This window comes from Phyllobates terribilis, unplaced genomic scaffold (genome assembly GCF_046119375.1).
Source record: "Phyllobates terribilis strain yellow unplaced genomic scaffold, ASM4611937v1 Scaffold_11__3_contigs__length_659146591, whole genome shotgun sequence".
Lineage (NCBI taxonomy): Eukaryota > Metazoa > Chordata > Amphibia > Anura > Dendrobatidae > Phyllobates > Phyllobates terribilis.
Genome location: NW_027362771.1, coordinates 535,033,727 through 535,105,815, shown reverse-complemented (window position 1 = coordinate 535,105,815; position 72,089 = coordinate 535,033,727). Strand labels below are relative to the sequence as shown.

Sequence of the window (72,089 nt, the reverse complement as noted above, 5' to 3'; positions counted from 1 at the left end):
GCCTATACCCCATATATGGTGGAAAACCACTGCTTGGGCATACGGGAGGGCTCAGAAGGGAAGGAGCGCCATTTGACTTTTTGAATGTAAAATTTGCTTGAATAATTAGCGGACACCATGTTGCACTTGGAGGGCCCCTAATGTGCCTAAACAGTGGAAACCCCACACAAGTGACACCATTTTGGAAACTAGACCCCTCAGGGAACTTATCTAGATGTGTGGTGAGCACCCTGAACCCCCAAGTGCTTTACAGAAGTTTATAACATGGAGCCGTGAAAATGAAAAAATCTAACTTTTTCCACAAAAATGATGTTTTAGCCCCAATTTTTTTATTTTCACAACCGTAAGAGGACAAAATGGAACCCAAAAACTTTTGTGCAATTTCTCCTGAGTACGCCAATACCCCATATTTGGGGAAAATACAGTGTTTGGGCGCACGGCAGAGTTCAGAAGGGAAGGAGAACTGTGTGACATTTTGAAAGCAAAATTGTCTGGAATCGAGAGCGGACGCCATGTTGCGTTTGGCGAGTTCCTGATGTGCCTAAACAGTGGAATCACCCCAACAAGTGACCCCATTTTGGAAACTAGACCCCTCAAGGATTTTATCAAGGGGTTTAGTGAACATTGTGAATCCAGAGGTACGACAGAATTTGATAACATTAGGTCATCATATTGAATAAGTTGTCATTAGTCTTGAGCGCAAGTGCTCGCTACTTGAGTTTGCATCGGGTACTCGGGTATGCACCATGTATCGCGTATGCTAGAGTGACATGCTCGAGTCCCCGCCCGCATGTTTCACAGTTATTAGACACCCAAAAAAAAACATGCGGGGATCGCTCGTGCATGGCAGGCAATCCCTGCGAGGTTTTCTGGCCACGAAGCATATGGGGCGGAGACTCGAGTATGTCACTCGAGCACCCGCGATACTCAGTGCATTCCTGAGCACCCGATGCAAACTCGAGTAGCGAGCACTTGCGCTCAACACTAGTTGCCATATCGTTATTTTTTTTTATTTTTTTTTTTAAAAACCCTAACCCTAGCACAACCCTAACCCTAGCACAACCCTAACCCTAGAGTTTATTTTTTACGCCATTCCTCATGCGGTATAAGTGATTAGACGACCTTATTCTTCGGGTCGGTGCGACTACAGAGATACCAGAATCATATCGGGTTTTTATGATTGACAGCTGTCACACACTAAAAGACACATATTTTGTAAGATCTAGTTTTTGCATTGCCATATTTTGAGAGCTATAATTTTTCCATATTTTGGCCGACAGAGTCATGTGACAGCATGTTTTTTGCGGGATGAGTTGACGTTTTTATTGGTGCCATTTTCAGGCACGTGACATTTTTTGATCGCTTTCTATTTCGATTTTTGGGAGGCAGAATAAAAAAAACCAACAATTCAGGAATTGTTTTTTTTTTTTTGTTTTTTTCTATGCTGTTCCGCGTGTGGTAAAATTGATAAGGTAGCTTTATTCTTTGGGTCAGTACGTTTACAACGGTATCACATTTATATTGTTTTTCTATGTTTTGGCGCTTTTACACAATAAAAGCTATTTTATAGAAAAAAAATATTTTTTTGCATCGCTTTATTCTGAGAGCTGTAACTTTTTTATTTTTCAGCTGATGGAGCTGTATGGTGGCTTGTTTTTTGCGGGACAAGATGACATTTTCAGCGGTATCATTTTTATTTATATTCGTCTTTTTGATCGCGTGTTATTCCTTTTTTTGTTTGGCGGTATGATGATACAGCATTGTTTTTTGCTTCGTTTTTTATTCATTTTTTTTACCGTGTTCAATAAAGGAGTTAACTAGTGGGACAGTTTTATAGGTCAGGTCGTTCCGGACGCGGCGATCCCAAATATGTGTACTTTTATTTTTTGTTGTTTTTTTTCATAATAATATTTATTGATGGGTACATTATATTTTTATTTTTGGTGGATTATTTTTTAATTTTTTTTTAAAATATTTTTACAATTTTTTTTTCTTAATTTTTTAACACTTTTTTTTACTTTTATACTTGGTCCCACTATGGGACTTTCACTTTTTTTCTCTGATCGCCTGTATAGCATAGGGAGCTGTCAGCGCTGCAGATGCAGAAGATACTTTGGTCATGCACTGCGCATGACCAAAGTATCTTCCTGCTGTCTGGTGACCCGGATGTTGTCATGACATCATCCGGGAAGCCACGGCAGACAGCGTTGGACGCCGGCAGGAGAGGTGAGTATCGGCGATCACCTCCCCTTGCCCCCGCAATGCTGCGATTGACTTTGATCGCAGCATTGTGGGGGTTAATGTGCCAGGAGGGGTGCGGGACAGCTCCCAGCACATAGCACCGGGTGTCAGCTGTGACAATCAGCTGACACCCGGCGGCGATCGCGCCCACACAGCCTGTGTGCAGGCAAAATCAACAGGGCGTACTAATACGTACCTGGCTCTTAAAGCCCAGGGCGCAGGTACGTATTAGTATGCCCTGGGATTTTAAGGGGTTAATTTTGCACCCTATATATCCTACTGGGGGTCTCTATGTTGACGAAAGAGAACAGAAACTGAGAGCAAGGATGAGATCTCATTGTCACAGAACTACAGAAAAACAACATTTACCTGTGGCCAAACATTTCTGTGGTCCAGGACACAATATAAACAATATGGAAGTTGTCATATCAAAAGGCAACTTCAAATCACAAAAACAACGAAGGGTCTGGCAATATAAATTTATGTCACTCTTTGATATCCTCGACACAAAACTAAATCTGTAGCAAGGATTTATGATTTATTACAGATCTGAGGACTCTGCTCCAGACAAAAATGAGGGCATCAGGTCTCTGATCTTTCAATAATTTTGGGACAATAAAACTTTTCCAGCACTTATCTAATTAACGCCTTTACCCCCCAAGCCTGTTTGCATCTTCATGACCAGGCCAAATTTTACTCTGGAACGCTTCAACGGATCCCACTGATTCTGAGACTGTTTTTTTCGTGAAATATTGTACTTCATGATAGTGGTAAAAAAATTTCGATATGACTTGCATTTATTTGTGAAAAAAGTGGAAATTTTGCAAAAATGTTGAAAATGTAGCAATTTTCAAACTTTTAATTTTTATGCCCTTAAATCTGAGAGTTATGTCACACAAAATACTGTAGTTAATAAATAACGTTTCTCACATGTCTACTTTACATCAGCACAATTTTTGAAAGAACATTTATTTTGGTTAGGAAGTTATAAGGTTTAAAAGTTGACCTGCGGTTTCTAATTCTTCAAACTAAATTTGCAAATCATTTTTTTTAGAAGTAACTTTGAAGGGTCTATATGACAGAAAATATCCAAAAGTGACACCATTCTAAAAACTACACCCCTCTTGGTGCTCAAAACCACATTCAATAAGTTTATTAACCCTTCAGGTGGTTCAAAGGAATTTTTGGAATGTGGAAGAAAACAATGAACATTTAATTTTTTTTTTTTCACGAAAATCTTACTTTAGATCCAATTTTTTTTTATTTTCGCAAGGGTAATAGGAAAAAATGGACCCCAAAGTTTGTTGTGCAATTTCTACTGAGCACGCCAATACCGCATATGTTGGGGAAAACCACTGTTTGGGTGCATGGCAGGGCTCTGAAGGGACGGAGCACCGTTTGACTTTTTGAATATAAAATTTGCTGGCATAATTAGGGGACGCAATGTCGTATTTGGAGAGCCGCTGATGTGCCTAAACAGTGGAAACCGCCCACAAGTGACACCATTTTGGAAACTAGACCCCTCAGGGAACTTATCTAGATATTTGGTGAACATTTTGAACCTCCAGGTGCATCACAGAAGTTTTTAACGTTGAGCCGTGAAAATAAGAAAAATCTAAATTTTTCCCACAAAAATGTTTTTAGCCCCAAATTTTGCATTTTCATGAGGGTAACAGGAGAAATTGCACCATATAATTTGTTGTGCAATTTCATATGTATGCAGATACCGAATATGAAGAGTAAAACTACTGTTTGGGTGCACAGCAGAGCTTGAAAGGGAAGGAGCGCCATTTGACTTTTTGAATGCAATACACCGATACCCCATATGTGGTCAAAAACTACTTTTGAGGCACAGTGCAGAGCTCAGAAGGAAAGAAGCACCTATAGAAGCTCAGATTTTACTGGACTGGTTTGAGGGTGCCATGTCACATTGGCAAACCCCCTAAAGTGCCAGAACAGCAGAACCTTCCATAAGAGACCCCATTTTACAAACTACGCCTCTCAATGAATTCATCTAGGGGTGCAGTGATCTTATTAACACTACAGGTGGGTCACAGAATTTTATAGCATTGGGCAGTGAAGAAAAAAATAATTAGATTTTTACCACCAAAATTTTGTTTTAGCCCCAGAATTTACATTTTCACACAGGGAACTAGGTAAAATGGCACCAAAATTTGTCCCATAATTTCTGCTGAACGTGGAAATACCCCATATGTGGCTGTACAGTCCTGCTTAGCCACACGGCGAGACTCGGGAAGGATGGAGCGCAATTTGCCTCCTGGAGCACAGATTTTCCTAGAATAGCTTGCAGACTCCATATACAGAGCCCCTAAGTGCTAGAAGAGCAGAATCCCCCCTCAAGTGACCCCATTTTTGGAAATTATATCCCTTTGGGAATCTATCTACAGGTGTAGGGATGATTTTGACTCCATGGGTGTTTTTCAGAAACAAGCAAACTGCCTTTGTAGTGACTAGTACGTTGTAGTGACCAGTACCTTATGCCCAGCTCGTGCTTCTGGAGACATGCACCTGTAAATTATGCAGGCTTTCACCGCTATAGAATTATGCAGGCTCTCATCGCTACAGAAATGCCAAACGAGTGGACACTAAATGTGGTTTTGGCACATTTGGATTTGGGAGTACAGAATTTGCTGAATTACTTTTGGAGGGCGAGAAGCTATTTTCGCTTTTTCACAGCCTTTGTGCGACCAGTAACTTGGAAGCCCCTATATTTTCATTGACAGATGACGGACCTGAGCTGAGTGGTGACTTGCTTTTTTGTTGGTTGGGTTGAAGCTTTTGCTAGGAACATTTTGAATAACATTTGGGATCACATTTATCTGGCGCTCTATGCTGAGCACTTATATCAGGGTTTCCATCTAAATCTCCGAGTGACGTGATTCAGATGAAACCCCCAAGGGATCCATTCACTATAATGAGGCAGCAGAGCTACTCTGGTCTCCGTTCAGCGTTGTCCTTTTTTTTTTTTTTTTAAAGAAGTGCACAAAACTGTGGCCGTTAATTGATCAGCTCAACTTTTGTCAGTTTTTTTTTCAGGCTTCCTGCAGCGGCCGAGCGCTGATCTGTGACCGCAGATCACTGATCCGCACTCGTGCTCGCAGTTTTACACCTCCCCCTTCCCCTTTGCACCACATCCGTGCGAATATCCAGCAGCAGTCGAGGGTTGATTGGACTTTGGTAAGTCCATCTCTGATCTCCCCTCATCCACCCCAATCCCCGCTCTGCCCCTTCACATCCCAACCGCCCTCCCCCTAGTTTTTTTTTTTCGTGCGTCCTGCAGTGGCCGAGCGCTGACCAGTGACTACGTCACTGATCAACGACCATGCTTGCTGCTTTTCAGGACTTTTTTTTGTCCCTGTCCATTCCTCCCCCCCACTTTGCACCATTTCTGTGCATGCATCCAGCAGCCACCAAGCATTGATCGGTGACGCAAATCACCGATCAGCACTCGCACTCGCTACTTTACATTTTTTTTTCCACTAACCTTTTTACTTTTGTAGAGGGCGGTCGCGCTGTCCGATTGTGTGCCGCGCTGGGCCTTGCAGTGACAGCACAATCGCCGCTCCTGCTACTGAAGACATCTTACAGAAGACATCTTACAGACGACAACTGTAGGTAGGATTTTTTGATCCCTCCACATCCACCCCAATCCCCCTCTCCCCATCCTCCTTTCTGACACCAAGTGCTGATCATTACTTGATCAGTACTTGATCGCTCGACTTTGTCAGGTTTTTTTCGTGTTTCCTGCAGCGGCCGAACGCTGATCAGTGACCGCAGATCACTGATCCGCACTCGTGCTCGCTGTTTTACACCCCCCTTCTATGCACCACATTCGTGCGCACATCCAGCAGCCGCTGAGCATTGATTGGTGACATAGTTCACCGATCCGCACCCGTGCTCGCTATTTGCACCACCTACGGTTTTTCATTTTTTTCTCCAGAAAAAAAAAGTTTACACCAAGCACACTGACACACACACACAAACTCTAAATAAAGTACTGACACACATGCACCACATACATAACTAAAAAAAATGTCCCACTCATCCCAAACTTGCTATTCAGCGAAGGAGGCACGTGCTTGTGGTGCCCCTGAGGGTTCGGTCACCACAGAGGTATTGCATCTCATCCAGAGGTGTGGTATCTCACTCTCAGGTAAGGAAGGAGTATAGCTCAGGACCCTAACACTACATCCACTACACCACATTTCCAGGGGACAGGGCGACAATGCTCCTAAGGGAGAGCACAACTGTCCCTGATCCCTGGCTGGAGTGGGGAGGAACCACCTAGAGAGGGGGAACTAGGTAGCGGATGGGGTGGAGGACGTAGATCCTGGGAGCATTGGAGTAGGAGGTATAAAAGGTAGGAACCATCTTAGAACAGTGTGTTCAGTCAGAGGAGGAGAGACAGACAGTAGTGGAAGTGACAGGAGCAGGGGCTCTGTATGAGCTCTGCTACACAGGCAGGCCTAGTTAAGAGGCCTGAGCCTGAAAGGAGAAGAGAGGAGAGGGGAGCAGAACTGCTCCAGGACAGGAACCGAAGGGACCCTAGGGGTACGGGCCGTGCAGCTGCCACCCTTACGCCCGCCGCTGCCAGGAGGTAGGGGGGTCAGGCCAGAAGAAGGGAACCGGATCCCTCAACCAGCAGAGACTACAGGGCTCAACTGGGAACCGGAGGCTGCAGCACTTTAAGTACAGCAGGCCGCCCACACCAGCCACCAGGAAAGTAGCCACATAGGGCCAGGGGATGGAACACACGTCGCCCGCCAAGGCCCGAGGACACTGGACAGAGGTGCCGCAAGGTGTGAGGTACAAGGAGAGAGGCCAGAGAAAGGTACACAGAACGGGGTCCTGATAAGTGCTCTGGAGATACCTGAGGGTGGACTGAGCCCCTCACTGAGTACGCGCAGCACGACGTGGGAAGTTATGATCTGCAGTATAACTTGGAAACTAACAACCGTGAGTAAAGGCCCTGGGACTGCATCATCTTGTCTCCGTGTTTCTAACCGCGCCAGCACTCACTGCACTGGGATGCCCCGCACAACCACCATCATTCACCTGCGCTGCCCTGAAGCTACACTCTTCCTGTGGGGAGTTATACTACACTTGCTGCACATACCACCAGCTTCAGTGGACTGCTCCGCAGCGGCGGTTCTCCATAATCGCAATCCACAGGTGGCGTAGTCGGACTATATAACCTATACACATAGAATGCCACTGGTTTGACCGCCCTGGGTCACGGACCGGGTCGCCGCCATGGTGACTACTACCCCCAGCATCTACAAGGCCCGGCTCCAGGTACCCCCCACGGCCCAGGGGGCGAGTCATGCTTTTCTTGCCTCTGACACTGACAGCGAGGGAGAGGATCCCACCTTTATTTTTCTGACTCCTTGTCGTCCTCCTCCTCTTCCTCCTCCTCGGGTACTGCTGAACTTTCCCGCAGTCGTCCCAGAAGAGAAGATGAACCAGAGCCCCCACTACTGACCCCATATGGACCTCGCCCCCCGAAAATTATGAGCCATTGATTCCTGATTTCGTGGTGGAATCAGGAATCAAGTTTGACACCACCGGCCTCACAGAAATAGACTTTTTCTAAGTCTTTTTCTTTGAGGATTTTGTAAACCTCATGGTGGACCAAACTAATTTATACGCTCATCAATTTTTGGAACAAAACCCCTCTTCATCATTTTTCTAACTGGTCTCCTGTAGATGCAGTAGAAATGATGAAGTTTTGGGGCCTGGTCCTTCATATGGGGATCCTGAAGAAGTCAGAAGTTCGGCAATGCTGGAGTGTTGACGTTTTGTATAACACTCCAGTGGTCCGAATGGTCATGACCCAGACAAGTTTTGAGGCCACAAGTTCTTACATTACAATGATAATGCAAGGTGTCCTGCATGCGATGACCCAAACTTTGATAGTCTTTTCAAAGTTCGACCAGTCATCGAGCACTTCAACAACAAGTTTGCTGAAGTGTACGTGCCCCAAAGGGACATCTACGTGGATGAGTCCTTAATCCATTTTAAGGGGCGGCTTGGATTCCAACAGTACCTGCCCAGTACCTGCCCAGTAAAAGGGCCAGGTACAGAATCAAGCTGTATAAATTTTGTGAGAGTATCTCAGGGTACACGCACAAGTTTAGAGATTACGAAGGGAAGGACTCCCGGATTGAACCCCCTGAATGCCCCCCTGTTCTGGGAGTGAGTGGGAAAATGGTGTGGGATTTGGTGCACCCACTGCTGGATAAAGGTTATAACCTCTATGTGGATAAATTATATACCAGTGTCCCTCTCTTCAAGTCCCTCTCTGTTTGAGGTACTGTGGCGCCCTGCTGCGCAATAGTGCCACAGATCCTAGAGGGGTGCATTAAAGGATTTCTCCACAAGAGGCCGCTCACAGCATATACACACCTCCACCCTACCTCAGACAACCAGAGGGAGCCCGGATAGGGATATAAATACGGAGGGTGGAGTTAGGCAGTTCAGTTCCTAGCCTGCTAGAGTACAGAGCAGCAATGGAGTTCCTGCAGAGTGAGACACAGAAACAGGTCAGTCTGCAGTGGAGCTCAGTCTAGTTTCAGTTTCCAGTCTAGAGAACACAGCTAAAGGTTCAGCAGCGGAGCATGAGGCTCCTGCTAGTCTAGACTCAAGCAGCTCAGATTAGGGAGCCAGGAGCGTTGCCGACGCTCAGAGAGCGGCAGAAAAGGCAGCCAGCTAACTGCCAGTGTGTATAGCCTAGTGAGGGCCCAAATAGGCTGAAGGCTAGAGGAGTGAATAGCATTGGGGGCAGAGGAGCTTTACCAGCTCAACCCAGAAAGCATCTACCGGACACCGGGTCCGCGTCTACAGGGCCGTATATCCCCCTGTAGAGACAAACGGAGACCCCTGGATCACCCAATAGCTGATATGTACCAGAGCCAGGAGTCACGGAGGCCCCGCAAGTTGGGAGCGTACTCCAAGAGAAGGCCCTACCACAATGTCAGCCAGTGCAGGACAGAAACCAAGTTAGGCCTAGCTCCAGGCAGGTCAGAAACTTACTACACAAAGGCAAGAAACAGGAGGCCGTACACCCGCTCACTGGGGAGAATCCGGACGTGCACCCCTCACCCTACGATGCTCCGGGCTGTCCCTGAACTAATTCCAGTAAAGGTACAGAAGTGACTTCCTTGTGTGCTCCCATTCTTGCTCTGACCCGGCTGGGTCCCCTGTGTCCTGCATCCCCCCTCCTACGCTGCCCTGAGGCCCTGCTCCACCTGTGGGGAGTGATACCATCTAAGCTGCCACAACACCGGCCTCAGCGGACTGCCGCAGCGCTGGTGACTCTTACCAGACACCCCAGGTGGCGTCACGAACTTTGACATTTCATTTCCCCTTTTTTTTAAGAGAGACCACAGGGTACGGGCCCGGGAGCCGACCACTGCGACATCCCCCAAGACCAGGCATCAAGGCCCGGGCGCTGATTAGTCCCCATCCCCTGGGCGCCACATCTATCTAACTGGCGTCAAGAACAGGATTGCGTGCCCGCGGCAACGGAACGAGTTGTGCCCGTTGCCACCGGGTACTGTGCGCCTTAAAAGACTGTAAAACTTACTGTGGTGAAGATTTCCCGCCATTGTCCGCCATTTTTCTTGTTGCTTCGTGGGAAGAAGAAGGGCGTAACCGCGTGAAACCCAGGGCACGCCCCACGAACTGACGCAGCGTCAGGTCCTGGCAGAGGCCCCAACGCACGCTCTGACGTGGAACGCAAGGGCCTACAAAGAGTCCGTCACCTGCGGAGCTGCGGCCTACAGAAAGAAGGTAGGCCCCGGTTCGCTAGGGGGGCGCCAAGATGTTGCAGCAACAGCCCGACGCCGCGGCCTAAGCTGACAGCCCTGATGATGCATCCGCGGTAGCCGCCGCGCAGGGTGGAATAATCGCTCCATCGCCAGGTCCTGTAGCCCCCATTGTACCATTGAATTTACCGTACATGCCTGGAGCAAAGTGGCTCCCCCAGTACAGCGGCTAGCCAGACACCCTGTCTGGATTCAAGCGCAAAATATGCAGCATACTGGACATGTATTCTATGACGGGCAAACAAAGAGCTGCTGTAGTAGTGGGACAATTGACTGGTGCTGCGGAGAAAGAAGTAGAGACTTGGTCGGCCGCAGACCAGAGTCAGTGTACGCAATTTTCAAAAAGTTACAGACTGCCTTTGAGGACCGCACTGAAGCAGACCTCCGGATGAGGTTCTACCAATGCTCTCATCAGCATTCGGGACTATGCCTGCCGTTTACAAGGGGCCCTGCGAGCTCTAAAACAGGTTAGTCCAACTAGCATAACTGATGAAAGTAAAATGCTAAAAGAACAATTTGTCCGGGGGCTGAGGTCCCAAGCAGAGAGCAGGACTGTGCGTTGGTGGTCCTTGGATCATCCAGATGCTACCTTTGACACCCTTAAGGACATGGCTATAAGGGGACTGCAAGCCGTGGAGACAGCAGATACTGCAATCCAACATTACCAGGGTGAGATCACTCCAACGCCAGTAGCACCCACCTTTTCCCCGCTGGCTGCTGAAGCCAAAGGGCAAGCAGCGCCCCCTACTGAGCTGGACTGTCTGCGCTCGGAAGTGCGCCAGCTGACCAAAAACCTGGCCACTGTAATGAGTGCCCTGCAGCTACGGACGGAGCCAGAGATGGAGGGAAAGTTCCTGCTAGCCGACTGCCCTGAGGATGTCCCCTGGATGAGAGGAAGGAGGAAGACGTCGCCACCCCAGAGGAGGACAACGCCACCCCGTGGAAGGACCAATAACCAGCGCCATCCTTAACGAGAGTTTGTCTGCCACCGCTGCCAGAAGGCAGGCCACACAGTGCACAAGTGTCCTTTAAACGAGCAAACCCTGGGTCCGAGGGCCAACACCTAGGAATAGACTCAGCAGGTCCCTCAGACTGGCACAGCAGGTTCGTGGGAGGAAGACCTTTCCTGTCCATAATCCTGGACGGCATTGCGATACCTGCCCTGATGGACACTGGACCTCAGGTAACAATTATGCCTGATGTCCTTTACAAGAGATACTGGTCCATGGACAGTCTCCAACCCCCAAACCCAGACTTTTCAGTATATGCCTCTAACGGCCTCCCTCTTAACCTAGTCAGGGTTAAGGATGTGATGGTAAAGGTGGGGAGAGTGGAGCTGAAGGACCAGGGACTTATCGTAGCGGAGACTGTCTCTGACGATTCAGGACTGAATAAGGTGCTAGGCACTAACATTGTTGGTAACTGTTTGGAGGAGGTTGTGTTTTTACTCCAACAGCTTGCTGATGTTGCCAGACCAGGGCAGAAGAGAGCGATCCAGAAGGAGATCTGAGCCCTGATGTACCAGCAGCAAGTAAAGCTAACAGGTGGTGAAATTGGTAATGTACAGGTGACAGACCTGATACCCATTGTGATTCCCCCGATGAGTGAAATGCTGATATGGTGTAGAGCAGCAATTGGTCTCAAGGGACAGAGCTGCTAGGCAGTAGTGGAGCCCCTTAGCTCGGAACATAGGCCTACACTCTTAACTGCCAGAGGGGTAGTGGATGTACGTAATGGGAGGGTGCCTGTCCGTCTTCTCAACTATGGGGAAGAAGAGGTCAGATTACCACGTTATGCCACTGTTGCCAAGTTACATGCTGTAAATAACAATAATAACAACTCCATTCACACGGCGGAGTCCTTATCCTCCCCAGACCAAGTGGAGGATAATGACCCGGCAACCCAGGTGGAGGATTGGGTCAGCAGATCCATGTTGGGACATACACCACTCCTGCCCACCAGAAACAGGGGGTACACCGGGTGGTTCAGGAATACGCGCAAGTATTCAGCAAACACACACTTGACTTTGGGAGGATTAAGAGGGTACAACAATCCCCCCCCATCAAGGAACGGTACAGGCCTATACCTCCAGCACACTACCAGAAAGCCAAGGAGATGTTGCACAACATGAAGAAGGCAGGGGTAGTAATGGATAGTTGTAGTCCCTGGGCAGCTCCCCTAATTTTAGTCAGGAAAAAGGATGGAAGCATGAGAATGTGTGTAGATTACAGACAAGTAAATCGCATTACACATAAAGATGCATACCCTTTACCACGTATTAAGGAATCCCTGGCTGCCTTAAAGTCTGCAAATTACTTTTCCACCCTTCACCTCACTAGTGGGTACTGGCAAGTAGCTGTGGCTGAGGAGATCGGGAGAAGACTGCCTTCACCACCCCGATGGGACTCTGCGAGTTCAACAGTATGTCGTTTGGACTCTGCAACGCCCCTGGAACATTCCAGAGATTGATGGAGTGCTGCCTGGGACACCGCAACTTCGAGACTGTGTTACTATACCTGGATGACGTGATAGTGTCCTCCAAGACGTATGAGGACCACTTGAAGCACCTGGCGGAGGTATTTGAGTCACTGTCCCGGTATGGGATTAAGTTGAAGCCCTCAAAGTGCCACCTGCTCAAGAAAAAGGTACAGTACCTGGGGCACATTGTCACTCCAGAAGGGGTAGCACCAGACCCGGAGAAGGTCATTGCCATCCAGAAATGGCCAGAGCCGAAGAACCTCAAGGAGGTGCGTCAGTTCCTGGGACTGATAGGATACTACCGGAGGTTTGTAAAAGATTACACCAAGAAAGCAGCGCCTCTGCAAGACCTCCTGGTAGGACAGTCCCCCAAAGGCAGAAACCCCCCGTTCCACTGGGGTAAAGAGCAGGCTGAATCATTCAAGGAGATGAAGGAGATCCTGACAGGCGACGAGATCCTAGCCTACCCTGACTACAGCCAACCGTTCCTGCTGTATACTGATGCCAGCAACGAAGGACTGGGAGCTGTCCTAAGTCAGAAGCAGAATGGCCTAGAGAAAGTGATAGCCTATGCAAGCAGGAAGCTCCGCCCGACTGAAAGGAACCCAGAGAACTATAGCAGCTTCAAGTTGGAGTTCCTGGCCCTGGTCTGGGCCATCACTGAAAGGTTCAAGCACTATCTGGCCTCCAGCAAGTTCACTGCCTACACTGACAATAACCCCTTGACTCATCTTGAAACAGCCAAGCTAGGAGCCATGGAACAGCGATGGATGGCTCGGCTGTCAAACTACCAATTCACTATTAAGTACCGGGCGGGCCGCAAGAACGCCAATGCCGATGCCCTGTCCAGGATGCCTCACCAGTCAGACACAGAAGAAGAAGTGGATAACCTGGAAGAGATTGAGCTACCTGCCTTTCACTGGAATGGTATGATCCACGAGCAACGAGCCTCCAGGAGGCAGCGTGATAAGACGTTAAACCCTTTGCCTCACCACAGCAGGAAGGAGACCCAGGACAGCGACAGGGTTGTCAGCCATGTCAAGGAGCTGATAACCCAAGAAGGTTCCTCCCTGGAGAAGGATGCGTCTCTCCAAGCAAAGCAGCTGTGGAATGAGAGAAGCCGGCTGTTTATCTACCGTGAGAAGCTGTGCCGGAGGTACGTCAATCCAAAAACCCACGAGATGGTATGGCAGATAGTGGTTCCCAAGACGGACATCCAGATGGTGTTGGAGGCCTACCACGATCAGGCGGGGCTCTTTCGCTGGAAAAAGCTAGAAACCCTGCTGAAGTGTCGATTCTACTGGGTGGGAATGCGCAGCTCCATTGAGAGGTGGTGCAAAGACTGTGGACCCTGTAGCCTCAGAAGAAAAGACTACAGCAGCCAGAAGGCACCCCTGCAACCCATCAAGATGACTCGACCCCTGGAGATTGTGGCCCTGGATCATGCCAGCAGGTCAGGACACTCCTATGCCTTGACCATGGTGGATCACTACTCACGTTTCCTGGTGGTCACCCCCGTCAAAGACCTGACGGCGGAGACAGCAGCAAAGACATTCCAAGCGTACTTCTGCAGACCCTATGGATACCCTGAGCAAGTGCTGACAGACCAAGGCCCAGCCTTCGAGGCAGAGTTGTTTAAGGAGTTCTGCCATTTGTATGGGTGTAAGAAGATAAGAACGACACCGTACCACCCACAAACCAATGGTCTCTGTGAAAAGATTAACAACATTGTCATCGACCTGCTGAAGACCTTACCACTTGAGGAGAGAAATCAGTGGCCAGACCTACTACCTGACCTGGCAGATCTGTTCAATCACATACCTGTGAGTTCCACTAATTGCACTCCAGCCTATCTCATGTGAGCAAGACCAGGAAAGTTGCCCATGGACCTGGAGCTTGGTGTTGTAGAACCAGAAGCAGACGTGACCACTGAAGACTGGGACACGACCAGGCAGAAGCAGTACAGAAAAGTACAAGCCTGTGTCTAAGACAGTCTCACTCGGGTGAGGGATAAACAGGAAGCACAATACAACAGGAGTGCACCACCAGAACCCTTCACACCTGGTGAAGTAGTGCTAAAAAGAAAGAGGAGAAACCACAAACTTGATGACCAGTGGGAGAGAGAACCCTACACTGTGTTGAATTCAAGGTTTGATAACAGGAAGACGTGTTTGATCAGCAAAGATGGAGGAAGAACAACTGCAACAGTATCTAGGGACCATCTGAAGTTGTGTCCAGATCTGCTAAAACCCCAAGAAGAAGTGCCTCTCATTATCCAGGAGGAACCTGAAGAAGCAGTAATCCATACTGACTTAGGAGACTTCCCGGCAGATTGGCCTCAAATTGGAGGAGCAGTCATAATCCCAGTACTCCACTTCTTCCAACAGCCAGAAGACCCTCCACAGCAAGTTGAACCTGTAAGTGCTGCAGAAGAGCCTAGTGCCGCAGAAGAGCCAGCTCAAGAAGAATCCCCGGACGAAGGATCCCCGGCAGGAGTAGAGCAAGAAGGCCCAGCCAATGGTACACTTGCCAGTCCCATAGAGAGGTTAAGGCAATTTTACAACTTACCCACACGACAGGGTAACCGATAATACAGACACTGATACCTCACAGACTACCGCACTACGCAGATCAACACATAGCACGAGAGGTCAACCCCCTGTCAGGTATAGTGAATAGTTAAAACTCTGACAAATGTAGATAGTTACCCCTGGGGTATTATGGTGTATTGTATATTATACTGTGTATTGCCTTTAAATATGCATCTAATTTATGTCTTTTTCCTGAATGGACCATTCAAGTGATATGGACACTTTGCTTATTTGTTTTCCATTACCCTATGGGTATCTAAGAACTCTGTGGCTGAGGACTATGTGCAGCCCAAAGACTTTATTTGTACATATTTGCACTCCCTGGAGTGCCCCTTTGAGCAACCACTCCGGAAGAGACTTGGACTTTCTGGTTGCTCACTGCCTACTGCTTTTACAATGTATATATATATATTTATTCATGTTTTGGTTATGCAACGTTCAAAGTGTCCTAGCCTCCCATAAAGGGAAGATTGTTACTGTTTATTATTGTTTACAAAATATGCTTCAGCCCCGGAGTGCTGAGTTTAACTAGGGGGGAATGTGGCGCCCTGCTGCGCAATAGTGCCACAGATCCTAGAGGGGTGCATTAAAGGATTTCTCCACAAGAGGCCGCTCACAGGTGGCGTCACGAACTTTGACATTTCATTTCCACTTTTTTTTAAGAGAGACCCAAGGGTACGGGCCCGGGAGCCGACCACTGCGACATCCCCCAAGACCAGGCATCAAGGCCCGGGCGCCGAGTAGTCCCCATCCCCTGGGCGCGACAGTACCATAGCCTGCGGTACTGTCCACAAAAATCAGAGCGGCCTCCCAAAGACACTAATTGTGCAGATGCTCAGAAGGGGTGAGAGCAGAGCCCAGTGTAGCGACCACCTGCTGGTGATCAAGGACAAGAGGGATGTCCTTTTCTTGACCACCATACATGGTGATGGCAGCACCCTCAGCACTGTACGAGGTTCCACTACACAGGTCGTCAAACCAGACTGTATAGTGGGGTACAACAAGTACATGGAGGGATTTGATCTCTCTGATCAAGTCCTCCAGCCGTACAATGCTTTGAGAAAGGCCAAGGTGTGGTACAAGAAGCTGGCCGTGTACATCGTACAGATGGCAATGCACAACGCTTTCCTTCTATCACAATGTGCAGGCCAGAATTCTACGTCGTACCTTCACTTCCAGGAGGTAGTGATTAAGGCCCTGATATTTGGCAGTGGTGACGGAGTGGGCCCCAGTACTTCCAGAACTGAAGGACCTCAAATTGTACCAGGCCAGCATTTCCCGGGGGAGGTCCCTCCAACAGGAAAAAAAGGTAAGTCACAAAAGAGGTGCCGAGTGTGTCACAAAAGGAGAATATGCAAGGACACCACTTATCAATGCAACACCTGCCCCGACAAACTTGGCCTGTGCATGAAAGAATGCTTCAGAAGGTACCATACTTCCATGCACTACTAAATTAATTTCAGACGTATGACAACCTGACGAACACTACACAACTGACGTAGTGTTCGTCAGGTTGTCCTACACAAATGACGTATGACACTACATTATACAATTCACAAATCAGTTATCAGTTCCAAAAATGGGGCACTTGTTGGGCATTTCCACTGTTTAGGCACATCAGGGGCTCTGAAAACAAGACATAACGCCCACAGACCATTCCATCAAAGTCTGCATTCCAAAGCGTCACTCCTTCCCTTCCGAGCCCTAACATGCGCCCAAATAGTAGTTTTCTCCAGCACATGGGGTATCAGCGTACTCAGGAGAAATTGTACAACAGATTTTGAGGTCCACTTTCTCCTGATACCCTTGTAAAATATATTTTTTAACATTCTTTGTGGAAAAAATGTGTTTTTTTTTATTTTCACAAGTCAACGTTATAATTTTCTGTGAAGCACCTTAGGGGTTCAAGGTGCTCACCACACATCTAAATAAATTCATTGGGGGGGGTCTAGTTTCCAAAAGGGGGGCACTTGTTGGGCATTTACACTTTTTAGGCACATCAGGGGCTCTGAAAACCTGACATGACACCCACAGATCATTCCATCAAAATCTGCATTCCAAAGGGTCACTCCTTCCTTTCTGAGCCCTGCCGTGCGCCCAAACAATGGCTTCTCCTCACATATGGGCTATCAGCGTACTCAGGAGAAATTGCACAACTACTTTTGGCGTCCAATTTCTCCTCTTACCCTTGTGAAAATAAAAAAATTGCAGCTAAAAGATCATTTTTGTGGAAAAAAAATGTTTTTTTTTCACGGCTCTACGTCATGAACTTTTGCAAAACACTTTGGGGTTCAAATTGCTCACCACACATCTAAATAAGTCCCTTATTTAGTCTAGTTTCCAAAATGGTGTCCCTTGTGGGGGGTTTCCACTGTTTAGGCATATCAGGGGCTCCCCAAACGCGACATGGGGTCCCCTGTCAATTCCAGCGAGTTTTACGTTGAAAAAGTCAAAGGGTGCTCCTTTCCTTCTGAGCCCTGCCGTGCGCCCAAACAATGGCTTTCCCCCACATATGGGGTATCAGCGTACTCAGGAGAAATTGCACAACAACTTTTAGTGTTCGATTTCTCCTGTGAAAATAAAATATAATATATATATATATATATATATATATATATGTTAATTTTTTCCTTTCACATTCGATTAATTGCTGTGAAGGGTTAATAAACTTCTTGAATGTGGTTTTGAGCACCTTGAGGGGTGCAGTTTTTAGAATGTTGTCACTTTTGGGTATTTTCTGTCATATAGACCCCTCAAAGTCACTTCAAATGTCATGATGTCACTAAAAAATAAGGAATTAGTCCTACCGGTAATTGTATTTCCAGGAGTCCATCATGACAGCACGACGGGAGGTTGTCCTTCTCATCCTCTAGGGACAGGAAACGCATGAGAGGTTAAAAGCCCCCCCTCCACCACACCCTCAGTGCTTTTTCCAATCATCACACCAGGATGGATGAATTTTTTTCTGCTTTATTGAATTCTCTTTACACAGATGTTCTGGGTTGCCATGTGTATAAGGAATTCGGGGAGGGAATGTGATAGTGCTGTCATGATGGACTCCTGGAAATACAATTACCGGTAGGACTAATTCCTTATTTCCCCAGGACGTCCCTCATGACAGCACGACGGGAGTAATAGCAAATCAGACGGCACATTTTTTGGGTGGGACTTTCCTTCCATAGGCTAAATGTTGGGATGATGAAATGTACAACTTATAATGTCTACAGAAGGTATTTATATTGGCCCATGTTGCGGCCCTACAGATTTGTTCTAAAGACGCTCCTGCTCTTTCTGCCCAGGAGGCTGATATGGCCCTAGTAGAATGGGCCTTAATGTCCGATGGAGGTTCTTCTCCTTGCAACTGGAATTCCATTGAAATGATTGTGGTTATCCATCTGGCCAAGGTTACTTTTGAAGCTTTTTTGTCCTCGTTTTCCCTGAATGTTGAATGAAGAGGTTCGAATCCTGTCTCCATGGTTTTGTGACCTCAATATATCTCATCACCGCCCTTCTGACGTCAAGCGTGTGGAACTGACTCTCTTTCTCATTTCTTAGGTGCTGACAAAATGATGGTAACCTAATCTCTTGATTTAAGTTTTTCTGGGATACCACTTTTGGAAGAAAGGACGGGTGGAGTTTGAGAATTATCCAGTCACCCAGGATACGGAGGTAAGGATCTGTAGTTGACAGGGCCTGGATCTCTCCAACTCTCTTGGCTGAGGTTATTGCTACTAGGAAGGCAGTCTTCATTGAAAGCAACTTTACACTAGCTTCCTCCTAAGGTTCGAAGGGACTTTTACACAGAGATGTCAAAACTAAATTTAGGTCCCATGGGGGTATTAGCTTCCTTCTTGTAGGTTTCAACCTAGTGACTGCCTTTGCAAACCTTGTTACCCAAGGATGATCTTCCAGAGGGTAATCCAGAAAGGCGCTAAGAGCTGAAACCTGTACTTTAAGCGTGCTGGGCCTTAAACCTTTCTCAAAACCCTGTTGAAGGAATTTGAGGATGTTAGGAATATTTGGTTCAGAGCCGGAATCAAGAAGTTTTCCCACATAAGAGCAATATTTTCTCTAAACTTTGGTGCAAATGGCACTGGTGATAGACTTCCGACTGGCTTGCATGGTGGAAATTACTCTGACAGACCCTTAGCACTTAGGATCTGCCTTTCAGAATCCATGCTGTCAATTGTAAGAACTGAACGTTCTGATATGTTAGAGGACCCTGGGTTAACAGATCGCTTCTCTCTGGTAGGAAAACGGTCCTTTTATGGCCATGTGGCCTAAAAGCGGGAACCAGCTTCTCTTGTGCCACCAAGGGGCTATTAGCATCACAGTAGCTCCTTCTTTCTGAATCTTCCTTAAAACTCTGGAAATTAGAGGAAAGGGGGGAAACGCATATAGCAGGCCTTCGCCCCAGCGTCTATCCCATTCGGATGATGACACTGTTTTCCTGCTGAGGAAGTCGGCCACTAAGTTGTCTGATCCTTTGAGGTGGACTGCTGTTATGGAAGGAACTGTTATCTCCGCCCATTGAAATATTTGTTTGGCTAGGCACTGTAGGAGCATTCCTCTTGGGCCTACTTGGTGCCGAATGAAGGAGACAGTTGTTACATTGTCTGAATACATTTTTACATTCTTCCCTTTGAGGATATTTTGAAATTTCTGGAGTGCTTTCCAAACAGCCTTTAACTCCCTGTAGTTGGAGGATAGCCTGCTTTCTTATGGGGTCCATGTACCCTGTATGTACCGACCTTCTACTTCCACACCCCAACCAAGTTGGCTGGCATCCGTGGTAACTTATAACTGTGGAGACTGTGTCCAGGATATTCCTCTCTGTAGGTTGATCCAAGATGTCCACCAGGTTAGGGAAGACTTTAGCTCTGAGGAAACTTTCATCTGTTTGTCCAGACCTGATTGAAGTCTGTTCCAGTTCCTCAGGACCACCTGTTGTAGATCTCTTGAATGTGCTTGAGCCCAACGAACACTTGGTATGCAGGATGTCATGAGACCTAGAATCCTCATGTCATACCTCATGGATACTGCCCCTTCCTTATGGAACAAACGAATCCTTCTCCAGATATCTTCCATCTTGTCTATAGAAAGAGAGGATTTTCCTTGCCGCGAATCTAGAAGAACTCCTAAGAACACCTGTCGCATTTCTGGATGTAGACTGGACTTCTTCCAATTTATACCCCAACCGAGGTCTTCTAAAAGCTGAATGGTCCGGGATAGATGTAGATTGAGGAGGGGTACCGAATCCGCTATCAAAAGTAGATCGTCTAGATATGGTATTATATTTGCGCCTTCTTTCCTTAGGGCTGCTGCTACCTCCGTCATGAACTTCGTGAAGATCCGGGGTGCTGCAGATAGGCCGAAAGGCAGGCAGTGGAACTGAAAGTGATGAATCTTCCCTTGGTATCTTAATGCGAACCTCAGGAAGGCATGGCAGGCTGGATTTATCGGTACATGGTAGTATGCATCTGTTAAATCTATCGTACGCATTACAGAGTTCTGTTTTATTAATGGAACGATAGTTCTTATAGTTTCCATCTTGAATCTTTTGTAAACTATACACTGATTCAGGCGTTTCAGGTTTATGATAGTCTGGAACTTCCCTGAGGGTTTCCATAGGGAGAAAAGAGTAGAGTAGTGACCCTGTCCTATTTCCAAGCGTGGAACTGGCCAGACTACCCCTGTCTGTAATAGATCCCTCACGTCTTTCCAGAGTCTTTCTGAAGCGGCTGGAGTTTGGGAATCGGTAAGTCGGTATTTGTGAGGCGGGGGGTGTATAAACTCTTTTTTGTAACCAGTTTTTACTGTTCTTAATATCCATGGGTTTTTGGTTATGGTTTGCCAACCCGTGGAAAAGAACCGGAGTCTCCCCCCCCACTGGTATGGTGTCAGGGCCTTTTTGAGGACTCTGAAGCGAATCGGGTTGATCTACCTTTACCTCCCTTGGAATAACTCCACCTTCCGGTTTTACCTTTCCCCTTGTAATCCTGGTTCTGGGATATTCGGGATTTACAAAAGGAGTGATACTTTTTGTTTTTTTTTCCCTCCGGAAACCCTTTCTTTTCATCTGAGGCTTTTTCCAAGATTTTATCTAGGACCGGACCAAACACATTGCTCCCTGAGAATGGGATTGCACAGAGTTTATTCTTAGAATGTGAGTCTCCTGACCAGGATTTTAGCCAAATAGCGCGTCTTCCCGAATTGGATAACACGCTACCTCTAGTTGAGAATCTGACGGATTCTGCAGTTGCGTCCGCCATAAACAGGGTGGCTGATTTTAATATGGGAAGAGTATCTAGGATGACATCCCGAGAAGTATTAGTTTTAATAAGTGACGACAGCTCATCTATCCACAGGGACATAGATCTTGCTACCGAGGTTGCAGCTAAATTTTTCTTAATAACTGCTGCTGAGGCTTCCCAGCTTCTTCTCAGGAGCCCATCTGCTTTCCGATCCATAGCATCTTTAAGGCAAGATGAATCCTCAAAAGGAATTGAGGTCTTTTTTGCTACCCTGGCCATAGGTATGTCAATTTTAGGGACGTCATCCCAAACTTTCACTTCCTCTGGGCTGAAGGATAGGTGAGCCCTAAACTCTCTTGGGATGGTGATACGTTTTTCCGCATCTTCCCACTCTTCCAAGATCATAGATTTTATATGTTCATTGATTGGAAACACTCTTTTGCTCTGGATTCTTAGACCCCCAAACATCTCATCTTGTATGGTGCGTGGGATCTGAGCATCCTCAATCCCCATAGTACTCCTTACAGCCCTAACCAATTCATCTGTGTTTTCAGATGAAAAGAGATATCTCTTCCGATCTTCAGAAGGGGCCCTTGGGTACATTTCTCCTGTCTATAAACCTTGATCAGAGTCATAAGAAAAATCTTGTGCATCAGAAGATTCCTCCATTTCCCATCTAGCCCTTTTGCGACAGGATGGTTCCTGTGCTGCCAGAGGTGGCATAAGGGTAGAGATTGAACTCTGAACTTCCTCACGGATCATAGATCGCATGTCTGCCATAAGGGTGAATTGTTGGGTGAATTGCCGGTATGCGGCTATTGCATGTAGGGCATCTCTTTGTTTTTTACGGGCTGTTGTGCCTGATTCCAGTGTGCCCCTCTCACTTCCCAGGGACTCTAAATGTGCCTCTGCCCGTGGATTAGAATCCATTGTTTGAAGGAAAAGGTGGGACACAGCATACAGAGGAATAAGCACACTTTAAAGGGTCTTACCTTTTCCTGGATGTCGGATGCTGCAATAAGCTTCCCCTGCATTCCACATTCGATAGCACGCCGTCCGGAGCCGCATGTCTCGCCGGAACCGGAAATGGGTTCCAGGCTGGAATGCATCCGCGTCATGGCTGGCCGCCGACCCGGAAGTGAGCCCTCCAATGAAGCGCATGCCGCTGGACAGCTGCAAGGGAATGTAGCGTGGCGCTGAGAGGGAGGAGGCGGTGGCGTCAGGAGCTACGTCCCGCTCTACTGACAAGCTGAGGGACCTCTTTAGTGAGATTTTGACCAGGAGCTTCTTGACAGCAGGAAGGGGAGAGATGATTCCCCCCCGATCCCACTGGGCTCTCATGTATGAATCTTCGCGCCGATGCGCTCCTCTCTGTGTCTGTCCTGCTAGGAACAGGAAAAACACTGAGGGTGTGGTGGATGGGGGGGGGGGCTTTTAACCTCTCATGTGTTTCCTGTCCCTAGAGGATGAGAAGGACAACCTTCCGTCGTGCTGTCATGAGGGACGTCCTGGGGAAAATGGTTTTGTAAATTTTGTTGTAAAAATGAGAAATCGCTTGTCAACTTTTAACCCTTATAATTCTTTAACAAAAAAAAAATTTGGTTACAAAATTGTGCTGATGTAAAGTAGACACGTGGGAAATGTTATTTATTAACTACTTTGTGTGACATATCTCTCTGATTTAAGGGCATGAAAATTAAAATTTTGAAAATTGTGAAAGTTTCAAAATTTTTGCCAAATTTCAGATTTTTTCACAAATAAACGCAAGTGATATCAAAGAAATTTTACCACTATCATGAAGTACAATATGTCACAAAAAAACAGTCTCAGAATCAGCGGGATCCGTTGAAGCGTTCCAGAGTTATTAACTCAAAGTGACAGTGGTCAGAATTGTAAAAATTGGCCCATTTACATGCAAACCACTCTCGGGGGGTAAAGGGATTAAAGGGGTGGTCCAAAATAAAAATTAATTTTCATCCTAAATCCCTATCTATTAAATGCCATAATATAAACTATTTTCTAATATACTTGAATTAAAAATTCCCTATCCTTCCCTAACTACACTAACTGTTTTACTTTTTTTCCCTACTTAATTTTGGTGATGCTTCATTTGAGAATCCCAGTGCATGCTGGGATACTCACACAAAGCATCATCAGTGGGAAAAGGTTGCGATAAATGCCGCAGCCCCTGCCCTGAAACAAATTTTGTGACAGGTCAGCAAAACATGCAACTTTTTGCTTTAAAAAAAAAAGCACAAATGAGGCAACAAGACAAAAACAAAGAGCATTTTCAATTTTGAACAAAATTCATGAACAACATGCGTCATTTTGAAGAATCTGCCACAAAAAATCTCAGCAAGTACAACAAGACAAAAAAAAAAGAAAAAAGTGACTTAAAAAAACCTTTCTACATTCACTATAATTTTTGCCGCAAGTGTGACATATGAGCTGCTGGACGATGCGCCACATTTTAAGAAGCACACGTCTTTTAATGGATTTGCTGCATCTTACTCCAGTAGACTTGGCTGGAGTATAAATTAGTACAAGTAATTTGTTTAAGGTGTTAAAAAATAAAATTTCTATATTGTAGCTGTGGTAGTAATCTGTAAAATAAAATGTACACTTTCATACCACACGGTGACTGCATTAACAAAATGTAAAAAAAAAAAGTAACTTTAAAGCAAAATGTGCCTGGTGCTGCAGTAGCCGGAGGCTACATTAGACAAATGTTCTGTCTGTGTGCACAAAGGACAACACACTGACAAATGGTAGCCAATGTGCTAGCTCACATGAGCAAATTTCCACATGGAAAATCACAGCATTGGTCCATTTTATGGATGAGATAGTGCTCGTTGAAACAGCAGGCAGCTCCTCCACCCATCCGCAATGCAGACAAGCTCACAGAGAAGCACATGGATCTATTTGCAGATGTTTTAGCTTGGAAATGGCAACCAGGGCCAAGACAAAGTATTTTGGTGCCCCACATAGATGAAGCCAATGGCCCCCCTACACCACCCAGCAAAGTAATAGTTCAGAGACTAATACAGTATATAATAGGACTCCTACCCCCATAGGATCTCTCCCTCCAAAATAGTTCCGCGAACCAGGTAACAAGCTCTGATAACCACTTCAACCATTTCCACCAAAAAATACCAAAGGGGTACAACTGTATACAGTCCCTTTACATGATAACAGGTACAAATAGTGATTCATTCCTGACAACTTGTTCTTTAAATGTCAAATGCAAGGATAGTCATGAAAATTAATATTGCTTAACTATAATATAGGCTGTTAGGTTTCAATTAAGGTGTCCAGTATTTGATGAATACGCTAATGTAAACTAAACAGACCCCATCATAATTAAAAAGATTTGTCTGGTGATGTTTGCGTCATCCATGGGACAAATACAGCTTGTATCAAAGCTTCCTTACTGTTAGTAAAGCATACATGCAAATCTTGCCTAAGCTTATCATACGTGATACCATCTACTGAAAGACTGTACCAAGCCTGTATCTGCTCTCAATAAAGAGAGCTGATAACACTGTTCATTGTAATGCACTTAACAATACCAAGGTTTCCTTTGACTCTGAATTTAATTAAATTATCAGAACTACCATCATTACATATAGCACCAGAACAACTGTCAGTAAATGAATAGAGCACCAGAACTACCATCAGTACAAGATTACAGCACCAGAACCACCATCAGTACAAGAATACAACACCAAGCTTAGTACAGCAATCAATTGCAATGCGAGTTCAGCCCCAGTCATAGTCATTTGTTTTGCATGGACCTAAAATTCCTAGCATGTCCTTAACAACAACTTCCAGTATCTCCCTACTATTGTTATCAGTCATTATCAGACTGTGGATAATACATGAACCACAGAACTGATGAGATGTAGTCCATATCACAAATAAACATTTACAGTCAGGTACCTTACAGGCAACGTCTTCTCTTATTGGATTTGTTTTCATCCCTTTCTTCCCCATTTGGTCTAAACACAAAAACGATGTGCTTAACTTTCTCTTTTCTCAGGCCTTCTACAGCAAATCCCAACACAGTAACCTTAAAAATAACAGTGTCATTATAGTGTCTATGCAAAAATGAATTGCTCCTCACTATGTTCCATGCATCAAATATGTCCCTCACTGTTACATTTATGGCACATTGCCGCCACCGTATAACCTTATGATCTAAGCCCTCAACCTTCAAACTGCCTCTTCTCTATACTATATCCCCTCTCCATACTGTGCTTCCTCCCCACACTACCACCAGCACCCTGCCCCCATCCTGCACTTTCACACTAACCCTCTTCCTCCTTCCCCAACAATAAATGCTGCTTGAAACTTCAGCCTCACTGTGGAGCACCTAACTTCCCTGCCACCTTTGCTGTATTGCAGTGGCATCAGCAACATGCTGACGTGACCTCACGCGTCCTACAGATATTAGTGTAGCTTCTCCCTTCAGAAATCAATATGCTCGCCATTAAAACAATCCCTTTCAGATGTATGGAACATACAGTATAATTCCCCATCTTGACAGTATACCTGTCGCAACACACTATTCAAAGTACTATTACTCTGTGGGGCAGATTATGGAGGTAGAGTGCTATTATTGTTGGATATATACACTGGTCAAAAAAATAAAGGGAACACTTAATAACAGAATATAACTCCAAGTAAATCAAACTTCTGTGAAATCAAACTGTCCACTTAGGAAGCAACACTGATTGACAATCAATTTCACATGCTGTTGTGCAAATGGAATAGACAATAGATGGAAATTATTGGCAATTATCAAGACACCCTCAATAAAGGAGTGGTTCTGCAGGTGGGGACCACAGAACACATCTCAGTACCAATGCTTTCTGGCTGATGTTTTGGTCACTTTTGAATGTTGGTTGTGCTTTCACACTCGTGGTAGCATGAGATGGACTCTACAACCCACAGAAGTTTCTCAGGTAGTGCAGCTCATCCAGGATGGTACATCAATGCGAGCTGTGGCAAGAAGGTTTCCTGTGTCTGTCAGTGTAGTGTCCAGAGGCTGGAGGCGCTACCAGGACACAGGCCAGTACACCAGGAGACGTGGAGGGGGCCGTAGGAGGGCACCAACCCAGCAGCAGGACCACTACCTCTGCCTTTGTGCAAGGAGGAACAGGAGGAGCACTGCCAGAGCCCTGCAAAATGACCTCCAGCAGGCCACAAATGTGCATGTGTCTGCACAAACGGTTAGAAACCGACTCCATGAGGGTGGTATGAGGGCCCGACGTCCACAGATGGGGGTTGTGCTCACAGCCCAACACCGTGCAGGACGCCTTGCATTTACCACAGAATAGAAAGAGAAGACATGCAATACAGCAGTGATCACCACCAATAATCAGAATTCAGATAATAGTTGCACAATACAAAGAATTTTTATTCAACACATGGACATACCAACAGAAACTTTAAAACACCATTAAAAAAGGAGTGAAGGAAATGGCGCCTTCCACTCCTAATCAATCCCACTACTTCAGTAACCTTTCATGATTGAAACACATCTTAAATACAAGATAATGTACATCAAAAAAATGGAAACAGGCTTTATAGAGACTCTGTGGTGGTCAATATTGCACTGGCCCGGAGTGTTAGTAAAGGAAGTCAATGTATAAACGATACAGCAATTAGCAGCATATTGAAATACAATACCCCTTGATACAAAACCATACATATGAAAGAATCCCCAAGACTGTAAACATAAATTTGCAGTGGTTGATCCCCCACCTCAAAAAACCTGGCGGTCTCAAATGACTCAATCAAGGGTAGTGTTACTATTATATATGAGCTGTTGTAAATACAAGGGGCTGCATCAGCCCAATACATACCCAACCAGAGATATATTCAGGAAATAATATCCGAAGCTAAAGAAGCCTGTATAGCCGAAAGGTGTAGAAGGGTCCTAGTGTCCCTCAGACCTACTGCTACAGTAACCTTTCATGATTGAACCGAATCTTATATACATGATAATACACGTCAATAAATTGTACACAGGCTTTGTAGAGGCTCTGTGGTGGTCAATATTGCATCAGCCCGGAGTATTTAATAGAGGTGAGCAATATAAATGCGGTTCAGTAAATAGCAGCTTATTAGGGTTCAATGGTCCTTAATGCAAGAGCATACATTTGAGCGAACCCCAGAAAATGTACACACAAGTGTGCAGTGCTTAATCCCCACCTCAAATAGCCCCAGCGGTCCCAAATAGCTCCATCAAGGGAGGTGTCCCTATTGTGTATGAGCTGTTGTGGGTACAGGGTGCTGCATCAGCCCAATACAAACCCAACCAGAGATGTGCCCAGGAACTAATACCAGATGCTGGAAAGCGTGTTAAACCAAAAGGTGTAGAGGGATCTTATTAGCCCAACGCGTGTCGCCACACACGGTGGCTTCATCAGGGGTCTATACGGTAAATGTCCCTGTGTCAATGTATAAATACACTAAATAATATCCAATTACCAGATAATCAGCTGTTCCTCAGGAAATGCTGAAACCGCGCGCATTTCGAAGTAGCGGTGCGGAAGCCGGAAGTTTGAGAAGGCCGCACAGGCGCACTGTGCACCCCCTGGACCACGTGAGGAATTCACGTATCCAAGAGAACCCGTGTTGCCAGTAAACTGTCCCACACATCCGGGCGCATGCGTGGTGAGTGGCGTGATTCACATAGTGCTTTTATTCATGAACAGCCAAACATTGCCAAAGAGAGATTCTAAAGTTACGTCTGAGTCTCATGCACAAAAGAGACCCAAAAAAATTGTCCATGCCAATCTGCGTTTTCAAACTATCGCTATCCTGTAAGTGACCTCCTATCTCATACGAAGTCCTCACCCTTTACTGTGTTGCAATGTGAATTTAGGAGTAAAAAATTATAACAGACACCATTTCGGAACTACTGCCGTTGTGCGACGATACACAATTATACCGGAATCCACACAAGGAGCAAATAGCCCCCACACCACAGTCGCAGTGCATAGCAATTTACACATATTTTTCTGCTGCTAAGATCACTTCACTAATTATATCATTTAGAGGTGTATTTATAAAGGCGAGAAATTATGTTTTTAAGACGACCGCATATAGTTGCACAGGTGATAGGAGTACAGTTTTATGCTGTCACACCATGCTATACTTAACACATAACGGAATTGCAAATATGGGAGCGACATGGCTTGTGTTCTTTCATGTGTTAAGCCGATTGCAAGAATCAATCACGGCTTCAATATTTAATATGGTAGTGATAATTTAGGCACATGTACCCACACTAGTCTATGGGTGCGTGAGAATCATCGGACTGCACTAGGATGTAATCCGAGTGCAGTGCGATTACCGCCGACCCAAGCAGTGGGAATGGTGGAGAAATAACTTTCCCCATTTGATCTGCACCTGTGCTCTGAATCTCTTCTGCAAGAGAACCAGAGCACAGTGCGCTAGCACTTGGATCAAATTCTGACCGAGTTGGGCACTGGAGTGAATACATGGTCAGCCCCGATTCTCTCAACTGCAAGAATCGGCAGCTATGTGTTCCAGGCTCAATACACCAATTACCCAACAAACTGCAATTCCGATGTACATCCTCGGTTAAATGATGGGGCCCACAGCAGTGGAACATGGATGAGAGTGTGTCACAGTGGCTGGGCCGAGAAGCTGTGGATCCCCTGAGTGTGAAGTGCAATGAGATGTCACAATTGAATAACCCAGTCAGAGGAAAACGGTTCCCTAGCCAGTCCACAAAAATTGTGGCTCCCAAACGTCCCAGAGGGATATAGATCCTGGGTCCCTCTAGGGTACCTCACTTGTAGGTACACACTACAGTGCCGAATATAAACCATTGATATAGGCGTCTTTTGATAATCAAGCCCACAACCAGAAGATATAGCCAAGTGTAAATAAGGGAACGCCACGCTCCCACTAGAGGGACTATACGGAGCTCAATGCTCCGATGATCTCCAGATAGACTCCGGTATGCATACAGATGTCAAATCTAACATCAATAATAATGGCTGTACGCATATGACTTGATTTTATTCGGCACCATTACAGTGCATCAATAAAGTACAAAATCCTGGGGAGGGATATTGAACTGAATCACCCTGCCAACCAGGGTCTAGAAGATATGTACAAGAAAGCCAAAATAGGAAGCACCAGCTGATGAACATTGGCCACCACAGAGACATACACAGGCCCATGAGTGGAGTCCATGCCCCAAATCTTTCCTGACTGGAGTAAGGGATGTAGGAATAAGGTGTTCCAAAGGTAGTTTTCTTCTGTGGTCCCATAGTCTAATAGTGTATCCTTCTTACTGGACAGTATTGGGATAGAGCTCTAGTTTAGTCCAAGGGATGATACTCCTCTTTCATCCACTGCTCGGACCTGGTCCACGATGTAGGACACCAGATGTCTCCTCCTATTCTCCCTTGCTCTTGGGCCACCCCATGGCCTTCTGTCCCAGCCTCTTCCAATTGGCTCGACTATGGTTAAATCGCAGAATCCAAAAGACATTGTATAGCAGATATTGATTCCTTGACCTCAACCCAAATCTCTTGGCGTATCCACCCTATGAGAGAGGCATAAAATCAGTAACCAAGATATATGAAACCCAGGTCAAAGCTGTTTGTAAAAGCCCGTAAATAACAGTTCCCCATTAAGACCCCGTTCATGAATAAAAGCACTATGTGAATCACGCCACTCACCACGCATGCGCCCGGATGTGTGGGACAGTTTACTGGCAACACGGGTTCTCTTGGATACGTGAATTTCTCACGTGGTCCAGGGGGTGCACAGTGAGCCTGTGCGGCCTTCTCAAACTTCCGGCTTCCGCACCGCTACTTCGAAATGCGCGTGGTTTCAGCATTTCCCGAGGAACAGCTGATTATCTGGTAATTGGATATTATTTATTGTATTTATACATTGACACAGGGACATTTACCGTATAGACCCCTGATGAAGCCACCGTGTGTGGCGACACGCGTTGGGCTAATAAGATCCCTCTACACCTTTTGGTTTAACACGCTTTCCAGCATCTGGTATTAGTTCCTGGGCACATCTCTGGTTGGGTTTGTATTGGGCTGATGCAGCACCCTGTACCCACAACAGCTCATACACAATAGGGACACCTCCCTTGATGGAGCTATTTGGGACCGCTGGGGCTATTTGAGGTGGGGATTAAGCACTGCACACTTGTGTGTACATTTTCTGGGGTTCGCTCAAATGTATGCTCTTGCATTAAGGACCATTGAACCCTAATAAGCTGCTATTTACTGAACCGCATTTATATTGCTCACCTCTATTAAATACTCCGGGCTGGTGCAATATTGACCACCACAGAGCCTCTACAAAGCCTGTGTACAATTTATTGACGTGTATTATCATGTATATAAGATTCGGTTCAATCATGAAAGGTTACTGTAGCAGTAGGTCTGAGGGACACTAGGACCCTTCTACACCTTTCGGCTATACAGGCTTCTTTAGCTTCGGATATTATTTCCTGAATATATCTCTGGTTGGGTATGTATTGGGCTGATGCAGCCCCTTGTATTTACAACAGCTCATATATAATAGTAACACTACCCTTGATTGAGTCATTTGAGACCGCCAGGTTTTTTGAGGTGGGGGATCAACCACTGCAAATTTATGTTTACAGTCTTGGGGATTCTTTCATATGTATGGTTTTGTATCAAGGGGTATTGTATTTCAATATGCTGCTAATTGCTGTATCGTTTATACATTGACTTCCTTTACTAACACTCCGGGCCAGTGCAATATTGACCACCACAGAGTCTCTATAAAGCCTGTTTCCATTTTTTTGATGTACATTATCTTGTATTTAAGATGTGTTTAAATCATGAAAGGTTACTGAAGTAGTGGGATTGATTAGGAGTGGAAGGCGCCATTTCCTTCACGGTTTTTGTTTTTATAACACAACCCAGACTTTTCAACAACTTTGTCTTTGGCTTGTTTGGAGATCTCCTTGGTCTTTATGGTGTTTGGTTAGTTGCGCTTCATGCTTAATGGTGTTGCAGCCTCTGTGGCCTTTCAGAAAAGGTAACGTGTATATACTGACAGATCATGTGACCCTTAGATTGCACACAGGTGGACGTCCTGTCACTAAGCATGTGACTTATGAAGGGAATTGCTTGCATCAGAAATATTTAAGGGCTTCATAGCAAAAGGGGTGAATACATATGCATGTGCCATTTTTTTTAGTTATTTGATCCCATAAATTCAATTTATACCTATATTTTTCTCACTTCACCAACTTAAGACTATTTAGTGCAGATATATCACACACAAATCGGATTACAAAAATATTTAAAAAACCCAGGTTGTAATTTAACAAAATAGGTAAAAAGCCAAGGAGGTAAACAGTTTCGCAAGCCACTGTATCCCCCTTTATACTGCACTCAATTTTGACCTTTAAAAGTATTCCCAAAATCTAAAGTCATCCCGTATAAATAAAATAAGGGATAACTTACTGATCTTCGTGGGTCCAACTGCAGGATCCCCAGTGATCCGAAGAACAGGGTCCTTGAATGGAGCAGAGGTGTACATGGTCAACCTCAGCTCGATTCATTGTCTATGGGATGTCCAGAGATGGTTGAGCATTTGTGGCCAAGAATCTTATAGATCATTTAACCCAGAACCACCATTTATAACACCTATTATTACCTTTTCATGTGAAAGAGGGGTCTTTAAGCCCACTCTGGTACCAGGGATCAGCTGTGACTGCTGCACCTTCTACGTACCTGGTCACCATTGGTACAACACCTTGTGCATTGAAACACGTGACTTTTCAAATGAACTTGTAAATCTGATATAAATGTCAAAGCCATAAAACAATTTTTGTAAAAATTATTTATTGGAAAAAGCACAAAAATATATAAAAACTCTGTAAACAACAGGTGGCTGTCAGCACTGGGCTTAAGAGCATTTATCCACACACCCAAATAGCCACTTCTGCCTGTCTATGTCACCAGTACAAGTCTGCAAAAGTTAAATTTAATAATTTTTCTATTCCAAAAACGCAGCAAGAGAAAGCATCAAAGTTATGACTAGACAATGTAGTACATTCTTGTGGCCTACAGGGGTCCCTATTGCCTGACCACAACAACCCCTTTCCAAATGTTGCATTAGGATATATGGACGTCAGATGAACCTCCCAAGTGGCCTCCCTCCCGATGAGACAGACCTACTAATGTATCGTATGTAATACTGTATTGCCCGTGTAGTGGTCACTGTAGGAGGAGGCGTCAATCAATGTACAAATATGAAATTAAATTTGTAGGTATCAATATTTATATAACATTTACAAGACAAAATGTTAACAGAGCCCATACAAGGGAAGGAGGAAAAAAATGTATTTTCCTCTTCTCTGATTTGTTCCAGATTTCCTACTTTCCTCTGTTGGGAACCTTTCCATTTTATATTTGGCAAGAGAACGGGTTAGAAACCACAAAAATAAAACCAAACAATTTTTTTTATATTATATATATATATATATATATATATATATATATATATATATATATATATATATATATATATATATATATATATATATATTTCCCATATCTTATGTATTAAAAAAAACTATTTTTTTTTACAAATCTTGACATTTTCAGTCTGGCCATTGGGGCTTTTTCTTAGGCTCCAAGTTCCTGTTTAAGGAGACAACACATGTACATTATCCACAACGTCCAGACTATCTTTTGTATTGAAGCATCTAATGAGCATGTGCAAAAGGTCATTGTGAAGGATGGGGGAGGTGGTCAGCTGTGACATTCCCTATTATGATTGGTGGATTCTGTCTCATCAGCTGTGTATAGAGATTCTACTTGTCATTGTAATCCTGCCTATGCGGATAAAGAGTCGGCTGAAAACTCTTCTTAAAAAGGACAAGAAGCTCCAAGGGCCATTGGGAAAGTTTTTCCTTTTTTTTATTGAAGTTTGTGATGCAACGGGTAAGTCGCTCTCAATTTCAGCGCACTTGGAATTTCTAGTACATTGTATGGTAATGGGTACTTACACATTGCACATATAGCAACGTATTCTCCAGCTCATATGTTTGCTGTTGTGAAACTATACTGGGGGTTTAAAAAAAAAAAAAAATGCAACAAAATCCCAAAATAAACCATAGGTCATGTTCTGATGATGGTTTTCCTTTCGGACATTGCAAGAAGCTTCCTTGACGCAAGAAAAATTTGACAAATTCAGTCCTGTAAGGTATACAAATCCAAAGGCTTAGCCGGAAAAAGCAGAAACAAACGTCTGAAACTTGCCAAATACAGATGTGTTTCTAGGCACGCTGTCCGCACAAAATAACAATTCAAACCAAGCACAGGCGCTTGATTCACCTTTGGCATGTCCAAACAGTTCACGGCACTTTCCTACGTACTTATTTTCGGTCTCTGCCTTTGTCGGACTCCTATAAAGCTAGAGCTAGCAATAAAAAAAAACAGAAGGGCGGACACAGGTGCCAAACAAATAGGTGGGAAGGCGAATTAAATGGTTTGGCGATGTCATAGTGCACCGAGCACCTGTGCTTGGTTTGATCAGTCATTTTGTGTTGCCAAACTGAGGAGACTTACATTTGCCCAGCAGTTTAGTGAAACCTATGGAAGTACAATGCTGACTTACCGTGGAGGAGAAACAGTCTATAGTAAAGAATCACTGAGCATCAGGTTTTTAACCATTAGTCTCTTTTTTTCGCAGAGGCGGGCACTTTATTATAAAAGACACGGGACACGGTGTTCTTACTACAGAAGCCGAATTGAAAACATTTCTTAAAACAGAAGTAAAAAAAAAGAGTTTCATTATTTCAGGATGGACAATAAAACTGCCAGGAACATAGGAGGAGATGAGCCACGACTGAAGATCATCCAGCCTTCCTCTAAGGCTGCGGTCACATATCGAGGCCGGCGCGCATGCAGAATGGTGCGCTGGAAAGCCGCTGTGACATTCAGGAAGCGGCTGCACGTGTGCCAAGTGCTAAATGTAACCCTCACCTTAGAATAAAAGGTGGTACCTAATTATGACCTGCGGGTGACGCTGGTGACATGGATTCATTCCAAGATTTACCTGGTACTGGGGTCATTAAGGTTTAATTATAATTTTAGCACTTATTCACTTTAACGTATGGGTGCAGTCGTACATTCCAACATGGCATCCCACTATGTGGTCATGAAGACCCTCTATTCTCCAGTACAGCAGCGTTCGTCACTAAGAGCCGGTGACATTACTAAGGCACAAGGATCCCGGCCCGTCATGGCGTGAGGTACGCTGAATATTTATATCATGATCAGATCATTAGAGGATGTACGGCGGGACTACCCATCACTGAAGTACTTTTTGGTACTTAAGCAGCTGGGTGAGGACACACAAGATCTACGTACAGATGTGACCACATCCACCATCACCAGTCATTCTCCAGCACAGCTGCTGGTTGTCCTGACATATGCTGGGTAGGAAGCCATTTCAATTACACATATTACTATATAAATAACATTATTAATTAAACCAGAGCAGAGGTGATCCCATTTTTTGTTAAAAAAGCACCGGTTCCCTCAGAGATAGCACAGTTCTCTGCACTGAGATTCCACTCGCCCCCCAAACTGGAAGAGAAGGGTAGTCCTCTGAACAGACCCGGCTTCGGTCTCCCAATAAAGGTCCACTTGTCCAGCCGTGCCTCATCCTCAGTACTCAAGCATATCCTTAAACAAAGAGCCCAGGCGTTGAATGGGTGGTTCCTCGTATGTCATGGACATTATGAAGATCATAGCTCATCCCGGGCAGCACTGTCAAAAGGTGATCGGAGGGAAGGGGTGTTTAGAGCTTCACTGCGGAGCTTTTCCTGTTGTTGGGTCTTTCGTGATTTGGCCCGATCCCAGTCTGTTATTTCTGTCACGTTGTCCCACAACACAGAGGTCTCGGTATCGCTGATGTAGCCCTCATCCCCGGTGTAATGTGTGGGGTAAATCAGCAGAGGCTCCACGGAGAAGGCACGGAGGTTACGTGATGAGAACTGAGAGGAGTAGTCATCGCTGGAACAAGAAAACAGGAATCAAAATTCTAGTCATTATGGATCGGTCATTATGGCCCTCTATAGAAGGACCCTCACAGGCTCTGCTCACATCCAACAATGCAGCAGGACAGACCTTGTATACCCTTATATCCGGTTCCCTTGTGAGGTCTCTAGATCTGACATTGCGAACAGCGCTGCATAACATATGATGGAATATGACTGGCAGCAGAAAACAGCATCATGGGAAAGCTCCATGCTGACTATTTCCACCTAGCTATGCTTGATTGACAGTGCTCGCCCTATACACAAATAAATTAACAGGTCTCTAACAAGCAGAGCAGGATGGAAAACCGCTCCATGACTTTTCTTCCATTGCCAACAACTTTAACAATTTTTTTTTTTTTTTTTTTTATTGGTACCAATCTGAGAGCAGAATGAAGTAGGGGCAGAGACCCTGATTTCAGCGATGTGTCACTTACTGGGCTGTGTGTAAGTTTGATAACATTCAATTTATATGTTGCAGATTTAACAGTTCTATGAATGCGGAGCTCTATATAACTCCGCCCACACACACACCACTGATTGGCAGCCTATGCACAGTGTACAGAGAAAGCAGCAGCCAATCAGTGCTGGGGGCGTGGTTGGACTAGGAGGCACAAGACACCTAGTCCTCTACTGCTAATCTCATGATAAAAGTGAGATTTTATAAACTAACTACAGCAACCAGCCCAGTAAGTGACACATTGCTGAAATCAGGGTCTCTGTCTTTACATTATGCTGCTTTCAGATAAGGTGGCAAAAAACTTGGTTAGAGATGCACTTTAAAGTCATTTTAATATAAAATGTATACTTGAGAATAGGCATGGTTTTCTATTTATTTCCCTTGTCTTTACTTATATAAAAATAATCAAACATACGCAAAATGCATTTCTTGTGTGCTCCTAAGAGACATGGGGAACATTCACAATTATATTTTTATGTCAATGCTGCATTCATAGAATCTCCCAGTTACATGGGAGAACCAGACCCAGCGGTGTTACTGGGAGAGCGGGTCTGGGTCTGCCATAATGATGTTACCCGGTGTCAGGGAGATATTGAGGAATATTGAAAGTCTGACCTAGATATTTACCATTTCTCTCAGGCCTTATCTTCACCCCCTCCCTTATCCATCTTTTGAGAGCTGTCTCCATGAAAATATACAGTATCTTCCTGCAAATTATCACCCACAGCCAAAAGGCCTTTCACAAACAAATGCCAGCCAAGAGGTGTCACCAAAGATCGTTAAGATGCGAGCCTCTTGTCCCTGGCACATGCAGGGGGGTAATTATTGGCACGATTGCACTAATTTGCTTGTAACTGGGGAAGTTGCTTTCCCGAGCTTAACAAAGAAATCTCCAGACAATCAGACTACGAAACGAAATAGGAAATATTGAAAGTTCCATGCGTCTGACAATAATGGGACCCATATTTCTAGTGACAGAAACAGCCGAGGAATGCATACATAGTTTTCCATTGTTGCAAGCCAAATCAGAGCGCTGTAGCGCAAAAACACCAAAATAGCAGACTGCAGCTATGCAATGTGTGGTCTCTAACTGAAGATAAAATCATAAATGGCGTCATTTGCAAGCTTCTGGGATCGCAGAAGTTAGCGTTTTTAACAAAAATGTACAGGCTGGAGACCAGCCCACATGATGTCACCACAGGGGGCGTGTGGATAAATCTCCCCTTAGGTATAAGAGAACCCATGGACATTGGAGGAGCACTCATTGCCAGGGGGGTATAATGATTATACGCAGCGGGTCGCGTTCGATAACGCTCAGATCAACTGGGGAGCCCCTCCTCCACCTGCAGAATTGTCCCTGCGAACTGTATAGTGTTAGTTGTCCTCTTTTATCCAGTTTATTTTATGTAAACGTTTATGTATTTTTAATGTCTCCTTTGTAACATACTTGTATATATTTTTCTTAAACACTGCCTCCCTTTTGGATTAAATATAAAATTTAATAGTCCTGTTTCTTTTGTTCTGTAACCGTTCCCTTCTCCGAAGCCATATACGCTTCCAAAACGCAGGCGTCCGGCCAGGCCTGTATTATATTTCAAACTCGACTGCTGGTGGCAGAGAATAATAATAAATCAGGCTATCGTGAAGCTGACAGTGACGATACGGGGGCGTAAACACGGATTCTAGGCTTTGGAACCAAGAGGTGTGACGCCATACTCTCACTGGTCGCTTGCCGATATTCACGTAGCAAGTAGTCTGGATCGCATGCTTGCGAATCCGGGCGAAATACTGACAGCGTGACGGCACGGTGAGATATCACGTGACCCCCCCCGGTGTCATCCCGGTGTTGGAATCCCTGACACCTGGCAATCACAGTCGCCATCATTCATTACATACTGTTCATGGAGTTAAGTGTAAGCAGGTGATCTGCTATTGCCATATCCGATACCCGGGCACCTGACTTAGCTGTGCTTACAGCTGCCACCTGTGGCTGGTAAACGACCACCAATCAGCCATGTACAAGAGATAGGCGGTCATATATTGGCCTGTTTAGTTGGGCGAACGGAATTCTACGTGCACAGAACAATCATTAATACGAACATTCTATTCGCATAGAACAATATGGTCATCAGCAGCACAGATGCGCTGCCAAAAACTATTTTAATGCCGGTATGAAAGATTAAAATCACCAAAAGTGCTTTTTTATGTATACACAAGCCGATAATCAGCAAGTAACCATTCTAATGACTGCTCATCCCCAATTATCGTTTTGTCTACTTTGGCCTTTAGATTGCTGGTTTCTTGCTACGTAAGTGGTGAGCAGTTTTTTTTCTGCACTTTGAGTGTATGAAAAATACCTTTTAGGCTCCATAACCCTGTAAAGTAGATGGGAGCACTTACATGGGGTGCTTATCATACATGACCGGCAGGAACTCATCCACCGGAAGCATCTTTTTGAGAGGTTCAGCATCAAGAAGCTTCTTGGCTCCCCGCAAGGAGATGAGGTATCCCAGTGTCCAGTAAGAGTAGTCAGAGACAACCAGATTTCGGACCCCAGGGACAGGCTCCTCAGGCTCTTCCACCTGCATCCGTTTTCTGCCTATATAACTACAAGAGGAGGGAAATTGTTAGAAAGAAAAATCAGAATTAATTTCAAATGTCCACACATACAGCAGGAACTATTCTATATAGAAAGGCCATGGATATTATAGGAGCACCATATGTACTTGCAAAGAGTTTTCCACGCCTAAAAGCAAAAATCTGCAGAAACAGAATCCACACCAGCTAAGTAACAATTGTTGATTTTAACCAACAGACGACAGCATGAATAAGATACTAGGTGCGTTACTGCTGGCATTAAAAAAATGAGGCAGCCGGTGTCCGATTCATACCACCTGTGGCTCGGGCAGGTTGAATCCCCCTGTCTGGTTCCCTTTAAAAAAAACTACACAAGGTTAAAGCCCATTGGCATTCATTCCTTTTCCAGTAACCAACCCATCAAAAGTCATTTTTCCACCATCTGCCCCCTCTACTCAACTGACACTCACATCAGATCCCAATCTAGTTTTGCCTTCTCCAAATCGTGTAACAGGTTGTCCAGCCGCCTCTTAAAGAAGATCTCAAACCTCAGGTCATCTTCAAGCACAGCCGAAACGGCCAACGAGCGCTCAGAGATCTGGGAAGAGAACAGATGTGTTACTATTATGCATTTTTTTTTCAAATACCCCAGTGATCACTCTGTTCTCAGGACCAATTACCAATAGCCCCGATGCGAAGAGCAGACTCTGATCCCGGCGATTTAACCCTGTATTAGCAGGGGCGGTATAAAACCTAGGCATCAAAATAGACTTTCCACTTCCATAGGGTCAAAAGTTTCTGGACCCTGTAATCAATCAGTTGTAGGGAAATAGAATGAATTGCAGTGCTGCGTTACTGTAAATGGTGCCCCATTTATTAAAAAATAAAATATGTATTAAAAAAAAAGGATTTTGTAAATTAATATATTTTGGTACCTTTGAACTGCACACAAAAACCTAAAAAACACAATGAACGAGAAGAACAAGTTTTGAGGGATGACAGAGGCCCTCTCAGGTCTGGTCATTAAGAAGTTAAATGGTAATGTGCTAATCCTGAACCTTTATAAATTAATAAAGCAAAAACTAAAATTTTAAATAAAACACATGGGTGTATAAAAGAATATCATTGTAACCTGCCAAGAGAAATCTCCTTACTTCCTTCCAGATGTTGTAGTGGCTGAGGAAGCATCCCATCTCTCCTCGCGTCAGTGGACGCCCGTGGTAAGGATCCTTGTACCCTGGTAACATCTTTATGCCCAGAGCAGCCACCTGAGATTCATTCAGTGACCTGAACAATAAAAAAAAAGTTGACCGTTTCAATCAGGGGCAAAATCCTGGGAAACAAGTGACGTGATCCGGAGCTTGCCGTTTCCTTAGATTTCTTCACGTCACATTGAGATGCTGAGAGCACAGTGTATACAATAAGATATATACAGTGGATGAAATAGGTCTGTAATAGTCAAGCAATTCTGACAGATGATTCACATATACGGCCCCCTGGGGCGTTTACTACGCAGGTCCTATACGTTGATCCTGATGAAGGGCCAAGACATTATAGTCTATCCTTCATGGTAAATATTCCTGGGCCTCCATCCAGGATCTCATTGTTTTACCCCATAGGGAATAATTGTAACCAAAATATTCCAGTGAGTCGAAGGAGTCTGTAAGACCCCGGTCAATGCATACATGAGGCTGGATATCCAGCCCCAATCTGATATTTTCTGGGTCGTCAGAATAAGGCACATCCAAATATCTTCAACTATACAAAATCCCTCAAATTTTTTTTCCAATTCCCCATTACGCATAAGGACAATATAGAGACTATTCCTCTTCATAACCTGAAGCTGATAACAAACAAGCTCCTGTGGCCCTGTTCCCGCAAAGTATTACACAGGATGGCATGATGTACATCGGACATTTCTTCTGCAACGACGTAATGACTAGTCATTACGCTTATGTGCAAAACAGCACAGCGTTTGTAATTTACAAACAGCGCCACCATTGTCTATGGGCTGTGTCTGGTATTACAGCTCAAATAGATTTACTTGACTGGGACAGAGCTGTAATAATCAGACACGGCTGAGGGAGTGGCATTGCTTCTGGGGGGAAACCTTTGTTTCTTATCTCATACAAGTCACTTAGGCCCAGGAATAAGACATCACATCCAATAAAGTAGGTTGTAACATTTACAGACCAAAACACAGCTTTTTATTATTTCTGTCGTGGGGTAACCAAGTTCAGGTTCACACATCCATACTGGAAGTCAGGGCAGTCTCATCCCCAAATGAAGGATGTGACTGGCTCAGTGCGCGTCATCTACTGGTGCCAGAACCGTCCTTACATCGGTCCATTCTGCAGACCGGAACAATGCAAAGCAGTCAGCGACATCGAGGCCGTGAACAAGCCCTTACACTGCGCACTGGTGTAAACGTGGAGATGGGATTGCTGTATACTCCATGGGCCAAGACTGAGCGGGAGGGAGTATATAGGGAGATTTTCCCAGGAATGGTGGACAGCTGTGGAAGGAGTTGGCCTCTGTACGGCTTCACAGCTGTGAAGGTCTGTGAATGGTTTATGACCTCACTAATAACTAAGGCGGGGGAAGAGGCTCTTACATCTTTTTTCCGATTCATAAGAAAGAGAAAGACGTAGTTACTTATCGGTAACGGGATTTCTCAGAGCCCACGACGGCACCACGGAGAGAGGGGATCCTAAAGATAAAAATGGGCAGCACCTCTCTCCCGCATCAGTTGTTTACAGAGCACAGAGAGGACCCCCAGGTTAGTAACACAAATTTTAACATTTTTAAGGAGCTTACCGGACACACTTCGTGATTAAACATAGGTAATAAATAAATGTGCACACCCATGCGTGAATGGAGGGAATGTACGGGTGCCGTCATGGGCTCTGAGAAATCCCATTACCGGTAAGTAACTACGTCTTTCTCCTTCCCCCATGACGGCACCACGAAGAGAATTGCAGAGAAGTGTCGTTTAGGGAGGGACCACCGCTTCCAGAACCCTTCTACCAAAGGTAAGGTCTGAAGAAGCTTAGATCCAGCCGGTAGTGCTTAAAGAATGTAGAAGGGGAAGACCAGGTTGCAGCTCTACATATCTGTTCAATTGAAGCACCGGCTTTCTCCGCCCAGGAGGCTGCCACTGCTCTAGTCGAATGAGCCTTTAAATCCTCCGGGGCGGTCTCCCCGCTTGATGAGTATGCCAGGGAGATGGCGTCCCTTATCCACCTTGCCAGTGTGCCCTTGGAAGCTTTCTGTCCCTTCCGAGGTCCCTGGAAGAACACAAAGAGAGACCTGTCCTTCCTATACTCCCGTGTGGCCTCTAAGTACTGGATAATGCACCTTCTGACGACTAAGGTGTGTAGGTCTTCTTCCCCCATGTTTTTAGGATTTGAGCAAAAGGAAGGGAAGGGTGACCTCCTGCGATCTGTGTAAGTGTGATCCCACCTTAGGAAGGTATGCTGGGTTAGTCCTAAGTGTCACCCTGTCCTCTAGAATTTGCGTAAAGGGGGGCCCTGCTGATAAGGCTTGAATGTCGCTAACTCTACGTGCCGATGTGAGGGCTACTAGGAGAGACGTCTTAAGAGATAGGACTTTTAGAGATGCATTCGCTAAAGGTTCAAAGGGATGTTTGGTTAGGGCTGAAAGAACTAAATTTAAGTCCCAAGGAGGAGTATTGGAGTATTCTGGGAGGGGATGGGCCTAGACCTGTGTGATGCCTTGATGAACCTAGAAATCCACCTATTTCTGACCAGGTCGCGGTTGTATAGGGCTCCTAGTGCCGCAAGCTAAACCTTTAGAGTGCTTGTGGCCAGACCCCGCTCCAACCCCTTTTGCAGGAACTCTAAGATGGAAGTAATGGGGGCCTCCCCTAGTACCTTCAAACCCGCAAATGAGAGGAATTTTTCCCAGGTTTTACTGTAAAGTCTGGTGGTTACAGGTTTCCTACTCTGTAGTAGAGTGGAGATTAAATTGGGGGAAAACCCTCTATCCCTTAAGAGCTCCCTCTCAAAATCCAGGCTGTCAAGTGTAGATTTGCTACCTGAGGGTGGAGGACCGGTCCCTGGAAAAGGAGATCAAGAATCTCCGGAAGAACCGAGGGGTCGGAGGTGGACATTATCCTCAGCCAGGAAAACCAGGGCCTCTTTGGCCAGAAGGGGGCAATCAGAATTATGTTTGCCTGGTCTTCCCTGACTTTCCTCAGAACCGCCGGAATCAGAGCGATCGGAGGAAAGGCATAGGCTAGCTCGTGGTTCCATGGAATTGAGAAGGCATCTAATGCCACTGGGTTCCCCTTCGGGTTGATTGAGCAGAATATGTCCACTTTTTTGTTAGGCCAGTTGGCAAATAGGTCTATGGAAGGGTTCCCCCAAAACTCAGTGATCTGGTTGAACACCAACTGATTCAGCTCCCATTCGCCCTGTCTCAGCTGGGTCCTGCTCAGAAAGTCTGCTGTGATATTTTCTGTTCCTTTTATGTGGAGTGCAGACAGGGACTCTAGATTGTTCTCTGCTACCTGGAGGATGGATTTTGACACCAGTAGTAGAGAATGGGACCGGGTCCCCCCCTGGCGATTTAAGTATGCCACTACTACCCTGTTGTCTGAAAAAAACTCTTACATGGTGTCCCCATAGGGTGTTTAGGAATTTGAGAGCGAATTTTACTGCCAGAAGTTCCTTCATGTTGGAAGATACCCCTTCCAAATCCTCTGACCAGACCCCCTGAGCTATTTGGTCGTTTAGGTGAGCCCCCCACCCCCTGGGGCTTGCATCTGTAGTTAGGACCTGCGGTTTTTGATGACAAAATTAGCCAACCTTCTACGCGCCCTTTTAGTGACTTTTCTGCCCCCAAGATTTGCCATTGCAAGTCCCTGGTGTGCAACTGAGCCCAGCGGACCCCCGGGATGCAGGCAGTCATGGAACCTAGAAGGGACATTGCTCCCCGCAGAGTCATAGAGGGATGGTCTTCCACATGAGATATTCGGGCTATCATTTGAATTTTCCCTGCCGGGAGACGGCATTCCTGATTTCTCGAATCTAACAGGATACCTAGATACTCTTGTACTTGATCCGGATCCAACCTGGACTTTAGGTTCAGAAGCCAGCCTAAATTCGTCAAGGAACCCATGACCCTTGCTAGATGGTCCTTGCAATGGTTGAACGAGTTGCCTATTATTAGCAGATCGTCCAGGTACAGGGTGATCAGGATGTTTTGCTCCCTCAGATGGGCCATTACCTCTGCCATTATTTTTGTGAAAACCCTTGGGGCTCTCGCTAGACCGAAGGGAAGGGCCGTATATTGGTAGTGTTTGACTATACCTTTAGTGATATCGCTCATCTCAGGAATTTCTGGTAGTCTCTGTGTATGGGGACGTGATAATAGGCATCCTTGAGATCCAGGGACTTCCTGAAGGACTGCTTTCCCTATTAGGCCTAGAATCTCTTGTTCTAGTGCTAGTTGTTCTACCCCTGATGACCTCATGGGGGTTATGACGGAGTTCGGACGGGGAATGGAGTGAAACTGGAATTTTAGTCCTGTTTTTAAATCAGGTGTAAAATCCAAGAACTGTTCGATATTTTTTCCCAGGTTGGGAGGAAATGAAGAAGTCCCCCCCCCACCTGGGGCTGACTCTCATTGGGTGGGTTTCCTGTTGTCCCTGGGGGGTCTGTTAAACATAAACCCTTTGGCCTTTTTCCTCCTATCCTCCCACCTATCCTGGTCTTTGGGGGGGTTCTGCGCATAAATTTCCTGCTCCGAAAGGATTTCCTGTATGAAGTACCGGAGAGGACCGGGAAGCGTTTGTTATCCCCAGCTTTGTCAAGGATATCATCCAGAGTAGATCCGAATAGGAACTCACCCCCGCAAGGAATGGAACACAGCCTAGATTTTGTTTGGTGGTCACCCGGCCAGCATTTAAGCCAGAGGGCCTGCCTGGTTGCGTTAGAAAAACTCGCAGCCCTGGCTACCAGCCTGACGGAATTGGGTGATGCGTCAGCCAAAAAAGCTGCTGTGCCCTTCATTACTGGGATGGAGCCTAGTATGTTATCCCTTGACGTTTTGTTTTTAAGGTGCCCCTCTAGCTGATCTAGCCAGACCATTAAAGATCTGGCTGTGCATGTGGCTGCCACTGCGGGTTTTAACCCTCCTCCTGCCGCCTCCCAAGCTCCTTTCAGGAAGGAGTCCACTTTTTTTTTTTCATTGGGTCATTTAGCACCCCCATGTCTTCAAATGTCAGGGAAAATTTTTTAGAGGCTTTAGCTATTGCTACGTCTAATTTTGGTGCCTTCCCCCAGAAGGAGCATACCGGGTCTTCGAAGGGGTATTTTCTCTTAGGTGACAAGCCCTTCTTTTCCGGCTATTTCCATTCCCTCTTAATAAGGGAATGGACTTTATCATTAAGAGGGAAAGATCTCCTTTTTTTTTTGTTCCAGGCCACTAAACATCATATCCTGGACTGATTTCTTAGGGCGAGGATCAACCCCATAGTGCACCTAACTTCCTTAATTAAATTATCCGTACCCTCTATAGGGAAACAGCTACGACCCCCACCCTCAGAAGATGACGAGGACGAAGATAAGCAGGACGAATCTGAGTCTACCACCTCTCCGTCCGAACTGCTAGATCCTGATACAGGTGATAGGTTCCTGTTTTTTTCTCGTTTCTTCCCCCACTTCTGCAGGGACTTGAAGGTATCCTCAACCTGGGATTTAATCAGGGATCTGAGCTCTGAGGCGAACTTAGGGGTCTCCTCGCAGATGGTTTGTGCAATGCACGAGTTGCATAGTCTTTTTTGCCATGGGGTGGGCAGATCCTCTGCGCAAAGTGCGCAGGTCCTGTGTTTGGACTTGCCCGTAGTCTTCTTTCCCTGATGAGAGAAGAAAAGAGAGAGGGGGGTCCCAAGTTACAAGTGAGCTTTCAAGAAGATCACTTACTGTCCCGTTGTAAGAGGGAATACCGGATTTGAAGAGGGAACCCGTTCCAGTAGCTGGGTCTTTCCTCGAGGTTGACACCACGCTGGAGTCCTTGTCGTGTTGCGAAGACCTGCCAGACCGCCCGCTTCCACCGTCACCTTGGCTGTGTTGGCGTTCACTGGGGGTGGGGTCCTTTCGTACGCTTCCCATGTTGTGGAGGTGGTGGTGAGTGGGGGTGCAAGGACTGCACCTCCTGTAGCTCCTGCTCGCTCATAGCCAAAAAGGTGCTAGAATGTGCCAGGAAGCACTTCCCTTGTGCATTCCTGGCAATGTAACCCCTATAGGGCTCCGCCCCAAACCTGGCTTGTCCACCTGTGCACCTTCCAGCATGGGGGATGCCCCCCCCCCCACAGGGGAGTCCATCCCTCCCCCCAAAGCTTTCTTTTGCTGGGCATCCCGGTTCCCGCGCGTTCAAACGCACCACTCCCAGAGGGCACCGCGGCGCGCGGCACTTCCGGTGCGCGCACGCGCGCCCAGGCTGCCGACACTTAGTGGTGCACTGCGACTCGCGTCAGAGGGAAGGCGTCAGGCATGCACCTGACCCGGGCCCCGGCATACTCACTGACCTAGGCCCCGGAGGCCCAGGCATACTCACTGACCTGGGCCCCGACACCACTGTAGAACGTGGCGGCACCAGTCTTCTCCTGCGCTGATTCTCCCTGCCACCCTACAGGCCCACTGACCCAAACGGTGGCGCTACAGGACACCGCACCAGCCGAGGCAGGGAACCCCCGCTGCCTGAACCGGTCTGGCCGGGCCTGGTAAGTCCATCTTCTATCTTTCTTTCTCTTTCCTTTCTTCCTGTAAGTCCCAGTCAAGGACAGGAAACCAACTGATGCAGGAGAGAGGTGCCGCCCTTTTTATCTGTAGGTTTCTTGTCCTTGAAGGGCGGATCGATCCCCTCTCTCCGTGGTGCCGTCATGGGGGAAGGAGAAAAATGAAAAAGAATCACCATACAGAGCCACCTGCAACTTGACCATTGCGAGCACCTTCTGCACAACCTCTCAATAGCAGCGGAAAGATGTGATGCCCTTTCCAAAAGCACTAATGTAAGGTGTATAGATGGCTCCATATTAACCCTTCCAGGCATAAATAATAATTCCTGAAATCGCGGTTTACATGATATGATTGTGCCGCCTGGGTTCAAACTGGGTGATGGTCTAAAGAATAATTCTTAATGTTTTATCTACTGATTGGCGAGAGACCAAATGTCACAACGGGGAACTTTTATCCATGTTAAAAAGAAGAGGCAGTTCTAAAGTATACGTGATAACTTGTTCTTACTGGGCCACCCCTTTAAATAGGATTACAAAAAAAAATGAATAAATAAAATACCTTTGACTGTAACACATAACAGCCTTATACTGAAGCTACAGAAGCAGTGACTGGAGGAAACTTTATGAAGATGTGTAAGACACTGGCTAAAAGACAGGAAACAAAGTCAGCATAAATGGTACGTTCTCTAAATGTGACAGTCAGCAGTGGAGGCCGCAGGGATCAGTGCTAGGACCGATTCTTTTTAACCTCTTTATTAATGACCTTAGGGATGGGATTGAGAGTAAAGTGTCAGTCTTTGCTGACGACACCAAACTGTGTAGAATATTAAAATCTGATCTTGACATTAAAATATTGCAGAACGATCTGGATAACATGACTGAATGGCAGATGAGGTTTGATGTAGAGTAATGTACCTAGGACGGAGTAATCCTATTGCTGCATATACATTAAATGGGAGTATACTCGGGACTACAGAACAGGAGAAGCACTTGGGTATTCTGGTTACAAGTAAGCTGAGCAGCAGTACTCCATGTCAGGCAACAGCTGCAAAAGCAAACAAGATGTTAGGGTGTATACAAAAAAAAAAAAAAAAAAAGAGAAAAGCCCACGATCCCAAAGTATTGTTACCCCTCTAAAAATCACCGGTGAGGCCACACCTAGAACATGGGATCCAGTTTTGGACTCCACATTTAAAAAGGATATTCAGAAGTTAGAGTAAGCTCAAAGGCGGCAACTAGATTATTACAAGGGATGGAAGCCTCTCCTATGATGAGAGGCTGAAAAAGTTGGGCTGGTTTAGTTTAGAAAAAAAGACGCCTCAAAGGAGATCTCATTTACATGTATGTGTGGTCAGTACAAAGGACTAGCACATGACTTATTCCTTCCAAAGACCATACTAAGGACCAGGGGGCACTCATTACGGGTGGAAGAAAGGCGATTCCGGCAGGTAAATAGGAAGGGTTCTTTACAGTCAAAGCAGTCGGACTGTGGAATGCCCGACCACAAGAGGTAGTGATGGTAAACACTATAACAGCTTTTAAAAAAGGGCTGGATGATTTCCTCAATACACATATCATTGGGAGCTATAGTTAATTTAGTGACCAAAAATGTACAACTGGTGGAGGAAGGTTGAACATGATTGGACCTAGGTCTTTTTTCAACCTATATAACTTTGTAACTACATACAGTGGGTACGGAAAGTATTCAGACCCCTTTAAATTCTTCACTCTTTGTTTCATTGCAGCCATTTGGTAAATTCTAAAAAGTTCAATTTTTTTCTCTCATTAAAGTACACTGCACCCCATCTTGACTGAAAAAAACAAAAAACAAATGTAGAAATGTTTGCAAATTTATTAAAAAAGAAAAACTGAAATTTCACATGGTCATAAGTATTCAGACCCTTTGCTCAGACACTCATATTTAAGTCACATGCTGTCCATTTCCTTGTGATCCTCCTTGAGATAGTTCTACTCCTTCATTGGAGTCCAGGTGGGTTTAATTAAACTGATAGGACTTGATTTGGAAAGGCACACACCTGTCTATATAAGACCTCACAGCTCACAGTGCATGTCAGACCAAATGAGAATCATGAGCTCAAAGGAACTGCCCAAGGAGCTCAGAGACAGAATTGTGGCAAGGCACAGACCTGGCCAAGGTTACAAAAGAATTTCCGCATTACTCAATGTTCATAACAGCACAGTGGCCTCCATAATCCTTAAATGGAAGAATATTGGGACCACCAGAAGTCTTACTAGACCTGGCCATCCAGCCAAAATGAGCAATCGTTGGAGAAGAGCCTCGGTGAGAGGTAAAAAAAAGAACCCCAAGATCACTGTGGCTGAGCTCCAGAGATGCAGTAGGGAAATGGGAGAAAGTTCCACAGAGTCAACTATCACTGCAGCCCTCCACCAGTCGGGCCTTTATGGCAGAGTAGCCCGACGGAAGCCTCTCCTCAGTGCAAGACATATGAAAGGCCCGCATAGAGTTTGCTCAAAAACACATGAAGGACTCCCAGACTATGAGAAATAAGATTCTCTGGTCGGATGAGACAAAGATAGAACTTTTTGGTGATAATTCTAAGCGGTATGTGAGGAGAAAACCAGGCACTGCTCATCACCTGCCCAATATAATCCCAACAATGAAACATGGTGGTGGCAGCATCATGGTATGGGTGTGTTTTTCAGCTGCAGGGACAGGACAACTGGTTGCAATTGAAGGAAACATGAATGCGGCCAAGTACAGAGATATTCTGGATGAAAACCTCTTCCAGAGTGCTCAGAACCTCAGACTTGGCCGAAGGTTCACCTTCCAACAAGACAATGACCCTAAGCACACAGCTAAAATAACAAAGGAGTGGCTTCAGAACAACTCTGACCATTCTTGACTGGCCCAGCCAGAGCCCTGACTGAAACCCAATTGAGCATCTCTGGAGAGACCTGAAAATGGCTGTCCACCAACGTTCACCATCCAACCTGACGGAACTGGAGAGGATCTGCAAGGAAGAATGGCAGAGGATCCCCAAATCCAGGTGTGAAAAACTTGTTGCATCATTCCCAAGAAGACTCATGGCGGTACTACCTCAAAAGAGTGCTTCTACTCAATACTGAGCAAAGGGTCTGAATACTTCTGACCATGTGATATTTCAGTTTTTCTTTTTTAAATAAATTTGCAAAAATTTCTACATTTGTTTTTTTTCAGTCAAGATGGGGTGCAGAGTGTACTTTAATGAGAAAAAAAATGAACTTTTTAGAATTTACCAAATGGCTGCAATGAAACAAAGAGTGAAATTTAAAGGGGGCTGAATACTTTCCGTACCCACTGTAACTAATGAGACGAGATGCTTAGACATTTTTTGAACACTCCGAAGAAGGCCACAGAATGTGTGTCTCAGCAGCTCGTCACAGCGAATGTCCTTACAACCCTTAATGCATAAATTAAAATTGATGCCGAACCATCCCAACACTGTAAGAATATGTTCACATTGTGTTTTTGCTGCATTTTTTATGCAAATTTTCAGCTGCACTTTACAGTACGAGCAAAAATTATGAGACTTCAAAAATCTCATGCACGTAAATGGTTTTTTTTTTCTGATTGAATTGGAAAACTGCTGCGTTTTTGTAAACTGCAGCATGTCACTTCTTTCATAGTTTTTTCACCCATTGAAAGCAATGGGTAGTGCAAAAGCACGGGCATCAGGTTTTGCTGCAAAAACCTCAGGAAGTTGAATCATATTTATGCACTAAATTTTATCAGCATGAACAAGAGACAAATGTACCTGAAAAAAAAGCAGCAAAAAAATGCAGAAAAACCTTCTTTTTGTAAGCAGCTTCTTTACTGCCAAGAAAGCAGGAAAAAAAAGCATCAAAAACGAAACATGTGAACATAGACTTACATGGTCTTCTGGTGGATGACCGAGACCGCCACTTGGAATTCTGCGAGATGATGCGTAACTAAACCTCAAACGAACCAGACCTTATTGATAAGTTCCTTTGGTCAAGCTTTACGGCAACGTGCAACATACGGCAGATGAAAATCCTGGTGGTGATCATAACATCTCACCTGAACCAGCCAAGCATCCCAGTGTGGGGGTACACAGTCCAGTGAAGGTTTTGTAGGACCAGGTTTCTTCCATACAATGGTGGATAGTAATAATTAGCTAAAAATATTGAGTGAAGTGGTAACGCAACAAGTGAGGACCAGGGCCAACATCTCCGAACAAGGTTAGGCACCTCCTCATCGGGCTTTGGCAGTAAGGGATACCTTCACAAAGCTTACCCACAACATAGGATCGGACGATGGAGCAGCACAGAATGACAGCCACATTCAGACACTTTTTTTTTTATATGGGTTGTAGTAAAGAATAACTTTTTGAGGGGAAGACCCAGACTTTGATAAGACATTATGAGCACTTTTGCGATTAAACAAATGTCATGAGATGCGAATAAACTTCTTTTTTCGTGTGTACGGTTCCCTATATCATCTGTTGCAAGAAATGTCATGGATTCATCTGTATACCGACTTCTGAACCACCCTGTTTGTTCCCCCAGTAAACTTTTCAACTTGGCCATAAAAGTGCAGAACTGCGAGACAAGTCCATGCTTTGGTTCAGAGAAGACATTGTCACGGGCGACCGGCCAGGTCTCTCGGCCCAGTAGAGTTATTACATTGCTTTCTTGTTAAGTGTTCTCGCTCTGAAATAAAAGCCACATTTTTTTAGATTTAACTTCCTGAGAAACATTATTGTGCAATTTTTTAATAGGTCAACCTGGCTTCCAATTAACTTTACTTCAGGCACCATTTACATGGGTGATATACATGTTCTACCCCAGAGTTGGGTGTTACTATAACTGTGTACTGTTATTTATATTGAAGCTTCGTACTGTTCCATGTAGGGATTTGTATTATGGTCACTGGATGTCAGCATTTATTGCAGGTAGAAAGCAGTTGGGCTCCTCGCTGAGGCAGTTGCTAGGCGGATGGCTTGGTGGGTGGAGCCTCTGGGTGAACTATAAATAGCTGTGACCGTTATTCCAGTCAGAGCTCCAGTGAGCACCTCAGAGTACAGTTGGGGACCAGTCAGAGAACATGTGAGGGGATTAAATTTCCCCTTTCCAGTGTGCCGAAAAGAGATGGACTGACCAGAAGAAACCTGTAGGATAGCCTGAGGACTAGGACCCTTGAGGCAGATGGAATTCTCTGGTCTGCACAGCAGCCTTAGCCTACCAGAATGTTACGCTGTGGACACAGGAGGAGTACGGGCCTGGAGGGTGGTCCCCCATAATGGAGATGGGAAAACAGGAATCCTACAACATAATGAAGGTCAAAGGAAGCAATTATATAGGGGTCTCCTTCGGAACGTCACCCAAGTGGGATAGAAGAAGACTATGGTGTCCGCTTGGATAACAGGATAGGCTCTGTTCACACTTGATGTATATCACACCTAATATCTGCCGTTTCCTGCATCTGTCGCTAAATGCCCGTCTGAGGAACTTTGTCATCTGCACATGTTATGTTGTACCATCTATGGCTGTGATCCTTTTTGACTCTATCACCCTCCGCACCAACATCACGGGGAACACCACCATCACCACCACTAGAGAGAGGACAGTATAAAAACAAGCATTGACCCCGACACACCCATAGCAGAGAGCCCATTTTTTCACCGTGTACCATAGTGCCAGGCACCGGGCACGGCCACCAAACCCCCTTGTGACCATAAGAAGGATCAGACCCATGCCCGGTGTACTGGGTGCCCTGCGCTCAGGGCGTCACATACGGCCCACTCAAGGAAGTTTTGGCGGGCACTGCATGTCTCCATGAACAGGAAATGGCACAATAGGCAGTGTATATAGGGCTCTGTCCCCATTATATGGCATTGAAAATGTAATATTCATTATTGTTACTATTGCAATCTGTGGATTTCGCCTTTCTAGCTCTTTTAGAAGCATTTTGCCAGAAAGAGATCAAATACTACTTCACAAGGTGAAACATGGTCATCGGTACATAGGAAAGCAGATGCTTCGTGCAGACGCCATACTTGCCAAGTTCAGGTCACAGAGGCCTTATAATACATTACAGACAAAGGAAAGGAGCACATCCAAGGGCAAGAGGACACTAAATCATGGTCCAGGTACAGTCGATCCTGCTCCATTCATATACTGTACGTCCAAGAACACATGCCTTTGATATACGTACATATTTCCAGAAAGGAAACCACATCCAAGATAAGGCAGAAAGCATTTAAAGGATTATTCCAACCTTTATTACCTATCCCCAGGGCAGATGATAACTTGCAGAGGTCCCATTCATTCATTTTCTATTGGACTATCCGAGAACTGTATTCTCCTATATTAGAGAAAGATGCATTCTGTAGCGTGTACATGCGTGGCAAGCACTTGACGTTAATGGGGGACTTCAGAGCCCTGATCTCAGGACTGATGGAGGTCCCAGCGGAAAGACCTCCACTAATCTGGATAGGTGGTAACTTTAAAGGTTATAAACTAACCCCTTTAAAAAGTTGTTTTCCAAGACCATGAACGACCAGCAATGTGAGGAGAGTGGAGGGGACCAACCCCAGGTATGACTGTGCCCGCTACTACACTTAATCTCCATTCAATTAAATATGGCAGCACCTCAAGGGGTTGTCCAGACAAAATGAAGACTCCACCAGTGGCTTCTAGTTGTAAAGAAAAACGAACCAAGATACCCACCTGAATATTTCGTAGTTATTCTTCATGGCTGCAATTTCCTGGCAAATTGTTCATTTTGTCCGGACAACCCCTTTAAAAAAAATTCTTTGTCAAGTTTTAAAACTTGACAAAAAATGGCAAAGTTTATTTTGGGAAAGAAAAAAAAGAAACACAACATCCCACCACGCAAACACAAGAATACAATGTAAAGTTGAACAGTCACTTCACACATATGATCATATATGTACAGCATTTACGGATGTAAATAGCAGAAACAGACTATGGCTAAATGCAAAACATCTGGACTGTATAGAAAGTAACCCATTGCCTCAAGCAGAACGTCAGAGGGGTTCAGTCTCCAAAATGTGCTGGTTTGCAAGTCTGCAATAAGAAATACACAGAAAAAAAAAGAAAAAAAAAAAGGAAGGACAGAAGAATACTATCACAATGGTTCAGAATCAAGAGTGAGAAAGCGTCAGACCAAGGACCTCAGACCTTGAGAAATTTAGCCTCACAACCCCATTATGGAATATGACTTTCCCGTATGTGTTAAGGGAAATCAGCCAGTAGGACTGACCCTCCTAAGCCGCCTACATGGACAAGTAGGTCATAGGAAGCTGAATAAAATGATACCCCTATATCTGCGATCTGATGTCTTATTCCGGATAAATCCAAGTTTTTCTTAATATGTACATGAGCTGTTTAGATCTATGGGCCGGACATAGATCTCCCTGAGAATCTGCCTCCAGAGATTATTGTAAATGTAAGGGGGTGTTACTAGTGTGAGACTTAATGACTGACAGCTCTCCTGATCTACATGTCTCACAGAGTAACACCCCCTTACATTTACAATAATCTCTGGAGGCAGATTCTCAGGGAGATCTATGTCCAGCCCATAGATCTAAACAGCTCATTTACATATTAAGAAAAATGTGGATTTCCCTGAAATAAGACATCAGATCGCAGATATCAAGATATCATTTTATTCAGCTTCCTATGTCCTACATGCCCATAAAGACGGTTTAGGAGGGTTTATTGAAACTGACAGATTCCCTTTAACCAATGATTTCCATTTATTAACTGTAGGAGACCGGTCTGCCATCCAGTGGAGAGCAATTGTTCCTTGCCAAAAATAAAAGTTTCTCTAAGATAGATATTAATGTAATGTCACCATTGCGCCTCATCTAATATCCCAAACAGGGCTCAGATACAACAGGGAAGACAATAGTGCAAATAAACTATGCCAGAAGGAGGATACATAGGGGCAGGCCCATATAAAATGCCAGAGATCGTCATCGTTGCTGCTCCTCAATCTGTAGCGAAAACCCTACCCATTTTATGTAAATGGACAGGACTCAGGCAACGTTGATCTATAACGTACAGCTGGACCAGCTACTTGATGATCGAAGATAAAAAGGTTGTTTGGGCTCTCCACTTCACCTCCACTGACATCAGTGAGGAAGCCTCTACAGCCGGCAGTAGGTGACTGTATAGGGCTACAATCAGGCCTTCAAGGGCCTTGGGACCACAGAATATCAATAAGAGGGTATGTGGAAATATGGGAAAAAAAATTGGTGGAAACTACATTTATTACTGCAAGCTTCAATTAGAAGTATCTAAACGTGTGAAGGAGGGATACCAAAAGGTCACCTGTAACTGCGAAAATGAGCAAAGAACAACAACCCCTTTAAAAAATTTCTGAGTGCTCGTTTTCAGTCTTCTACCATTATGTGACAACTTAGGAGCAAAAAGTTGGGGAAGGAAGACATTAATTCTCAGAATCTCAAGACAACCAGTCCATACCATCCCTCATGGTGAAGAGGAGGACTCATTAAAGAGCCCCGACAGCAGGCCGCAAATGGGCTCATTTCAAAGCCCAAACCAAGGATTGTCTGGAGGATGGAGTGAAGCCTTCTCTGGAGATTCTACTCCAGTAAAACACATCCTAAACATCAAAAATATGCCCCCGCTACAAAAACCTTGTATGGAGTATTACTTCTACGCCAAAGACAATACGTACAAGACAACTGAATTGTGCTACAACTAGCCATAATGTGTCTGAGAAACGTTAACTAGATTGTAGGTCCAGGGAACCCAAGCCCGACAACAATCTACATAGTGGGATATATTGTATATGCGGATATATGAAGAGTAAGTTTACAGATGTAATATATAGATTAAAAAAAAAATAAAAATTCTTAAGTTTCCTGACTTACTTGCCATCAACAGCATCAGACAGCTTGAAGTCAATCTGCAGCTCGTAAAGGGTCCTCTTCATGCGATCTCTTCTATCCTGCCGACGCTTCAGGTTAATGAGGAAAACCTGGGAACAACATAAAATCATTAGCCAGCCTTGGGGTTGATAGCCAAAACACCCAATCCCATCATCTCATCTATTAGTGGGTCACGATATTGGGACCATCATCTTAAGAGTTTCCCAGGACTAGGATATTGGCAAGATATCCTTAGGATAAAGTTGTCAATATCAGTTTGGTGGTGGTCCAATACCCACCAAACTCATCAAGATGATGCACGTCATTTATGAATTTTACGCAAACCCCAAAATGGTCTATTTTCTGTGACTCTTGTGCAAAAAGTTGCACGTTTACAAAATATCTCAAAAACTGTGACTTAACTGCCACATAAAATCACTCCAGGTGAAAACTGGAGAGGAGTTGTGCCAAATTTTGCGACGTTTTATGAAGACAGAAGTGTAATGATGAATCGGGCCTATGGGGATGCATATAGTCAGTCCTTTTCTTCTTACCTCATCCAGCGACATCTTGTCTGAGATTTTGGGTGTAACAGACAGGAAACTTGATGGCTCAATTGGTGGACCCTTCACTGCAAACATAATACAACAGAATTAAGGCAAGAACAAGGATGAGGGGTGTTAATATGGATCATAAATGATGGGTAAGTGGTAGACCATCTGGGAAATTTTTGCAATAAGCAATATACATCTATCACATTTCTTACATGATGTCTCCAAACTAAGGTGTGGTTCCATTGAACCCATAGTCACCATCCAAGATCCATAGGTTTATAACAGTTACTGCTTTTTTGTGTTTTTCTACAAGGGGGCCACATATGTTTACAGGTTAGATCTGGTAGTTCAGCTCACTTCTGTGCACTTGAAAAGAGACAAATTGAAATTCTAGACATGTGGACAGAAATGGGTGGTGTACCTAGAAGCAAATAGCCAATTCACCCCCTTTGGCATTTTTCGTGTTTTACCACCTCACAACCTGGCGTTTTTTTTTGTTTGTTTGTTTTTTGAGGGTTTGCATCAGTTCATGTAAAGAACACGCCTACAGCCGTGAACATTTGGTTTTCTTTTTATTGTGAAGCAAACAAATAGGACAATATAACAAACTTCAGTATGCATAAAATATTCACCCCCCCTAAAGTCAGTACTTTGTAGAGCCTTCTTTTGCAGCAATTAAAGCTGCAAGTTGCTTTGGATAAGTCCATATGAGCTTTCTACATCTTGCCACTGGGATTTTTGCCAATTCCTCAAGGCAAAACAGCTACAGCAGTTTCCTCTGGTGAACAGCAACCTTCAGTTGACCACAGATTCTCAATTGGATTAAGGTCTGGGCTTTGACTAGGCCACTCCAGAACATTTACACATTTCCCCTTAAACCACTCGAATGTTGCTTTAGCAGTATGCTTTCAGTCATTGTTTTGTTGGAAGATGAACCTCCGTCCCAGTCTCAAATCACTGACAGACACAAAATCCATCTTCCCTTCGACTTGGGCCATTTTCCCTTTTCCTGCTGCAGAAAAACATCCCCTATAGCATAATTCTTCCACCACCATGTTTCACTGTGGGGATGGCGTTCATGGGGTGACGAGTTGTGTTGGTTTGGCGCCAGACATAGCGTTTACCTTGGTGGCCAAACAGTTCAATTTTGGTCTCATCTGACCACAGCACCTTCCTCCATACATTTGGAGAGTCACTCACATGCAGACTCAAAACAAGCATTACAATCTGTGTGTAAGTAAATGCTTTTTTTCTGGCCACTCTTCCATAAAGGCCACCTCTATGGAGTGTACGGCTTATTGTGGTCGTATGGACAGATAATCCAGTCTCTGTTTGGGAACTCTGCAGCTCCTTCAGGGTTACCGTTGATCTCTCTGCTGTTTCTCTGAGTAATACCCTCTCTTGCAGGTTTGTTGTGGTACCATGCTCTTTCCCTTTGATGATAATGGATTTGATGGTGGTCCGAGGGATCATCAGAGTTTGGGATATTTTTTTTTTTTTAAATAACCCAATCCTGACTTGTACTTCTTAGCTTGTTTGGAGTTCTCCCTGGTCTTCATGGTGTTGTTTGGTTAGTGGTGCCTCCTCTGTGGCTTTTCAGAAAAGGTAAAGTGTATATATTGACAGACATGTGACACTTAGGAAGTCCCCCTATGTGCAATCCATCACTAAGCATGTGACTTATGAAGGTAATTGTGTGCACCAGAAATTTTTAGGGGATTCGTCGCAAAAGGGGTGAACGAAGATGCACATGCCAATTTTTAGTTATTTCATCCCACAAATTTAATTTATGCCTATATTTTTCTCACTTTGCTTCACCAACTTAGACTATTTAGTGCTGATGCATCACACACAAATCAGATTACAAAAATATTTAAACACAGGTTGTAATTAACAAAATAGGTAAAAAGCTAAGGGGGTGAATACTTTAGCAAGTGACTGTATAAACTGATCTCTGGATAGGGCAGCATAATCAGATCAGTGGGAGTTCGACACCCAGCACCTCCACTGATCAGCAGTTTGCAGCTCCCGCTGCGGATGGATGTACAGTGTAAAGAACTAGAACAGCAGAGCTCCATACACCACCTAGTGGCAGTTCTTGGCTACTGCAGCTTAGTTCCTACTCTCTGTATGGAACTCTGTTGCTACGTTTCTTTATACTGCATACAACCAGCCGCAGCAAAAGCTGCAAACAGCTTATCAGTGGGGGTGCTGGGTGTCAGACCCCACAGATCTGATAATGATCACCTATCCTTGAGGTAGGTCCTCAATATACAAGCTCTAGACAACTGCTTATAGGATAGCGGAAAGTGCACAATATTTTAGGTCCGCTTCCTCCCAGCCATACTCACCCATCACTTCTAGCTTGGTATGCAGGAAGTTATCAGCCTCATCCAGCAGAGAGCTGTGTGCCCGCAGAGGAACCGGCAGATGTCCGTATACTTCTTTATTACAGAGGAACATCTGGACGTCTGGAAAGAAAGAAATAGGAACAGTCAGCACTTGACTTACATCTATACCATGGGAGAAATACAAAGTAAGAGCTGAAAAATGAAACAAGAAGAACTGCAGTGTAAATCATGGACACGGCATGAGCCATTAATAAGACAGAAGGTGGACTGATGAAAATGTTGGACTTGTCTCGAGGATGAAAGTACTAGACACTTCCTCCTGGATATCTGCACACTTTGGGCTGACATCTGAACTCACCAGCTTGCCGACAGGAGAAGGCGAAGACTATAATGTCATCAAATGACCAGGTGTAGTCCGTGTGCGGCGGGTAGAAGTCCAGATACTGGCTTGCCTCCTTCCGCAGGTCGATCAGAAATGTAGAGTGAACCATGGGCACCGCAAAGCAGCCGCGTCGTTCCCTGCGCCGGATCGGCATGTAGGCCGGGGTGCGTCGGTAATAACCCTGTGTATAGATGTCGTATTACATAGGAACAGTTACATCTATACAGGCCGACAGACCAGCCTTGGATGGTGGACACATTACCGGCAGAGGGTCCTCACCTGAGTGGTCATCCCGCACCAGAAGTTGGAGTACGCCGCCCTGGACTCTAACATGGGGGCGATGACCGTCTTATTCTCTGCGATCAGCAAACTCAGGGTGTTGGGATTTGTCAGCAGATTATCAGAGTCTATGAACTGTAGAGAAGACATGTAAAGGGCATAGTCAATATAGGGACACGATGCTTTAACAAAAGAGTAATATTTTGCCTTGTCGTTAGGTGAATTTTAGACCAGAGGTGAAGTTCTCTAGTCTAAAAGCAAATGGTTAGACAATGGGAAACGAAATGCGGAATAAGGGGTGACTGGAGGGTTAGACCGAAGACTAATTGAGGTTTCTATAAAAAGCCGACTCCGCGGATATATCCGCCTAATAGGGAAACAGTCATTGTGACAGCAGCAAGGAAACAGCAGCCAGAGCCGGCACGTCCGACCAGGTCTGCTTTCCATCTGGCCACGGTCCATGTCAGTCTATCATATGGTTGTAATAAGCAGCTCTAAACAATATAACAGAGGCTCAGAAGAAAACGACCGCAGGGCGACAGCGATCACAGGTGCCGCACAAAGTAGTAAATGAGACTGCACAACGAGAGCTTGTCTGCAGACGCTGCAACGCCAATGGAACATTATTCTTTAGTACCACCTTCTAGTGGCTAACTGTAGTAGTGCAGAACGCTTTAAAAAGGTCTTGTCATTTTTCATAAATAGGTAATTTTTTTTATTTTTAACATTGGGGAAATGCCGCTGTTCTCCTGAATATGATGCAGTTTTTATTTTGTTCCTGATACTCTCCTTTACTGGGATATGGTCCCCTCGTCCCTATATACAAGTCTAGTCATGTGGTACCAACGAAGATGTCTATAGGAAAGTGACGAGAATCAGGCCCATATGGCTAACAAGAATATATTTATATACAAGCAAGAGGAGGTCATCGCTCAGGAATGAAGAGGCACTGGAACAAAAAAAAAAAAGCAAAAACAGTGGATTCAGGAGAATATTTGGATTTACATTAGCTTTAAAAAAATATTATATTATATAGAACAGATGCTCCGTTAAGGGAGTTTTCCCCACCAAGATGGCTATGAAGTGGAGGTAAGCATGCCAGACCTCTGAGCTATGCAGAACCTGGTTCCTGGGATAGCTGGAGGTGGCAGCCATCAGTAACTCACTATTTTTGGGGAAAATCCTTTAAGAGATATTCTACGCTGAAGCATTTCCCATCTGGATAGGTGATAAACACTAGGAGGAGGTTGACTTGAGTGGTGGTCCAACTTGTGTCTCAAGGTCGACCCAATACTTGTAGCTGAGGTATGTATACAGTGCAGTGAAAAAAAGTGTTTGCCTCCTGCCTGATTTCTTATTCCTTTGCATGTTTGTCACACTTAAAATGTTTCAGATTACAAACAACTTTAAATATTAGACAAAGATAACACAAGTAATCACAAAATGCAGTTTTAAAATGAAGTTCTTTTTTTATTAAGGGGGAAAGAAATCCAAACCTACAAGGCCCTGTGTGAAAAAGTGATTGCCCCCTAAGCCTAATAACTGGGTGGGCCACCCTTAGCGGCAACAACTGCAATCAAGCGTTTACGATAACTGGCAATGAGTCTTTTACAGCGCTCTAGATGAATTTTGTCCACTCATCTTTGCAAAATTGTTGGAATTCAGCCACACTGGAGGGTTTCCGAGCATGAACCGCCTTTTTAAGGTCATGCCACAGCATCTCAATCAGATTACGGTCAGGACTTTGACTAGGCCACTCCAAAGTCTTAAGCCATTTAGAGGTGGACTTTATGGGTGTGTTTTGGATCATTGTCCTGCTGCATAACCCAAGTGAGCTCCAGCTTGAAGTCACAGATGGCCGGACATTCTCCTTCAGAATTTTTTGGTAGACAACTGAATTCATGGTTCCATTTACCACAGCAAGTCGTCCAGGTCCTGAAGCAGCAAAACAGCCCCAGACCACCATATTTTACTGTTGGTATGATGTACCTTTTCTGAAATGCTGTGTTACTTCTACGCCAGATGTAATGGCACATAAACCTTCCAAAAAGTTAAACTTTTGTCTTGTCAGTCGTCCAGTATTCTCCCAAAAGTTTTGGGGATCATAAAGATATTTTCTTGCAAAACTGAGACAAGCCTTTATGTGCATTTTGCTCAGCAGTGGTTTTCGTATAGAAACTCTGCCATGCATGCCATTTTTGCCCAGTCTCTTTCTTATGGCGGAGTCATGAACACTAACCTTAACGGAGGCCTGCAGTTCTTTGGATGCTGTTGTGGGGTCTTTTGTGACCTCTTGGATGAGTCGTTGCTGCACTCTTGGGAAGGTTCACCACTTTCCATGTTTTCGTAATTTGTGGCTAATGGCTCTCACTGTGGTTCGCTGGAGTCACAAAGCTTTACTAATGGCTTTATAACCTTTTCCAGACTGATAGATCTCAATTACTTTGTTTCTCATTTGTTCCTGAATTTCTTTGGATCGCAGCATGATGTCTAGCTTTTGAGGATCTTTTGGTCTATTTCACTTTGTTAGGCCGATTTCACCCGACCGGATATTTTCGGTACCAGGAAAACCTGTACAGGAGATATCCGTGTGCACCTGTGCACACATGTGCAGCATCAGGAGTACACGTACCAGCGTTTGGGAGTCAGTGTATAGTTTGCGGTGTTCCCAAGCGCTGGGTGATGAATGCTGCCCTCATCATAGTCCCCTGTCGGCACTGCGATCAGCACCAGCAGGGGTTAATGATGAGAGTTGTAGTCTGCTCCCGATGTCACCACCTGTAAAAATAAGAATAAAATAAAAAATTCATATACTCATATACCAAGTGTCCCCCGCTGTAATCCATGTGACTGCTCATACCAAGGAGCCGGGGAGAATGACTCACTCCAGCGAGTGGGCCCCCGAAGCTGCGCTCAGTGAGTGACAGGACACCACTCGCTGAGAGCAGCTCCAGGGCCCGCTCGCTACTGGAGTCATTCTCTGCTGATCGGTTGCATGGATTACAGCGGAGGACACTTAGCACAGGCGAGTATATGGATTTTTTATTTTATTCTTACAGGTGGAGATGTAAGGAGACAAGACACTGTGGATCCAGAACAGCAAGGACGTGTGGTAGAGTGGAGGAATTTGATCAGGACTCTGGGGACAGCATTATCAGGAATCGAGCTGAGAACGTGTGCAATTTCTGAGGTGATTCTGACGCCGAAGAGAGAGACAAGAGGAACAGCAGCAGCATCCGGAGCTCCTGTCAGGAAGAAAGGTGTCGTGTATCCGCCCAGACGTCGACGATCAAGCCCCAAAGATCCGAGCGACGCCAGTCAAGGTTCCTTACCAGGGAGACATCGGTCGACAGAACGAGAACAGGTTGCGGAGGCACAGTTTTCAGACATGTGTGCCAGTGACAGAAACTCTGAAGCTGTCAGATCGGAGATACACGGTCGCATGGGCAACCAGGAAAGATGCGCGAGACAGGCCGCTACCTCTGACAGAGACATATGGTGCCGGGCCGGAGAGAGGGAAAGACAGTAGTCAGACGGGGACCAGCAGAAGCCAAAGCGATATCGTAAAAGTGGATACAAAGTTAAGGGGGAAATGGGCAGCGAGTTGTGATAGGAACAGAGTCAAAGATTTAAAAGACTGCCCCTCGCCCAGTATAGTTAATGACAATCTAGTTCCCCTTCCCTCCAGTAGATCATTTTAAACTACCAGCCCCTGAATTCTAGTGTATTCTGATAACAGAATAAATTATGTGATTTACTGCTTATTTTACTGTCAAACGTTGTAAAGAAATTGTTACCATATAATACATGTTTCACAATTAATATTAGTTGTTAAAAGAAATATACTGCTGATCCGCCTGTGTCTCCACTGTTGCATACTGTTTACCTGCATTATAGATACACCAGGAGCAGACACTACTACTCTCATCATTATCCCTGCTGGTGCTGATCGCAGCGCCGGCAGGTAACCATGATGAGGGCAGCGATCAGCACTAGGGAACAGCTCAAACTGTACACTGATTCCCAAGCGCCGCTACGTGGCACACGGATGGCATCCGTGTGCGGTACATGTTTACACGGACCCATTGACTCGAATGGGTCCGTGTGATCATTGCTGCTGGCCAAAAACGGACATGTCTACATGTGGATCACACGGTCAGTGGAAACACAATGACATGTGCACAGGGTCTCCAGTACGTGTGGAAACTGTCACCACTAGTACTGGACACACGGACGTGTGAAAGAGGCCTCAGGCAGGTCCTATTTAAGTGATTTCTTGATTTAGAACAGGTGTGGCAGTAATCAGGCCTGGGAGTGGCTAAGGAAATTGAACTCAACTTCCCAAAGATATGGTAAACCACAGTTAATTTATGTTTTAAGAAGAGGGGGGTAATCACTTTTTCACACAGGGCCCTGTAGGTTTGGATTTCTTTTTCCCTTAATAATAAAGACCTTCATTTAAAAACTGCATTTTGCGTTTACTTGTGTTATCTTTATCTAATATTTAAATTTGCTTTGTGATCTGAAACATTTAAGTGTGACAAACATGCAAAAGAGTAAGAAATCAGGAAGGGGGCAAACACTTTCACACCACTGTATATACAGTGAGTACGGAAAGTATTCAGACCCCTTTAAATTTTCCTCTGTTTCATTGCAGCCATTTAGTAAATTCTAAAAAGATCATTTTTCTTCTCATTAAAGTACACTCTGCACCCCATCTTGACTGAAATAAAAACAGAAATGTAGAAATTTTTGCAAAATTTATTAAAGAAAGAAAAACTGAAATTTCACATGGTCATAAGTATTCAGACCCTTTGCTCAGACACTCATATTTAAGCCACATTTCCTTGTGATCCTCCTTGAGATGGTTCTACTCCTTCATTGGATTCCAGCTGTGTTTAATTAAACTGATAGGACTTGAGTTGGAAAGGCACACACCTGTCTATATAAGACCTCACAGCTCACAGTGCATGTCAGACCAAATGAGAATCATGAGCTCAAAGGAACTGCCCAAGGAGCTCAGAAACAGAATTGTGGCAAGGCACAGATCTGGCCAAGGTTATAAAGGAATTTTTTCATTACTCAAGGTTCCTAAGAGCACAGTGGCCTCCATAATCCTTAAATGGAAGAAGTTTGGGACCACCAGAAGTCTTCCTAGACCTGGCCGTCCAGCCAAACTGAGCAATCGTGGGGGAAGAGCCTTGGTGAGAGAGGTAAAGAAGAACCACAAGATCACTGTGGCTGAGCGCCAGAGATGCAGTAGAGAGATGGGAGAAAGCTCAACAAAGTCAACTATCACTGCAGCCCTCCACCAGTCTGGCCTTTATGGCAGAGTGGCCCGACGGAAGCCTCTCCTCAGTGAAAGACATATAAAAGCCTGCATAGAGTTTGCTCAAAAACACATGAAGGACTCCCAGACTATTAGAAATAAGATTCTCTGGTTTGATGAGACAAAGATAGAACTTTTGGTGATAATTCTAAGCGGTATGTGTGGCTAAAACCAGGCACTGCTCTTAATCTGCCCAATACAATCCCAACAGTGAAACATGGTGGTGGCAGCATCATGCTATGGATGTGTTTTTCAGTTGCAGGGACAGGGTGACTCGTTGCAGTTGAGGGAAACATAAATGTGGCCAAGTACAGAGATATCCTGGATGAAAAGCTCTTCCAGAGTGCTCTGGACCTCAGACTTGGCCGAAGGTTCACCTTTCAACAAGACAATGACCCTAAGCACACAGCTAAAATAACAAAGGAGTGGCTTCAGAACAACTCTGTGACCTTTCTTGACTGGCCCAGCCAGAGCCCTGACTTAAACCCAATTGAGGATCTCTGGAGAGACCTGAAAATGGCTGTCCACCAACGTTCACCATCCAACCTGACGGAACTGGAGAGGATCTGCAGGGAAGAATGGCAGAGGATCCCCAAATCCAGGTGTGAAAAACTTGTTGCATCATTCCCAAGAAGACTCATGGCTGTACTAGCTCAAAAGGGGGCTTCTACTCAATACTGAGCAAAGGGTCTGAATACTTATGACCATGTGATATTTCAGTTTTTCTTTTTTAATAAATTTGCAAAAATTTCTACATTTCTGTTTTTTCCAGTCAAGATGGGGTGCAGAGTGTACTTTAATGAGAAAAAAAATGAACTTTTTAGAATTTACCAAATGGCTGCAATGAAGCAAAGAGTGAAAAATGTAAAGGGGTCTGAATATTTTCTGTACACACTGTATAGGAAAGATTTACTCACATCTCTTCTCTATGGCAGGAAATGGTGAATAAAGTATAGCCGTCCGGGATTTATCCCTAAAGAGGACTCGGCCGTCCTTACTTACCAATATGTAATCTGCCCACATTTCCCGGGCAGAGGTTAGAGCCGCCTGGCGAAGCTTCATGACATACTCGTAACGTGAATGTGACCAGTGCTTCGGGCCTTCTTCATCCTGGAACCATCTGGAAGAGAAGAACACAGATTAAGAAGGATGAGCAGAAACAAGACCTCCAAACAGGACGTGTGCACGGAACAGACACATGGGCACCAGTAGATGACATGGGAATGCAGAATAGGGCATCAAGCAACCCCGAGGCAATGGTCAGCCAAAGAACTTACGGCATTTTCTGGTGTCAATTATAATAAAGCATGTCCAAACCCCTTCCATTTCTAGAAAATGCTGTGAGGACCAAAACAAAGCGCAAATTATTGTGCAAGTAAGCTGTGCACCAGAACTTGCAACTGCTTTATAGAAGAAAACAGGCTTACGAGGGGCTCGTCTGAGAAGTGATCCAAGTTGGCCACTGTTACACATTTTTTCTCAGGAGTGGGAGCCAAAACCAGGTGAGGAACAATCAGAGAAAAGGTATAATAGAAACAAGTCACCAATTGTGCATTTATCACCCACTCCTGGTTTTGGCTCCCACTCCTGAGAAAAAATACTGACCAAATACTGATAGTGGGGCCATGGCCTTACTGCCATTTACAGTCACTGGAGCCAGATTTGGGGGAAAGGTGGACTATGGCGGAGCTTTGTGGAAACATTTTGGTTAATAAATTGGTGAAAGAGGGATAGTGTGGGGTCTGTAATAAACGGAGACCAAATGTGGAGGCAAAAATGCTTTAGGACAGTCACGACAACATCTCTGGGATTGGGGGGGTGGGGGAACCATAAAAGAACTTACGATCCCAGATTCCTCCATGTCCTAAATGAGCACCCATGTGAGACACCCTCTGATAAATAGGAAGAAATCGATCCACATTGTGCCATAATAAAGGAATGACACGTCTCCTCCACAGCTCCTTACACCACATAGTGGCCATTCTCAGGTACTGCATCTAAGCTCCTAGCCACTTCAATAAGAGCAGAGCTGCAGTACTCAAGAACGGCCACTACAAGGTGCTTTGAACTGTGCAGAGCACCTCTGTACATCCGGCCTCCATTGGCGATGAAAGCAGCTGATCGATGGGGGAGCTGCTGGGCATCTCTACTCTCATGGTCTGCCAATGGTCCTCCAACAATGACATGAAGACCATTATTCACATAACAACTGCCAATCACTGGCTTCAAGCTCAGGCAGGGATGTACAGCAAGTAGCCGTTAAAGTCAGTGATTGGCTGCAGCGGTCATGTGAATGGTGGGTGTGACATCATAGGTGTAAGAGATGGCGCTGGGGTTTGAATTCATTAATGCTCTTATTTCCATTCTCTTACGCCAGAACAGAAATCTTGAAAATAGTGAGACCTGAGGAATAAAGGAGAACGCAGCGATCATTCAGCCTTATATACATGAGCTCCTATAACACCCGGTATACACCCTCCACCGTCCCTTTACCTGGGGTGATCCTGCGGCCTCCACTCCACGTGGTGATACTGGTTCTGACAGTTGATGAGCCATTCGCGGAGGATACTGCTGGTGTTGTCCAAGTTGTGATCGGTGGCCACCCTGAGACAGGAGTAAAGGCAGCCATATTAGCGCTTTCTATCCCCTTTACATCACAACAGCGCACTCCCTATAGCCTGCGGAGCACCGGCCACAGGCGCACTCCCTATAGCCTGCGGAGCACCGGCCACAGGCGCACTCCCTATAGCCTGCGGAGCACCGGCCACAGGCGCACTCCCTATAGCCTGCGGAGCACCGGCCACAGGCGCACTCCCTATAGCCTGCGGAGCACCGGCCACAGGCGCACTCCCTATAGCCTGCGGAGCACCGGCCACAGGCGCACTCCCTATAGCCTGCGGAGCACCGGCCACAGGCGCACTCCCTATAGCCTGCGGAGCACCGGCCACAGGCGCACTCCCTATAGCCTGCGGAGCACCGGCCACAGGCGCACTCCCTATAGCCTGCGGAGCACCGGCCACAGGCGCACTCCCTATAGCCTGCGGAGCACCGGCCACAGGCGCACTCCCTATAACCTGCGGAGCACCACCCACAGGTGCCGCAGTCTTCTGCAACTTCATATAATGACAGGCTTCATAGAAGATCCCTGCATCATTACAGCCGCCATACCCAGGAGAATGACTGCACAAGGACGGCTCTAATCCAGTTCTTTGTGCAGATAATTACAGTATATTGTTCGCTGTTATCAGCCAGGCAGAGCCAAGATAATGCCCCGCTCCTGCCCTATAATCACAGTTAATATCATCCCTTCCGTTCTAGCGGGGCTTTCTCTGTTGCAGGTGCAGTTTGTGTCCGGACAGTTTGGCCATTCTCACTAATAACAGCGAAGAATTCACGCTGGACCCCATTACGGAAACCTGACATTACATGCAACGACACATTTTTCGTTCTTTTTGTCCCAATGGCAGAAATGGACAAAATGAGAGCAGCCGTGACCCGGCTTCACGTGTCAGTGATACCAGCTGCTGATCTTTAGGCCGTGACACAGGTCACACGTCCAAAACTGACGTGTACTTGGCAGTACTTGAATGAGTACTAGCCATCATTTTGACCGATAGCACTCGTCCCAATGTTATTCTATGGGGTTGTGAACATGTTTGGTTCTCTTTGATCTGGGGTGAAAATAAAATAAATAAAGAAATAATAAAATAAAAATAATAAAATAAAAATCACACCATGTTGCAGCATGCACGATTTGCATCTGATCATGGGATTGCACTTGGAAGTTCATGACTGTAAAAAAAATAAAATAAATCAGCATGAGAAAAAAAATAAAAAAAAGTGTGTATCCAATGATCGGACAGTGCGCACCCATACAAGTCTATGAATTTATGTATAACATTTGGACTGTACTCAGATGTCATCCGAGTGCAGTCCGACATCCGCAGACTCAGACAATTGAGTTCTCCATCTTCACCCGTGCTCCATTTCTGATCACACCAAGATGACACTCCGCTCCCGCTCTGCCGAGCGTCACTACCATTATCAGCCAGATTCTCTCGCATAAGAGAATATACGATCGTGTGACCCCGGCCTTGGGGAGAGTAGCCCTTTAATAATTCCCAAAAGTTATCATTAGGAGGTAGAATACTCTGGTTATATAGTCTCCACTACACCTCATTGAAGCTTATTTCCCCTATTATGCATAGGCTTTCTGCTCCATAAGCAAAGCTGCAGTGTAAAGTATGGAAGACGGGGGGGGGGGGAAAGCACAGAACATCACACTCCAGACTAGGTTTGCCTCCACAATAGGAGAGGTAAAAAAAAATAAATAAAAAGCAAGTGAGCATCAGACATGTGCAGCGAGTAGTTACAAGGACAAGCTCAGCTCTGCTATGTGTGCAGTGCAGTGGGGCACACAGCAGAGACCCCCCCGGGCGTGTACTGTGCAGGGATACATCCGGCGTCCTGCACACCGCAGCCCCAGGCGCCACAGACAAGGAATCTCCAGCTCATCACCAGGTGATCTGTCCGGAGACCTCGAGATGAGACGCCCCCACGTGGACATGTCGGAAACATTAAAGCCCCCCCATAATCACTACCACACACAGGTCTGTCATTATTGCCATGTAGAGGGATAAGCGGCGCCTGACCTGCTCCAACAGCCACTTATCTTCATAGGAAGACTGGAGGTTTCTTGTTCCCTAGAAAGGTAGGGGAAGCAAAGCTGGAGTGTAAAGTATCAGGAGTGAAGGAGAGGACAGAAGCCAAAGATACCTCTACATCAAACATTATGTAGAAATCATTATCTTCCAGAGCTGCATTCACTATTCTACAAGGGCTTCAGAGAGGAAATCTTCCAGCATTTTCTTTGATGGTCTGCAATCTGGGAATGCTCATAGTGATGTAAAAATAAAAAAAATCTTCCCCCTCCCACCCTGATAGAAATGGGTTAACAAGCTTACTGACAGCTAGCTGAATTGCGAGTGCAGCTGTGGAGCACATAACTCAGAATAGCAGAATTGCGCGTGCAGCGCATAACTCAGAATAGCAGAATTGCGAGTGCAGCTGTGGAGCGCATAACTCAAAATAGCAGAATTGCGCGTGCAGCTGTGGAGCGCATAACTCAAAATAGCAGAATTGCGAGTGCAGCTGTGGAGCGCATAACTCAAAATAGCAGAATTGCGAGTGCAGCTGTGGAGCGCATAACTCAAAATAGCAGAATTGCGAGTGCAGCTGTGGAGCGCATAACTCAAAATAGCAGAATTGCGAGTGCAGCTGTGGAGCGCATAACTCAAAATAGCAGAATTGCGAGTGCAGCTGTGGAGCGCATAACTCAAAATAGCAGAATTGCGAGTGCAGCTGTGGAGCGCATAACTCAAAATAGCAGAATTGCGAGTGCAGCTGTGGAGCGCATAACTCAAAATAGCAGAATTGCGAGTGCAGCTGTGGAGCGCATAACTCAAAATAGCAGAATTGCGAGTGCAGCTGTGGAGCGCATAACTCAAAATAGCAGAATTGCGAGTGCAGCTGTGGAGCGCATAACTCAAAATAGCAGAATTGCGAGTGCAGCTGTGGAGCGCATAACTCAAAATAGCAGAATTGCGAGTGCAGCTGTGGAGCGCATAACTCAAAATAGCAGAATTGCGAGTGCAGCTGTGGAGCGCATAACTCAAAATAGCAGAATTGCGAGTGCAGCTGTGGAGCGCATAACTCAAAATAGCAGAATTGCGAGTGCAGCTGTGGAGCGCATAACTCAAAATAGCAGAATTGCGAGTGCAGCTGTGGAGCGCATAACTCAAAATAGCAGAATTGCGAGTGCAGCTGTGGAGCGCATAACTCAAAATAGCAGAATTGCGAGTGCAGCTGTGGAGCGCATAACTCAAAATAGCAGAATTGCGAGTGCAGCTGTGGAGCGCATAACTCAAAATAGCAGAATTGCGAGTGCAGCTGTGGAGCACATAACTCAAAATAGCAGAATTGCAAGTACAGCTCTGGAGCATATAACTCAGAATAGCAGAATAGTGAGTGCAGCTCTGAAGCATATAACTCAGAATAGCAGAATAGTGAGTGCAGCTCTGGAGCATTTAACTCAGAATAGCGAGTGCAGCTCTGGAGCATATAACTCAGAATAGCAGAATAGCGAGTGCAGCTCTGGAGCATATAACTCAAAATAGCAGAATTGCGAGTGCAGCTCTGGAGCATATAACTCAGAATAGCAGAATAGCGAGTGCAGCTCTGGAGCATATAACTCAAAATAGCAGAATTGCGAGTGCAGCTCTGGAGCATATAACTCAGAATAGCGAGTGCAGCTCTGGAGCATATAACTCAGAATAGCAGAATAGTGAGTGCAGCTCTGGAGCATATAACTCAAAATAGCAGAATTGCGAGTGCAGCTCTGGAGCATATAACTCAAAATAGCAGAATTGCGAGTGCAGCTCTGGAGCATATAACTCAAAATAGCAGAATTGCGAGTGCAGCTCTGGAGCATATAACTCAAAATAGCAGAATTGCGAGTGCAGCTCTGGAGCATATAACTCAGAATAGCAGAATAGCGAGTGCAGCTCTGGAGCATATAACTCAAAATAGCAGAATTGCGAGTGCAGCTCTGGAGCATATAACTCAAAATAGCAGAATTGCGAGTGCAGCTCTGGAGCATATAACTCAGAATAGCGAGTGCAGCTCTGGAGCATATAACTCAGAATAGTGAGTGCAGCTCTGGAGCACATAACTCAGGAGCTGCCCGGCCAGCACTGGCACAGGGCATGGAGCCCACAGGTCTCACCACAGGGAGAGCCGCTCCTTGGGGTAGTGCAGCCGGTCCACAGCCCCCAGCACGTCGGGCAGGGAGCTCTCGGTGTTCCTGGCCAGCAGGGCGATCAGCACGGTGGGCTTTCTGTGCGGAGACTCCGGGTTATAGCGCTCCTCCGGGAAGTATCCGGCACTGGACCCCGCCAGAGCGGACAGCAGCCCGCACAGCACCCACACCCGGGACATAGCGGCGGCAGCGGCTGCAACTACTTTTTGCCCTCCGACCACAACTCAGCGGCACTTTAAAGGGAAAGGCGGTGCCAACGCGACCGGAGAACAAGGATTGGCTGCTGAAAGTGAAAATCCCTTTAAGAAAGCGCCTATCTCGCCTCCGACTTACAAACCTCCAGCTCGCTGTCACATTCTAGCGAGTTCTTAAAGGGATGGGCGCACTGCCAACTCAAAGCCGTAATGCACCGTGTAGAGGCGCATATAGCGGGATGAATTGAGCTGTGTGGGAGCCGAGGGCAGTATTCTATGTAATATACGCGCCATTGAGTGTGAGGCGGTGAAAGGGCTCATTCAGCAGCAGCGGTGCTGACGAATCTTAACGCAACACTTCAATTATTTCTACAGGTTTATGAGCAAAAATGATCATGATAACAAAATACAATGCCCTAAGGTGCCTACACCCACAAAAAATGTACAAGCGGCACAAAAATGGGCATCAAAGTGGGAACCAGTGTTATCAAAAAGGTTAAATGAGCCTTGGGTGCCGGCTTTGATGCCCATTTGTTGTAGGTGCTGCCACATATTCACCTCAGAGCGCCGCGTCGTATTTTATTATTCTGAGAGTTTCTGCTCATTATTAAACCTGTAAAAAAAAATAATAATAAACAACGTCCGCCTCGTACACATGACTGTGATCCATGCCCTGAGGAAATCTTCACATTAGGAGGGGAAATCCTTCCAGAATTCAGCTCCTTTCACAAATACCAAGTTTTTTGGAAGCGTTTTCTGGCTTTATTTTGTAGCCAACCCGCTTTAAAAAGAAAAGAAAACTTCTTGAAAGACTCTCCCTGCTCATGTCCACGGTGTTGTTCACATGTTCAGTCTTTTCAGCGTTCTTTATGGTTTTGAATATGCAGCAATCCTAAAAGTCAACATTGACCCTTTAACGAGTTCTGCAATATGACTTAGGATAAAAGCCAAATCAGAATCTCAATTTGTAGACAC

General features: G+C 45.3%; 1 protein-coding gene across 1 annotated transcript; it reads right to left on the bottom strand.

The window, feature by feature from the left end:
* Positions 1–34,143: 34,143 nt before the first annotated feature.
* On the bottom strand, positions 34,144–71,193 carry COLGALT1 (collagen beta(1-O)galactosyltransferase 1). Its single transcript, XM_073653831.1, has 12 exons — positions 70,888–71,193; positions 66,597–66,707; positions 65,106–65,223; positions 58,775–58,909; positions 58,472–58,676; positions 58,114–58,233; positions 55,763–55,839; positions 55,212–55,318; positions 39,698–39,830; positions 39,014–39,141; positions 38,367–38,573; positions 34,144–35,483 (listed from the first exon to the last, which is right to left on the bottom strand). Exons 1-12 carry the CDS (start codon positions 71,097–71,099, stop codon positions 35,216–35,218), a joined length of 1,821 nt encoding a protein of 606 aa, XP_073509932.1. The 5' UTR covers positions 71,100–71,193; the 3' UTR covers positions 34,144–35,215.
* Between the last annotated feature and the right edge of the window lie 896 nt (positions 71,194–72,089).

What these genes read in the sequence shown, in the direction of transcription:
- COLGALT1 (XM_073653831.1), bottom strand. Translation starts at nt 71,099, where the DNA reads ATGTCCCGGGTGTGGGTGCTGTGCGGGCTGCTGTCCGCTCTGGCGGGG. An exon ending in CTTCTCCTGTCGGCAAGCTG is followed by an intron (nt 58,234 to 58,471) that starts GTGAGTTCAGAT and finishes CTTTCTTTCCAG; the next exon opens with ACGTCCAGATGTTCCTCTGT. An exon ending in ACTACAACATCTGGAAGGAA is followed by an intron (nt 39,142 to 39,697) that starts GTAAGGAGATTT and finishes TTCTCTTCCCAG; the next exon opens with ATCTCTGAGCGCTCGTTGGC.